Below are 72,089 nucleotides of genomic sequence, written 5' to 3' on the forward strand. Positions count from 1 at the left end.
ACCTGATGTGACCAGACGAGACAAGACGAGGGGTGATGTGATGTGATGTGAGGTGACGTAAATTTAACATAATGTAACCAAACGAAACATATCGAAACATAATGTAATGGTGGTGTTATCTATTGAACTGCAACCCCACAGACACAAAGCAAGTGCTAAATATGTATATATATATATTTTTTTTTTAATTTAAAAATTTTTTTTTTTTTTTTTGTGGCTCCTAAGTCTAGAACTGATAACTGTTATTTACCTCAGTAGTTTGTGTCCTGTCATGAGTTGTGGGTAATTCCTTCAAAATAGCGGTATTAAATTCCAGCGTGCATATTTTCTCAAAATTAAGCTGGGATGCACCAGAAACATTGGACTGAAACATCAACCAATTCTGTCTCACATACAAAGAAAAACGAAGTACGAACGTTTACTTTATTAAAAGTAATGAGACAAGTCTTCAACTGGTCCATAGATGTGATATAAGTGAGACTGTACTATTTGATGAGTTTATAGGGTTGTTGTTATTATGTCTGCAACAGACGGCCATTAAAACTTACTGAAATGGTTCTTAAATTATGTCAAAAAAGTACAGTTTGGGGTTTTGATGTATTGAAGCCTGGAAGTCTTTAATTCTTTTATACTTGGAGCTCCTTTTTCCAGACCGTCACATCGGTCAAAGCAGCCCAGGGACGTAGATCTATATTGTCCATTTAAGCTCACACTTCAGAAGAAGAGGTTAATTAGAGGGCTTCTTAAACCCTGAAAACTATGTTAGCCATACTCAAAGATGTATTCTTACAAAGGCTCCACCCAACACTCTGACCTATGACCCCGCCGGGATTCTGTCGAGACATATAATGAGGCAGCACCACTTCATACTGGCCAAGACAAAACCACAGGCCTGAGAGCTTCTCACAACAAACAGAGGTGTATGAGGATACTGTTTGAGTTCTTCTACTCCCATCCAAAGACTTGCAAGAAAGGGATGGCTCCATTGACAGAACACAAAGTAAATCTGAAAGGATTCTATCTGATGTGAGCACACGTGACAAATATGTATTATGTCCAAGACTTAATCAACATGAATGACGGGACAATAGAGCTGAACTTTTGATGGAAATTAGCAATTCAAAGATGAAGGGTCCAGCTGCGTTCAAAGGGCCGAGATCAGTAGGAAAAGGCTGTACTATTTGCATCTGAAAAAGGTAAATAATAAAGCAAAAGGAGGATCAATAATTTTGTTTAATGTCTGTCTGTCTGTCTGTCTGTCTGTCTGTCTGTCTGTCTGTCTGTCTGTCTGTCTGTCTGTCTGTCTGTCTGTCTGTCTGTCTGTCTGTCTGTCTGTCTGTCTGTCTGTCTGTCTGTCTGTCTGTCTGTCTGTCTGTCTATCTATCTATCTATCTATCTATCTATCTATCTATCTATCTATCTATCTATCTATCTATCTATCTATCTCCCTGATTATTGTACTTTTCATAAAAGTGCATAACTTTCCCACATCTCATTCCATGTGCATCTATGGGACCCTCTAACTGGGACAAATTAAAATATGGAGACCCCAAACCACGTGTCTAGCAGATGATGTTATCCAAATGAACCTGTCACAGTTACATTAATTTATCAGTCCCGATTAACATAACTAATGCTTACAACGAAGATTGTTTGGTAGAAAACCAATAAAGATTGTAATGGTTTACCAAAACATGATAATGGTTTGGTAAGAGGACCTTTTACTTTCAAGAAGATTAAGATTTAATTCTAGGAGGAGGATGACTTCATGCAGATGAATATCATAATGTGAGGGCGCTAACGTTTTTGACAACGAATCATTTCAACATTGGCGTTGGAGTATTCTTTAATAGCAGAGGAAGGACAGAGTAAACAATTAGCATTTTTGGCTTTTTATTAAGGAGGACAGTCAGAAACTTAGTTTCCAATGAGTCACTACTTTGCACAACACATTGGGATGTTTACTTGTGCCAATAGTGGGGAAATGTGCTTAAATAAGCATTCAATCTTAAAAATAAAATAAAATAAATCAAAATAAAATAAATAAATCATTTAAATGTCGACTTGACCCATGTAGGGCTGTCCATAAAATGAAATGGCTTTTTCTGATTATTCGATGTGTTCAATTAGAACTGATTTATCAAAAGTTGGGAAATGAAACCCTGTGTTTGGATAGATAATAGAATTAGAAAATTAAGGTGTCTATTTGGATTTGTCTTCTTGTTTATGTTGGATCTCTGCTAAAAATGACATTCTCTGTCTTGAAAAATATAAAACAAATCTTTTCTATGTCTTATTGACCCCTGTCCGCCGCCACTTGAGTGCTGTTGAATGTCCTGAGTGGTTTATTGGTGGTACAGTCTGCAGCGGAGGGGTAGGGTTGGAGGACTACATGTCAAAGGTCAATTGCAAAATCTGGAAAATGTCCTATTAGTTTGAAGAGATGTCATGTTTCCAGGGCCAACACATACAACACACGCAACAACATTGTAACCAGGTTACACCACTGTTACATAAGAACACTCTCAATCAGCCTAATCTGACTTTTTCACACATATGACACTGAAAAAAAGAAAAACATTTTGAGGAGAATAACACTATGTCATAGTCTTCTTCCAGTGGGTGCTGAGATAGAGTGGAAGATAACACTCAAGCTTAGAAACAGTAGTGTTTACAAGTGCAACTTTAGGAGGGGTTCAGAGTTCTGATAGCTGTGGGAGGGAAACTGTGAAGCATTTATATTTGGATGACAATGTACTTTAGCCCATTCCTGAGGGAAGGCGCTTGGAGAGACAGTTGGGAGGCTGTGTGGGGACGTCGATGATCTTTGCTTGTGCAAAGCCCAACGGGTGTGCAGGGAATATAGCAGCTTGTGGCTTTGGATGTGTCCATGGAATGTGACGAGGGATTCAAATAACTTTTTTTATATTTAAAGAAAAAAGTACGAGCGTTTGGTATTGCTACCAATATTCATTTAAGGCATCTGAGGATTTGTTGTTCGGCTTTGCATGTTTGTTTTCCATTTCAGGTCACTGCTGGCGTACGTTTAAAAGTCAGCAATTGTGATAGGTCACCTTTTTACACGGGTGATTGGATGGAATGGGAGACGTTCAGAGGGAGCTATTTTACACTAATAATACCGGTGTGGTGTTACAGGGATCGTGTGATACTAAATGAGAAAGTGGGACAATCGGCTTGTACCCACGTTACCAAAACTGAACCACTACAAACTGCCAACTCTTGGCAACTGCAATGATTTCCAGATAGGAAAAAGAGCAAAAAGAAGCATATTCTCCCTCAATAGAAAACGTTAGAAGTTGTTAGAACATGAGCCGTCGATGCTCGCTGAAGTAAAGCAGGTTCCATCCCGACAATCCTCTGTCTTTCGCATAACAGTGTTTTAGAAATAATGTGCATACTTCTGAAGGTACAGTGAACACAGGATCAGTGCAAGGCAACACCAGGCCTATTCATTTCAAATTGACTGCGCTAAAAAGCAGCTTATCATATAATCAGTGCATTCAGCTGCCTTCTGACTATGCTTTGGCTCCTGTGACTGAATAGATTCATTCATTCATGGTGAAAATGAATGAGATCAAGGAAGTGGCAGATAATATTAACAGACAGCACAGGTATGTAGATAAAAGCTGAAAAATCTTTCTGGCCTCATATGAAAGGCATAAGTTTGACGCTAATCTAAAATACAAATGTAGAATAACTGCATGAAAAAGTTACCATTGCAGCTGGGACCAGAATTAGTTTGGTATCGCTATGTGACAGAAACGTGCTCCAAATAGGTAGTTTGCTTGCTTGAACAGGTGAGAGGCGCTGCTTTGAGTCTAAAATCTGCTTAGCTCCATTCACATTGTTTAAAAATTTATTCTCACTAAACTTCTTTGAAACTGCTCATGATGAGTTTGCGCGAAATATAAAATTAAGGATTTGACAGTACTGATGGTTTCGTTATTTCAGCAAATACAATGTATAATAGAGAGTGGGACAAAACCCTTGAAAGACAGATATTAGTTAAAATAGACACTATTATGTGAAATTGATTTCAGAGATCTAATGCAAAAGTATATTAAAAAAAATACTTGGGAATATCCCGGATTTGAGTCAAGGATACCCCTTAACAGTTTATGTCAAAGCTGGGACATAACATGAATTTCTTGCAAAAGCTTGATGTGTTCAGAATAATTCTTAAAGTTCAACTTCTTAGAGACCCCCTGAGGGAAAAAGATGACTTTGAAATTTATTGTATTACTAACTCATGAATGTATTTGCAAATCTCTATCAAGTGTGGACAGTGAACGTTTACATTGCAACTGAAGTGAACATCTTTTTACCAACTGGCACAAATGCCACCAGTGTGAACTCACCCCTGCTGTTGCAGTGGAGGAATGCATTTGACAAATACTGTAAAAACCAACTCCAATATCACAAGGAGGAGCTCTTCAACCAGACAAGGTTCCTGGCTGAGATGTTTCTTTAGGCATCCAAAGAGTTGGGTGTATCCCCTCATGTCGATCAGTCTTTATTCGCTTGAGATCAGGGCCTTGAGCACATGCCTTTGTGCTGACATATTTGACATTGACATTGTAAGTGACCGAAACTTCGCAACTGACATAATGCTACACCTCAAAAATGTTTTTTGCTGCGCATTTTCAATGTAGCCCCTGAGTGTATGCCAGTCCTTCATAATAATGGTATAGCACAGGTTTCGGAGCACACAGGGTTGAGGGGTAGATATGGAACTCATACAAAGCCATGACAATGTCATATATATGAAACACATGAGCAAAAACTGCTCAACCTATGGCGCTGCAGGACAAGAATTACAGTCACTGTCAATTGGAGAGATATATATGGACACATACATCCATTCACACCTACATTCAAACTGATGAATACTTTAAAGTGCTCGCTAAACCCTCTGGATGGTTTTCTATGTGTGGGAGTAAACCAGAAAACCCTGAGAATACCCACGCCGGCACAGGAAGAACATCCCTACAACCAAGGCTGAGTCAGCCTCGGAAATGAAACCTGGAATATTGTTGCTGTGAGACGCGCTGGTTACCCCAACATCACGATGCTGCTCAACATCACAAAGATTAAACATTATAGAACACCTCAAAAATTTAAAATTGAAAAATGTAGCAAGTTTTCCCTTGGGCTTGATTTATGTTTTGAAAAACCTTTAGCGAATAACAACAAGTTGGACGGCTGGCATGGACCGCCACAAAACTGACAAATATGTTACACCACTTGGGTGCAGAATGTTTCAGTTTTGGCTGCATCCCAGTTGAGGACTATAACACACAGACACAACATATAATCAGAATTCTAAGTACAGTAGCAAGGAAGTTTCGAAACTAGGAATGATAAACTTGCTGCTATTTTAAAAAAGTTGCAGCGTCATTGTGGAATAACATCACGCACGGCGCGTATCCTCCGGGCTCCGTTCAGACTGAGGCAGGCTTATTGTGTAGCCTCAGGTGCCAGGGACACAAAAAGAAATGCTTCACTTGAATTTTTGTGGAGAAATGTGTCCCCAGTGATTGTCACGTAAACGGCATCATATTTTATACATATGTATAAATATAATATAATAAATCCAGTCAAATTGCCTTGCCTGCAGCATGAGCAAGATTTGTTCAGGTCATTTTCTAAAGATGCTAATATCCCCTCAAATTGTAGGATGAAGTGAATAGATAATATATTTTGGCTTACTAAATGAATACAAGGGAAAAAAAAAATCCTGCAAATGATTAATATGGGCGGTGTGATGGCACCATGATTGGCTCTTCTTCCCACAGCAAGAGGATTCCTACCCACTCAAACTGTTTCGCCAATTGAATTATTTTAAATTCATTTGCAGTCATTGAATTACATATTTTCAATGACACAATTTTAAAGTCCAATGTCAGTCTGCGCAAATAGAGGCAAAGCAGCATTCTTTTTTGGTTTGAAAAGTTGATTCGCAAAATGATCATGTAAATTTCAAGCACAAAATTATTTTAAATTAAGATGAGTTTTGGATACCAGTTCTTCTTAATCACTTTGAAATTCTAATTTGTATTAGTTGAAACAGATCTAATATAGATAAGAATGTATTTTATTTTAAGGTGCCTTAGCAGACATTCAAGGACATTGTACAGACATCTACATATGAATACAAATTAAAAAGAATCAAAAAAAGTAAAACAATAAAGTAATAAAGTGGTAAAAGTAAAACAAGAAAATAATAAATCATACAAAAGACAATGAAAGATCTTCATATTGTTGCCATTTAAATGGTCTGTATTCCTTGCTAAAATTGTTTTGTTGAATGAAAAAAAAAAAGCTTTGCCTTTTTCTTTGAATGAAAGTCATACTGTTCGTTGATTCCATATTAAAAGGGCTTCTTCCTATTCCAGGTAGCAAGCCCAAAGGTGTCGTTAGTCATGGTCTCAGATCTGTCCCTCGCAATATGCAGGTTGCTGGTTGGTGTTCCCTAAAACTGGTTACCCTGTCCAGTGATGGACATCTCTCTACCTCTGCTCTGATTTCTGCTTATCATTAATGGGGTAACAAGGTTTTCAACTTTTCCCTCCTCATAGCATGACCAAAGAATGAATACTTGCACCCTCCTGATGTCTCGGTTATTCGCTGAAAGTGAGATTCTTTCCACCTCTGTGATATTTGCTGTCTTCATGGTATCCACAGCCATATTGCTGATAGTCCAACTTTCACTGATACTCTTCCTTGCCTTGCTCAGGGGTTAGTCAAGATTTTTACAGGTCCATGACAGTTTACTTTGCTTGGGCTATTCTTAGCTTTTTTCCGTGATGGATTTTACATCTTTGCCAATTTTGAGGTGAGATTTTTGATTCTTGAGTTTGCCGTTGAATGTACCTCTTCACCAAGCACTACCCTGCTACCGGTAATCACACTTAGTCCCCCCCCCCGAAAAAAACAAAACAAAACAAAACAAAAAAAAAAAACGATGAAATTTATGTATGTATGTACAGTATATAGTTCTGAGATGGCTATTTGGTTGAGTGGTCACTTCTGACTTCCGACGACTGGTACTTCGGATCTTTGGTGACTGAATTGCACTTTTTGTAAGTCACTTTGGATAAACGCGTCTGCCAAATGATTGCGATGTAATGTAATGTAATGTTGGTGTATCTTGCTTCTTGACCATTGATACAGTTTTCTTCATGTTCAGTCCCAGTCCCACCTTCTCTTTGTCGATTTTGTCTAATATTTTCTGTAGTTAGTTTTCCATTGAGGCGATGAGCACTGCATCATCAGCATACCAGGTTGTTGATGTTTTCCCGAATAAAAATGTCATGTATGGGATTCAGATTAACTGATGCGGTATTTATGTATCTGGGGATTTGTTTGACTATTTTGATTTTTTTTTTCAAGTGAAGACTGCCATCAAAGCTGTTCCTAACCCTTTGCATCAGATGCCATTCAGCCTCTAACATGTATCAAGCTTTAAACATATCACCAGGGAATCTTTAAGCACACATGCAGCTCACTGTCCCAGCTCAGAAAGTTTTCAGAGGCAACCAGACTCATTTATTTTCTCGAAATTTTCTCTCCAGCTATGGTTCTCCAGTCTCAGCTCACTCTGTTTCCATCTGACTCAGAAGTCGTGTCTCTGGTTCGGAAAAGTGATGCTACTACTAAATTGTGCACAAAATGTCATATTCTTTTCACTTACGCACATTCTCCTAGATTTCTGCTTTCTTACATTTATTTTAGTAAACTATGCCATGTGAAAGCCTTGTCCAGTTGAACAAAAGCCTACACTGTTTTTGAAGATGATGTTTGGTTTGCTCTTTGTCAAGAAACCCAATTCTGCTAAAATAGTTCTCTTGTTGAAATGAAGGTGTCTGCTGCAGGTTACCACATAGCACTTAGAGAGGCCTGAATGTCTTTAGCTTGCAAAAACATCCAAGCCCATGAAGTTACTGATTTCCTCAGACAGCTGAGTGGGGCTTTGTCGCTGCGGAACACTAGATGGACAGGACCAGACCTTCTTGAAAAGACCCTAGTCAGTCTGTCCCATACAATGTGACGATGGCGGGGCTTTAAGATGCTTTTAGGACAAAGCACACAGGAAGCTGTTGAGGCTGAGAGCCAAACACATACTGAGCCTAATGTCAACAGCAAACAAACCTCCAGGCTCTATTCATTCTCAGATTCCTCCATGCCTTGGCTGGCTGGACCCACGGCACACTGGCTCTTCTTTCCCTGTTTACTCCATCCATTGCAAAAGCCTGGGATCAACTGATGGGATTAGAGGAGCGGAGATTTGATGTGTGATGGAAGGGTGTTGGTCCTCTCAAGTATGTTTGGACAATTTATTTGGACGCTTTATTTCTCTTTTTGCCTCCACAATCTGCTATAAAGAAAATCACACTCAATATACAAAGAGCGGGAGATCCCTTTGAAGAAGGGTTGAAAGCTTGGATCCTCTTGAGTAATCAGGCATTACGCTGATGTTTAACAGATGTCAGATCTTGGTGTTATTTCATGGCTTCAGGAGGAAGAACCTTTCTCGGGATGCAAATGCAGTCGCATGAGCTCGCCAGCGCAGCTGAAGTTTGCAGTTTTGACGGTCATCAATGCCAGCCTTAAATAAGAATACAAGAGCTATTTCCCAGCACACGGGTAGAAGAAGTTTAGTTTGCCATTCGATATAAAAGTTAACTAACAGATACCAAGTAAAGGATAATGAGGAAATAACCGCACTTCTAATTACATACCTTGATATCTATGTTCCAAATACATGTATGACCCAAACACTCACTTCAAGAATCAAATCATTCTTTGAAATTGGGATTCCATTTCGAGTGAAAGATGGGCGATTTTAGAATGAGGTGAATTTGTGATAAACAAATTATGACCACAATGAACAACCACCAATCTGACTGTGTCTATGTTTGTGCTGGAGAACCACACTTCAAGATTTCTAGCTCACCAATTCAGATCAGATCTATGTGAAAACATTAAAATAAAGGAAAATGAAATAAGATAATCAAGTCATAGAAAATACAAATAAATAAAGTTTTTTTTTTTTTTTTTTTTTTTACCAACTGTGTATGAAAGGGGCACATACTGAAATAACAAAATATCCTAAACAGTTCAGTCATCAGGAAATTAGTTTCATTCCATTTACAGTTTTGAAGCCATTCATTATATTTATCTATTTTCTTTAAACATTATCTCATTTTTTTCCATTTACATGGTTAACAGCATCACTCTGAAGGATACAAGGACAGGCAAAAATGGCATATATCATAAATACCTGGATTATACTGATTATTTTTAGTCATATCTGGATTATTCTGAGTCACGCAGTTTGCATTACTGCTGGCCTGTGGTAGAGGGCTAGTGTTCATCCATTTTCCTTGTTTGATTAAAACAGAAATACATGGTTGAGTGTTGGTAGTATTTCCTTTGCCCCTCTCCAGTCACAGTTTTTTTTTCCTTTTGAAGGGAAAGAACTTTTCACATAACCATCATCAACCTATGCATGTTGTCCCTATGACACTCTTCGATGGTGCTCATTGTGTAAGAAATACTTGCAGATTTTAATTGCCAAGAGTTGAGAGACTCTGAATTGCTCAGTTGTTGTGTCAACTGGGGTGATGTTAGACAATTGTTATCTGCATGAAGAATTCATTCAATTCTATATTGTGATTTTTATGCAGCTGAAAGTGGAAAGTTTCCTTTACTCAAGTCTGAATACTTTTTAAGCCAAGACAATGAAATAAAGGTATAAGGTAGATAAAAAATTGAATTTGGTGTAAATCACTGTCCTTTTTGCACACTTTCAAAGATACGTTTAATTGTATTCACCAATATCTTTCAGAATTTAATAACTGTATTTGTAAAGAATGGACGTTAAGATGTCCATTGACATGGATGCCTAAATTGAGTTGTAATGCTGACGGTACTTTTTTCATTCATTCATTCATTCATTCATTCATTCATTCATTCTCCCTACAGATCATCCTGCACTCAGGGACGTGGGGAGGCAGGAGCCTATCCCAGCTGTTTTTGAAAGGGAGGCATAGTTTGGGGTCCTCAGCGAATTTACTACATGTTTTTGGACTGTGAGAGGAAACCGGATAACCAGAAAGAAATACATGCAGACATGGGGAGAACATGCAAACTCTGCTCAGAAGGCCCTCTGTCGGCATCAAACCAGGGACCTTCCTTCCGTGAAGCAGAAACGCTGACCACTGCGCCACCATGCCTTCTCATTTCTATTCCAGTATGACAAAAAATAAGTGCGTCTTCTCCACTAATTCGTTATTATGAGTTTATCTGGTCAATAAAGATATACAAAAAAAATGCCAGAGTTGTGATAAAAGTCGGACGCGTTGATCATATTCATATGAAAAAAAAAAGCACTGCGATCTTTTCAGCATTGTACTCAAATCACAACTTGTATTGTGCAATCTTTACACCCCTGGCGTCAGTTCAACACAGAGAATTACATGTGTGAAAAGTTACCCAACAAGACCCAGACAGATGTCTTTTTTTTAAGTAAAGTGACCACCGCCCTCGTATCAAGTTCATTCAAGGTGTCAGTGACCACCAGGGAGACTGGGTGGAGATTGTGAGGGACCCTGGCTTTCATTAGCGGTGTTTTAACTCTGTTTTGCAGAAGGGCCTTAACACAGATTTATATTAGATTTATCAGTTATATTATATAATGCGACTACCTGACCGGTCAGATGAGCCTTATCTGAGCGGTTTTAAAAATAAACAAAACATATCGATTCATATTTTCAGATGGATGTATTCGATCATGAATGTACGCCTTACTTTTATTTGGTGGGTTACTGTAGCCATTCAGTTTGTTGTATATTCTTGTTTTCTTTACGTGTTTGTTTTCTATCTTTTGTTAGGGCCCCATATAATATTACTAATTGTTAATCTCTTTTTGTCCAAGCTTGCTTTCCTCCTATCAATTTGTTGTCTTCACCTGTCAGTTATTAAGTCTATCTCAGCACTGCCTGATCCCAGTTTTGTCCCATTGGTTTCTGTTTGAACCTAAAATCACCATGATATTTTATTTCATTTATTTTATTATTATTTTTCAAAATCTGTAATGATAAAGATAAAGATAAAGATAAAGTTTTGCAGTTTCTCTAATTTTGTTTGCCATGCATTTGAACACCATGACATGGTGCTTAATTGCTGTGATTTAGGAATGTCACTTGTGAATGTCATGCGACAAATCAAAGAAGATCAGTTTATGATTCACAAGACAAGATCTGGGTGCCAAATTCACAACCATGCTACTGCTCTCAGATGACCTTACAGCCCCCGGCCTCCCCGCACACAGATGTCATACAGTGTCAGAGCATGAGTGATATTTTTAGTATTAGGCTGTGCATGCTAGTCTAATTTGGATATACCAGTTGTACTAACAACTTAATCTTCTTCTTCTCTGTTTGGAGGTCATCACAGCAAATGCCTCCCTCTAACTCAATTCTTTGCATCCTCATCTTCCACAAATAAAAAAAATGACTCGAAAATAACGACAGTTTGCAAACCCCTTGTCTGGTTGCTCTACTTACTATTCAGAATAAATCTACTGGGCCACTCTTTAGTTTCAAAGGTCATTTATAATGACTTTTAGAGAGAGCATATTTAGAAGAGAATGGGAAAAAAACACACACCAAATTTGGTTCTTGTGATTAAATATACATGATTAGGTCATCTTAAATACTTCTTCCTATAAATCAATGAAAGGCAAAAAAGACACAAGACCATTCATAAAGATATACGAAAGACTGCAAACTAAGTAAAGCTATTTTGAGTTTTGGCCTAATTGGGTTGGGATTGCCCAGCAAACCAAACACAAATATATCACACTATCCAACGGTAATTATCATTTACAAATATTATTTAACATAAAATACAGAGGCACGGATGTTTAATTGAATTGTGTTCCCTGAATTTGTGTTGTTTAGTTTTGAGACAATTATACTTGTGTTCAAGTTAGGTAAATTGACCTTCAACTATGAATGCTAATTACACTTTTTTATCATGTGACCATCATAAAAACATGCAACTACTGCCAAAAAACACATTTGTTTTTACTAGAAGTTAGAATAAGTGTTGACAGGTGTGCTGCTCCAAGCAGGTTTTGGAGTATTGAGAAGTGTTAGATGGAGATGAACCGTGCCCCTGAAAACAAAACACACACTTGCAACAATTGATGTAATGATTCCTACCATGCATGATACATTTCACATGATCAGCAGTTCTGCAACTTTGCTGCTGGAGGTGTTGAGTTGCGCTCGCCCTCAGGATGAGGCAAGAGATGTGTGGTGTGACAAGTATTTAAAACCCTTATCTAGAAGTTCAACTTTACAGCTCATATTTGTAAAAAAAAGATTTATAGAGAATGATAAAATCTGTAGAAAACAGATACTGTAATCATCATATTATGAAACATCCTACTCATTTTCCAAAACCTAAAACTTTAAAAAAAATTGTGACCCAGTTTAATTTAGAAAACTGGGATTTTATTGCATTTTTGACAAGCAGAATTAACTCTTAAATCATAAAAAGTCATGAATGAGACTTGCTAATTAGTCAAATGAAGTCACAGATCTGAGTGAAGATTTTTGTCTTAAATATGTAACAATCATAAAGTCCAACACAAAGCCTCAGAGCAACTGACAGAGCTCGAATAAAAATAAACCCTTTTTTTTTTAACTTGAGAACAGCTATTGCTGTCCTTTCAATGAGGTATTTTCTGCAACGAAGCAGCCTGCAGGAAGACATTATGTTTCCTGTTTAAACATCACATCTGCTTGGAATCCTATATGAAGGGTCACGTCCTTTTAACAAAAATATATTTCGCTTAATTTTATCTGTTTCTGTCTCAGTGGGTAGAATGGCCGTCCCTCCACGCAGAAGGTTGGCAGTTTGATTCTCGAAGTGGGGAAGTGTCCTTGGGCAAGACAGTGAACCCAAAGTTGCTGGAGAATACCGCTTTGGTATGGGAGTGAGTGCGTGAATGGGTGATTGCTTATCAATTATAAAGCACTTTAAAACCGCAAGGTGTGAAAGCACTATTTAAGTTGAGGCCAGTTAGAATTAAAAATGGTCCCAAAAGGTGCACAGTTCAGCAGTGGCAAAGGACCGTTGTTCGATTCCGGCTCCTTTCTTTGTGGAGTTGGCATGTTCTTCCCGTGTCTGCGTCGGTTTCCTCCCACATTTCAAAAACACGCAGTGGATTAATTAAAATTAGGGAAAATTGGCGTGAATGAGCGAGTGAGTGAATGTTGTCTGTCTTTTTATGTGGCCCTGTGATTGACCGGCGACCAGTCATAGGTTTACCCCGCCTCTCGCCCAATGACAGCAAAAGTCCCCTGCGACCCTGAGTGCAGGATGGATAAAATACAACCAATTTAAGCCCAATTAAGTGTAGGGCCAGGCCTATCCTTGTTGAATTACTGAAACTTTTTATTTTTAATTTGTCTCTCATGCTGTTCTAATCGTGGTATTTGACACGTTTGACACATTTAAAGCACGTTATAATTATCAGAACTGACGATATGAGAAAGGGCAAATGGAATGCTTAGTATGAACTCTTGAAGGAAACTCCATTGTGCCATAAATTACAGCTTGTGGTAGCTAGTGCTCCTCTGCAGCAGCAAGTCCACTGCACACAATTCAGTACTTACGCACAACAAGTTTGTTCAACTGTGCACTCAGTGTGTGTGTGTGTTCAGCCATGAAAACAGGTAGTCATAATTATAAAACTCCCATCAACGGGTGAGGACACAATGCAAATGAAACCCACCTTTTTTCTTCCGACAGTGCAAGATGATGCAAAAATTGCACAAGAAAAATTCCAATCATAGTGAAGTTTTGACTATTTAAGACTGACATGCCAGGGTGGAAAATCACCGCAGCTCTTGAACGGATCTTCAAATTGACTTCACTTTTTGATTCCTTCACAACGCGAGTGCCCTCCCATGTGACCGGTGGTGAAAATACAAACAAATAAAATGCTTTTAAAGGTGTAGATGTGGGAACTGTGATTACTTTTGTGACTCAGCCTTCGGTCACGGGTTTCTCTGTACTTGAAGTTTTCCACTTCCACCGCTTCCACAAGGGCAGCACCACTTTACTACTTCAATCATGTCAATGAATTCAAAGAACATTTGCTTTTTTTTTTTTTCTGACTGTTATACTTCATACATGTAGCTGTGACGGGTACTTAAACACAGCAAATGGAGCTTCTGCATACAGTACCGAGGTGTGGTTCTACCCAGAAACATCTTGTTGAGCAGCTGCTTCACAACAGGCCTGGAGTCCAAACAACACTTTCTGACCGCGGCCTCCTCTATCATACATACAATAACGTGAGCCCTGATCTCCAGCGTAGATAGTTAAAACAGCCACCAAGTGAGCGTTCGTCACATAAACACGTCGCTTTTGGCTCTGTAACACCGCACGCTGGTTCTCCCCGCTTTTTTATAATCCATGTCAGCAAAAAAAAACGCTTTCTGCAAAGTTTTTTTTTTTTTTTTTGGGTTTTGTTTATCTTGTTCAGCATGATGTAACACAAACGTCCTGCCAGCTGCTGTCAGTCACGATATCAGTACACCTCCAGGTTAAAGAGTGTAAAAGGTGGAACATGTAAACACACTGGTGTTTTCCATCAGGAACCACAAAGGTTTCACAATGACCCGGTCTGAAGTCTTTAAGGAACATTAAATCTCACGATCGCAGTGCCTGATATAACGGTACAGCAAGAAGACATTTTAAGTTTTTATTCAAGAAGGTAATTAATGTTATCTTATTTCATTTTTAATGGGTCCACTTTCCACCCTTTTGAAAAGGACAATATATTTATTTTTTATGTTTGCACAAATCCTCCCATTCACTATGAAATGAATAGCGATGCCGAATATGCTACACATCCAGTCCATCCAAGAGTTCATCGGGTCACATCGAGAAGGGAAGTCTGGGAGAAAGCCTGAGGCATGTCAAGTATGATGTTTTTCCCTCTGACTGTTTATATACAATTTTAATTTCTATGCTGGGTTCTGATCCATTTCTGCCAATTCTCCTGAGAAAGATGATTAAAATGTCAAAACTGTAAAAACAAACCAAGGAGTCAATGATAGGAAGTTTACTCTGGCATTTTTTTTTTGTTGTTTTTTGTTTTTATTATAAAGTCACACAGAGGATGAAGTCCTTTAGAAGGTCAGTGATTGGATGATTTAGTTGGTAATGCGTTAAAAGTATAAAAGTGAAAGCAACAGTCCTCATATGTTCATTTTGTGTTTTGTAAAGTTCAATAAGAGTGATAAGGAGGGCCACATTAGCTGAAATTTTACATGTTTCTAGTTGTTATGACACATTTTCTGGGAATGTATTCTACCAAGACATGTGTAACTTAAATAAAGAATAGCAAGAATCGTCAGCACGCAGAAAATCACCTCATTAGCGCCGCCAGCAATGTGTTACCCGATCTGATCATAGATCAAACCTGTCGTCGAAAAATACCCTGCCCATATTCTACATGTGCCATTAATGGCTGTGTTTTACCAGCCCGGCCTCACAAAGAGCCACAGATGCAAACACATGCGTGAGTGCATGATACGTGTTGATTGTTAAAGCACCTCACCCAAATCCCCCAGTTCCCCCCCCGTCCGCCCGCCCCATTTGTACAAAGCAATTTAGTTCAATTGCTCCGGCAAATCACCAGCTGTACAAATGAAGAGCAGGATGTATGGAAATGAAACCCTCACAAACCAGGGGGGAAGGGGCTGCATCGGTTTCGAGACACAGTTTGCAGTCTGGACATCTGACTGGAGATTGGTCAGGCTTTTTTTTTATGAACATGCAAATTAAAGGTTGAGTGTGTTGATGCAGAAAATGCGACCAAGAAAACTCCCCAAAATGATCAAAACTTCTGAAACTAATCTTGAATGTGACAACCGCACTTAGTTTTGTATAAATAAGCCAGCCTATACAGAACCATATCAGAAAATAGCATATGCTACCACGTTCGCAAGCGGACTCCTTTTAAAGATGCCAAGCTAAATAGCTATAGTTAATGTATAACAATGTATCAGAAATGATTTTTTGTGTCCATATTCTAAAGATGATTTGCACACTTTTCAATTTAAAGGTAGAAACCACATTTTCCTGCATGTTCCAGGACACTTTTTGAAACTTTGTGTTGTTTGTGGGGGAAAAAAAAACAAAAAACGCTCCCCCGACATTCCACAGCATTGTTAAGCTGTTGAAATAAAGAAGGGGGAAGTCACGTCTCCATTCCGTGTGACTCTCAGCTAATTGTTTGGGTCTCTTGCTATAACTTTACTGTTCATGTAACCTCCCTTATAACACCTCGTTATGGTGCGCACCATTTCTCAAACAGGAAGCTGGTGAAGTACTCACTTATTGCAAGAGTGAAGAGTCAGGACTCTTCATACAAATTTATTCGATTCCACTCAGAAATATTACTTAATGACACCATGGCTGATCATTCTTTTGCTTTTTAATGGAACAATGCCAGTATGCAGGCCGCCATAACCAAAAGTTCATATTCACACCATAGGTATGGAAACAAATGTAACTTACATGGTACCAGCAAGTGAGCCTGGATTGATGATATATCAATCCAGTGACAATGTTATATGAGTCATATCAATTAGTTCACAACTTTTTGTTTTTCCTTGCTGCCACTATCCCAGGCAGGACGGAAGAGGACCATCATAATATATAATAACCATCTATAATATGCTGGCCTTCCGGTCCGCTGTTTGTTGTGATGTAGCAGCTCAAAGGGGCGGATGTAAAAGCCTGCATGTCAGCAGCTAAACTTGCGTTCTCCTGATTGTTGTGACAACCGAGAAAAAGCTGACTTCGACACTAAAGTGTTATCTTCCGGATGGACGATCGCGATCAAATTGAAGACTTTTTTCCTGTGTGTCACTGCTATCGCACTCTGAGTTAGTTGTCAGAAATGCTCAACGCTCAATGACCTGAGATTGGGCTCAAATACAAAAAACTACATATGATGAGTTTGCATGTATTTTTCCCTTTTGCTAATTTGGTCTTTCCAAATCAATATAATAGGACTTACATTCTAAGCTTAGTGCTTACATCTATGTTGCAAATACCCCCCCGCCATCCCATCTCTAGTTAGTGGAGTTAATGACAGCTTGTCTCAGAGGTTTGATTCAAGATTCTACCCATTCAAATTTGTGCGATTTGTAGTTTCCCCATCACACTGTCTCCACGATGCAAGACCTCACATGACTTGTTTTCAGCACTCAACTCACTTTTATTTGCAACCACCATCCCATTCTGATAAATAACTTTCTCTGGCTAAAAGATTGCTGCTCCCAAGTAAAGAGGAGGCAAAAAGCCAAGTCCAGTGGCCAACTTCACATTACACCAGGTGATATTGTGCACCTTTTGTCACAATCATTAAAACTGCTCCAAGGATGTGATGATAAAATGACAATATTAAAAGTAACGCAGCTGTTTTAGGATCGATTCTCCCCTAGTCTTAATGCTACAAATTTTGTCAGGCACTTTAATTCAGGCACTTGACTTTTAGACAGTTTCCAAGAGTAGGGCCACATTGATGTTAAAAGCTCTCTAGTTTAAGTAATACCTTTGGCGATACCAAATATTACTTGGAAATACCTCTCAACTTTCTTACTCAACAGTCCACAGGAATGGTGGTAAGATTTCGCAGGAATGAGGGGCTAAAACATACAGAAGCCATTTGAGTCACCGCCCTTTTATAAACAGTATTACAAGGCTATTACAAAGGCCAAACCTGCTATCACGACAATGAATCACATTCACTTTTAACAGGAGACTCAAACTAAATATTTCAAGCTTAAACCTGAAGATGACCCATAAAATTGTGAAGTTCATAGTCATTACATGATCGGTATTAGAGCCCGGAATGTATGTTAAGTGTTTCTATATACTCCATTTGATTAGCGAGACCTTTTTTCGACCACTATTTGCCCCTAGATGTATTTGCATAAGTCATATGATTAATTCTGACGGTCTTGTGGGTCACAGTACGTCTCAGCTGACAGAACTATGTGTGAATGTAGAGTGAAGACATTCTGGTTTAAAATTAGGCCTAAGAGATGAGGCCCAAATTGGGCTAAGTGGTGTAGAGTGGAGTAGAATTGGGTTCAGAGATGCGTACAAAAATGTACATTTAAGAGCAGGAGAATGTTTTACATTTTGCTGCGCTAATGACTGGTGTGTGTGTGTGTGGGTGTGTGTGTGTGTGTGTGTGCGTGTGAGATGGGTGTGGCATGAGATTATGGAGGCTCTAGGGCAGCCCCTGCATTCCCAAGGGCAGACTGATGGAGCCGGACACCAGGAAGTGAACATCCCTGTCTGTCTGGAGCCCGGTGGGATAGCAGACCACCCATCTGGATCCCACTAAGCTGATTGGCTCTGAGTAGGTTTTCCAACAAAGACACTGTATATTCACAGACATCATGGAAAAAGAATACATGGGAAATGTATTCCATTTGGTCTCCGATCTCACTTATTATTTGATTTGTTTTTACTTTGGATGGAAAAGGGGTTTTATGTCCATCCTGAAATGGATGGTGTCGCAACCAGAAGAGAATTACAAAGATTACGATTAGTCCAATTACTTCAGAATTTTAAAGAAATGTTTTCAGATTGCTTATTTAGAACAGCTGTTTTGGAGTACTTTGGTCAAATTGTGCAGGTCTCCACATCAACTCGAATATTTTGTCGTAACCAAAAACGCCTGTACCCTTTACTGAAGACATAGTGATGGCGGATAGAAAACAAAGGAAAAAAAGGAAAAGGAAAGGAAAAAACTGGAGTAGTTGGTTTTTCAGACTCAATGCCAGCTTATTTTCGAAGTGTGAATGAATGAAGACGTGCTGAAGGATGCAGTGCATTATTTTAATATCATTTTATGTGAATATTGATATTTCAGTTTTTCTGGAAGCAGATACCCACAACTTTTGGGCAGTAGGCAACGAAAAAAGGAAAAGAAAGTAGAACATGAAATATGAGGATGGCTTTGACCAATAAAATTGCCACTTTGTGAATAATACATAAAAGACTAAATAAATCTACTTAGCCATAACTCAAATGGTTGAATTAGTATTTCAGATCAAAGGTGCAAAACCTAATTATATAAAATATCACAGAATTGCATAACTACACACACATTCATACAAAGTAGGGTGTATGTAAGAGAACAGACGATCTTCTGTTTCATATCAATACCCTGCTGTCTATAACAGTCGTAGAACTGTTTTTCCGCATTTTACTCCCTTTATAAATGATTCTTAATCTTGTGAGAAGTGAATAATCTTCAAGATCTGATGACCAATGGTTTGTCGTTGTTGAGTCCTAATGTTACTTAAGTCTCTAAACATGGTTGGACAGCAGAGCGAAAAATTCTGGCCCACTCAACACTTATAACACCACCCTTATACTCTCCTTTTTTGTCTATTAAATGACCAGCAAGAAGTAGCGTGGCATTTTATTATAATCTTTGAGTAATAAGCAAACTTCTCCTCATGATCCATCACCTGACAGCAATGTGCATGATTTGACCCAAACCTCTGGCAATAAAAGATGTCTAGAGTTATGGCAAGCAAGTTGTTAGTAACATTTGATTTATAAAAGTAAACTGAAATGAAATGAAACAAGTTCAATGGGATCATCAGTAGACATTACTCAAGAAAATTACTTCAATAAATATATGTTTCAATGAAATATTAGGTCTTGACTTTCAATTAAAAAATATTAAATGGCAATGCTTGACATTTGGTCGATTGAAAGAAATGGTCAAACACAAATCTAATTGCAAAAAGAAAAAAAAAATTAATAATAATAAAAATATTAAGAAAAATGGTCCGTTATCTATAATAAGAGTCTACACTTTGTAAATGGAATATAACACATTGGTGAAAAGTACAATGGGTCCATTTTGATGCTGCATTCATTTAATCAATGAAGGCTATTGTCTCTCACATTTACATATAACTGACCTTGAAATATACAATATCCATTTATGAGAAATATATCAGCTTTTAAAATAAATATTATCTTTCTTACTCTTTGGTGCTTCTTGAAATTTTCTTCATAATTTCTGTATAAATCCTACTCACCCTCTTGTAAATTAATTTCCCATTAGTTTTAGTTATGACTAGTGATTTTGAATATGATTTAATTGTGCTGCAAAACCAGCAAGTAATTGCAATGAGATATGCAAACTGGAGTAAACATAAAGTTCAAACATGATGAATCTGAATGATTGTATTTTAGTGCATGGGGAAGGATTTTGAACATTTTTTGCCCAGGAGGCTTTGTGTATTAAATATTCAAAGGTTGCTTGGGTGACATACTCATTGGCGAAATCACCACCCTTGTAGGCATCTTTTCCGACTGATAGAAGTTGAAAAATTGCAGAGGGAGGACGATGGCTTTACAATTCACTGTTACTGCTTCTGCAAATCAGTGAGGGATGAGGAAATGTTACAGTCTTGTGTCCAACTAGTAATTAAATAATGTCTGTCAAAGCTGGAAAAAATAGTATCACACTTGAATGGATGACAAAAAGTTGCCATTTCTCTAATTTGGTTTGTTTGTGGTATGATTCACTGTTCTCCTTGCCTAAGGCCAAATCAATGGGAGAACAACGTCACAATCCCTGTTTGGGTCAAAAAAAAAGATCCATCAACAATGGCATAAGAAGTTACATTAGTGAGGTCAGAAAAATTGCATGACAGAGAAGCTGGGCAGGAGGTTGACTGGAGAGCGGTGTCAGTGGTTGACTTATGTAACTGAAACAGTCTCTTTCTTTACAGTGGAAACCATGATATGGAATCACCTGCGGCAGCAAATTGTGTACAGAGAGTTGCGTTGTCATTGGATGTGTGACAGCTTGATCGGCCTACCCTTTGGAGATTTTTCTGAATCAAGCTTAGATTTGTGCACTGAATTTAATTTACACCGTCTAAAAGTACCACACATAACACGACTGTTGTAAAATAATAGTTGTCTTCAGTTGGACACAGCTTTTGTGCTGGTCTGATCCATGAGGTACACCTTTTCCTCTCTTCCTATTTATCCGCTCACGGAGTATAGAATTACTTGAACAAAAATGTGATCCAAGACGTCAGAAAACCTATAAATAAGACAAATAAGTCTCTGTTGCATTTTCAGACTTTAATCGTTTACAAACTGTAACTCCCTGGTTGGAACAATAGACTGCGCCAAGCTTCCCTAATTCAAGAATAGAGATTCAAAGTGTTTATTGTCATACAGTCTGGATTTGCCTTTCCCATAAAATTCTTATTTTGCCCTCCTAGGTGACTTTAGATAGGTAGCAAATTTCTATGTCAAGGCATGTTCTAGTGCTTGCAAAAATATAATAACCAATTTATGTCTCAATTATCACCGAATCCCACGCTGCAGGCATCCATTGTGCATTACAGGCTGAATTGATACCTTTTGTGTTCATCTCAGTTGAATTCAAATTTAGACTGTTTGGCCTCAGTGGTGTTGTCACAGGGCTGAGTTCAGTTCTGCAAATCTGATATTAAACTAATTGAATGACTTAAGGGGCTCTCGGATGAGAGGGGAAATATCTTCAGGTGAAGAAAATCAAGTCCAGTTACTACAAGAAGCACATTTTTTGACAAAAATTCTGCACAGGAAGATAATGTAGAGTATCTTCCGCATCAAGGATCTATAATGATATCCCAAACACACAGGTCATATGATAACTTTAGTTATCTTATTAGCATGGTGAATATAATTTCCATCCTTTATACTGACGTGAAGCTACTACAGGTTGTTTCTATCCGCAGTTTTGTTCACACTGCGGTGGTTTGTGATATGTAAATGAGCAATTTTAATTGAGTGATAGTGTGTCCATCCTAACTAAAAAAAAAATAAAAAAATTGAAATTTAAATTAAAAAAAAAAATCATCTGTTCTTGATATCTTTTATTGAGACATCTCATTGACTCACAGATTATGATGTTTTCATTCCAGTGTTAACAAAATACATTTTTGACTTTTGGTGTTTGGGAGAGGAACTGCTTCATTCTCAATTTTTAAGGTTCACGCATAAAAGATGGAAGACAAAAACAGGAGATATATGCAAAGAAAGTGTTGAAACATGCGCACTACGAGAACACAAGACTCAACCAAATCAACAGCTGCAAAACGAATGACTTTGCTTGTATTTTTCTGTTTGTGTGGAAGCAACAGCTCAAAGTGGAAAACACTCAAAGTTTACAAATGTATCAACTGACCGGACCCAGAGCAGTTGGTTCATTACTTTTCCAAAACTGTTTCTGTCTTGGTTTTGAGAAACTCTGAGCACATAAACACACACACATGCACACACACGCACGCACACACATGTGCTTTCCGGACTACACTTCATTGTGAATCTCCAGAACAAATAGAGGTCATCAGTGCCGGAAGAAGTACCAGCAGAGCAGTCAAAGGTGCTGAATAGTCCAACTTGAAATTGTGTGTTCTGCTTGTTTGCAGTAGACTGAACAGTATGTGCATAACAAATCAAAGGCTAAAGTTGAAGAGCCTTTCTGTCTTTTTTTTTTATTTGAACTGTATTTTCATAACTTTAAGTTAAAATGTTGAGACTATGAGAAGACAATGTGAGAATTTCATTAAGGTCATTGTTAAACAAATGTTACCGGCGTACCATGAGCATGGGAATGGCTGCAGAGAGACATAACATGTTAGTATTCCTAAGTCTTTCAGCCTGATTATATATCTCCAAGGCAGTTAAACTATCTCTGTGACGCCATGCATCTATCACAAGAAAACTCAATAGTCTGCATTCGTTCAGCACACAGACACAATGGTGAAGGTCTGAAGGAAATGAAAATTTGTTTCAGTGTAGCATGAGGGATGTCTTTTATCTGCAATAATAAGTCCATCCCTGAAGGATCCAATTATGACTTTCCCATCATCACGTTTATCCATTTAAATTACTTACATAACATCTGCAGCTGGTATTTATAACCCGTTTGCTCCACCCCTCATTTGTCCGCAGGAACAAGGCAAAGAAGGCAATTCTTTGATGAAATATTTCTTTAACTGATTAATTTCTCTTTTGACACGAAGACACAAGTACAAATGGGGGGGGGCAGGGAACAGGGTTTGTGAAGCAAAACGTGCAAAACCGATAGCAAACCACCACTGGAGTGGTTTGCAACCTGTGAATTGACATAGAAATAGTTGATGAATTTTGGATAGTTACAAAACTAGCAGTTATGTTGCAATATTATTATTTTGGGTTCTCTCACAAAAAAAAGTGCAACATTCTTTTTTTAACTAGTTGTGAGTAACAAACATGTCTGCCTTTTGCTGGCAAAAAAGACACCAGCAGAGGTTAATCTCATGTTCATTCTAAAAAAACTGCATATTTGGTTGCCTTGCTTTAACCATGTGGGTTCCAGTGAAGCAGACAGGCATCAGGACTATACAATCATTAGTTCCCACTTTTAATAGATCAGGTTGCTTATTTGTATAATGGGCGGTAACACTTTGTGATGCATCCAAACGTTTAGTAAAGAGTTGGTGATTTTGCTTTGTAGATTAATCACAAAAATGACGTGACATTAACAATTTTTATTAATGTATTATATGAAAATATAACCGTATAAAACACTGTGCAGCTGCACTCCATCTCCCATTCTTTTTCCCTTACAAACAACAGTTGAATCAGCAGTATTCTTACTTAAGTGTAACTGCACATGGTGGACATCCTGCTGCTAATAATCATATTAAATATTTATTCATGTAATAAGCAGGGAAGCTAATGCAAGATGACTTGCCGTATCCACCACCACCACCATCACCATCATCGTCATCATCATCATCATTACCATCATTCCTCATCCCTTAATCTGTGCTTGTTGTGCAGTATATGATGTCAATCGTGACATCCCTGTCCCCAGTGACGCACTCTTGCTCTTCCTGGGAAATCCCAAAGCATTCCCAGGCCAAACTAAACATAAGATCCCTCATTTTGTGGACATGTCCAGAACAGCTCCTTCAGAGGTCCAAGAGGCACCCTTGTCAGGTGCACAAACTACCTCAATTAACGCCTTTCAATATGATGGAGCAGTGGCTCAACTTCAAGTTCCCCCAATATGTCAGTATTCCTAGCACCATCTCAAAAGCTAAGCTTGGCCATCCTGTATAAGAAACTGTTTTTGCAGCTTGTCCTCAAGACCTTCTTCTTCAAATTCTTAACCAAAGTTCATGACCATAAGAGCTTTTTGGCTCCTTCATCACCACTACAGACTGAAAACCATGAACAGAATCAATGACAAATGGCAGCCCTGGCAGAGCCCAACACCCCCAGAATCATTTTCAACCAGTATTGACCCAAGGACCCCATACTCACTTAGAGGACCACACAAGATACCTAAAGAAACAAAACTATGTATCTTCTCAAAGTTCACAAAGCATGTATAGATTGGAACTGTATACTTCCATTAAGCTTTAATTGAGATCTGGACTGGTCTTCCACGACCTGGTTCAAATCCATATTGTTTATCTAGAATCAAAGGCTTGGCAATTAGATTGAATCTACCTTCCAGTGCCCAATAATGTTTTCTCACAAGATGAGTAATGTCATTGTCCAATTGTTAGAATGTACTTTCTGATTTGTGCCCAACATCTCCATGCCATGTTATAGAGACATGTCAGCCAAGATGGCCCAGCCAGCCTCTCTGGCTTCCAACTCTGCCACATTTATGGAGGGGGTATCATTGGAGTTCAGGACAACACTAGCATACTCTTCCCACTGCTTTGCAATGTCCCTAAACAAGGCTCTTTCTGTACTAAAATGGCATAGGCTAAGCTCTGCCTTCCCTTTGACAATCGTCCTATAGTTTCCCAGACAGGGAGGTGTCTTGGATGGGGCACCGCTTGGTGACTCAATTGATCTGTTGGGAGATTATAACCCCCCTGTTCGCAGCGGCAACGATACCCAGAGGTTTATGATTGGGAGGAATGGCTCGCTTGATATAAACTCCAGTGGTGGTTTGCTATTGAACTTCTGTGCAAGGATGGCCATAACAATCACCATGTCTGGGCACAAGAGTCATTATAAACATGGCACCATGACACTGTTGGAAAAAGATCAATTATTGACTTTTCAGTTATATCATAAGATCGGCGGCTACATTTCTTGAACACCCCAGGTTAAGAGAGGGGCAGGGAGTCCATGGTGAAAGACTTCTGCATGGACTCATGGAGGCTCTGAACGGCTTTATTATTGATGACAATAATGGCCTATAAGAAGGAAGTATACACTAAATAAAGTAACATAATAACCAGATTTTACTTCCCTGTAAAACATTTCATCCAGTTTACTAAATCATATACCATAATTTCTAGACTATTAGCCACTTCTTTTTTCACATGTCTTGAACACTGCATCTTAAACAATGACGCAGCCTATTTTTGGGTTTTTACAGGCTAATGAGCTTCATGCCGCTAAAATATTCAGCCACGTCACCTCGGACCAATGAATTACATGTAGACACTACAGATCACAAGTAAATGGTTTACGCAAGTGACATTTAGAGTGACAATGAAAGAGGGACTAATGAAGTGTGTGACAGAGGAATTCGGAGGATTTTTAATTATGACACTGAAGAAGACGACTTTAGTGGTTTTAGTATGAAGGATAAAGACAAAGATAGCAATCAATGACTTTTCCTGGTAGACTACAGCATTTTTTATTTTCTTAACTAGACGTGTTAAAGGCATGGCGCGGTTATTAGCGCTTCAGACTCACAGCACGAAGGATCGTGGTTCGATTCCAACAAGGGGACCTTTCTGTATGGAGTTTGCATGTTTGCCCCGTGTCTGCGTGGATTTCCTTCTCTGTTTTCCTCCCACAGTCCAAAAACATGCAGGTTAATTGGAAAAAAATTGGGAAAATTGGCCCGAATGAATGAGTGACTGAATGGTTGTTTGTCTATATATGTGGCCCTGCGATTGACAGGTCGCAGTCCAGGGTGTACCCTGCCTCTTGCCCGATGACAGCCGGGATAGGCTCCAGCATCCCCCAAATAACCTTGAGTGCAGAATGAGCGGAAGAAGATGGATAGATGGATGGATGAATGGATGGATGCCCTGAGTGAAAGATTGTCTGTCTGTCTGTGGTCCTGCGTTTGACCAGCCACTAGTCCAGGGTGCACTTTCCTCTCACCCCATGGCAGCAGGGATGGGCTCCAGCATCCCCTACAACCCTGAGTAGGATAAGCGGTAGACAATGGGTAGATGTTATGGGCAAAAAAAACTTGTTACGATTGGACGCTTGCAGCCTATAGACCTATAAGTGCACCTGTGTATCATTTTGTCCTCTTTTCAAATTTAGTGGGTGCGGCTTATGTTCAGGTGTGTTCAATCATCTGAAAATTACAGTATATGCATCGCTAACGTAAATTTCTGCAGGTTATGGTGAGTAGTTGTTAATTAGATAGAACATCATCACTTTGATTTCCTGGTATCTTTTGAGGCTGTGTTTGAGATGTCCTGAACAAGAAAAATAAAAAAAGGATGAAAAAGTGCTGTTGTGTTATCCAATTTTATACATTTATCATATATTTGCTCTTGGCAGTACTGGAATCTAACATGCGATTCCTCTCAAGAAAGAAATTGATACAGTTCTACCCTAGTTCTACTCTATTCTAGTTATTAAGGTGGTTATTGGTAACCCAAACATAAGTGCCACTGCAACATGAACAATGTTGTAAAATGACCTATAAGTCCTGTTATACATGAACTTTTTTGGGTAACTCATTTAAAATTAGCAGCGTTTAAATTATTTGATTTTGCAAAATTGATTAAATGAATGTATTGTTGAGTAAACTTGAATGATGCATCTTTATCAACACTAAAAATAATAAAATCATAACCTATTCTGATCTCCTTGGATTACATTTCACTATTATTGCAACACGTGCTTGCTAATCAGGAAGTTCAAATCTCTTACAGGTCGAGAGATTCCGAAAACACACACACAGTCCAGAATGTGTGTGTTCCCTTTGAGGGCTTACTCTGATCGGAAGCTCATTAACTTTCAAGGCCTCGAAGAAAAACCTACTGGGATTTTGCTGTATCAGCAAAGAGTGCAGGGAGGTTCAGACACCGGCACACTCTCTTGTTTGTGTTCAATTAAATCTTAAATCTCCACAAACTCAAAGAGTGTGTCCTCCTTGTCTCTTCAGATTAAGTTACATTACTGGTCAGGGGGACTCCCTCAGATCCTCCCCCTTCCCTGTGCTGCCTAACTCGATGCCCTGTCTGGCAGGAAGGAGAGAATGTGATGGGTTGCCAAGCCATCCCTTGTGCACTTATTATTACTGACACTCCTTCATAATTTAGATACAGACAAAATATTTTGGCAGATGCAATGTGGGAAATGCCTCAGTTTGAATCTCTGAGTTTTGTTAATTGGGGTTGATGACCTCCCGAGGGCACTGGCCAAGTGTCCTGACCTTCACCTGGTAGAGTGTGAGGAGAGGAGACATTTGGATGAAGGCATCTGGTCTAGACCTGAAAAAAATCTGTGATATCAGCCTGAAGCATAACTTGTACATTGACTTATCACAAGTGCATGAAAACAGCTTGTACAGTGTATCAGACAATTTGAGGAAACTGTAGACAAAGCGAAGAGCACGGGGGGATCTTGACCTTAGTCTCACAGTGTGGGAAGGATATAGCGTTCCCTTATACGGTTCAAAACCTGCCAATCTGCCTAGCAACCCGTACAATACATAAACTGCAGCCACCTTTAACGCCTATACTGTACGGTCACTCATTAACCAAGAGTTACGTTTCATGGGCTGGAGGCTTGTTTTAAACCCTTTTATGTCCAAACAGAAAAGGGTGCATTTCGATTATGGGTGTGTTGCGTATTGTATGCTGGAGGTGAAGAATCAATATGGTATGTGAGGGTTCTCAGTCCTCCAGGTAATATGTCATGTCATTTATGCTTGTCTTTGCAGCTGGATTTGTAAAACATCAATAAACAAATTAAATAGTCTGGTTTTCATCCTAGGTTGTCCACTGTATTTCTAGTCTCCTATCAGTAATATCACCTGGTCTGCCGTTCCCATCTCACCCGACACGTCCATAACCTTGGCACCTCCCAGATAGATTACTGCAACTCCATTCTTCTTTGCCTCTCCAACAAATCCCTACACAAAGGGATCCTGAAGCGCCGATCATGACTGGGACCCTTCTGATTGCATTAACCCAGTCCCTCAGCAACTCCACTGGTTGCCCATAGAATCTATCTATCTGTCTGTCTGTCTGTCTGTCTGTCCGTCTGTCCGTCTGTCCGTCTGTCCGTCTGTCCGTCTGTCCGTCTGTCCATCCGTCAATGCCAGATAAAAAGTTAAAATGAAAATAACAGAGAAATTAGTAAATTAAGGTTGATACAAATCTTTTTTGCTTTTCTTTCTATTTTTAACTATTTTTTTGATTTTCACTTGTTCTTGTATTAAAGACTCCTGAACATGGGTCATTTTCATTAGACTATTACTTACTTACTTGTCACAATATTATCATTTTAAAGATTGCTATTGACTGAAAGCATGATTATCCCAACTTCTAAAAGCACCTGTGCCGCATACAGTCAATGTTCTTCCTGTTTTGGTGTCATGATCACTGTCAGCTTAGGGAAAAAAGAGTTGATTAACTTTTTTGAGTGCAACCCCTTCCCCCCTTTTGTCATGGCAGGGTAGCCTTCCTGGTGACAAGTGGAGGCTTGCAAGTAAATGTGATTGTTGTGTCTGTTGTTCAGTTCCCTTCTCATAGGAATTTGGGTCTTTGTTGCATGAGATTTTAGCAGAGTGCATGGAAAGTGTGCTGTATTCACTGACTCCTTTAGATTAGCTTTGACTTTTGTGGAGTTTCCATGGTTAAGTAACGGTGCCTTTTTTTGGGGGGATGGATTTCTGGTTTGTTATTTCTGGATGGTGTGCACGTCAGAGCTGTGGTTTTGGGGACATGTTAATTGCTGTTGGATGAGTAACTGACTTCCTGGGGGTCTAATTGAGCAATTGGGACCCTTAGTTTTCACAAATGTGTAAGAGGAGCAAGGAGTCCAAAAACTCATGTGTGAAATTCAAAATTTTAATTTGGAAGATTATTATTTAATAGGTGCACATTTTTATCTCGGAACTGCACAAGGTAGATCCTAAATATCCATTTCACATGTGACGTTTGAACAAGAAAGAGGACACTGAGTGAAATGAAAGAAGGAAAAACGAATTCTGTTCATTGTTTCACAACGATGTAGTGTCAAAACTTCATTATAATGGGCTCTGAGCAGAAGCTCTGGTGGAGGTGGAGTAAAGACTTCAACTTCTCATAGTGGTGGGACCGAGGGATGACATAATAAGGGGAAATTCAGTCAAAATACTACGTCCAGTAGCCTGGACTGATAAAGACTGATGGTTTATGTATGACTCAGTATTACTAAGCATTGGGTCATTTATGTGTGATTTGACAGTCACCAAACTTTTCGCAGCAGAACCGCATGTCAACTGCATCAGAAAGACACTACTTTCTGTCCCAAATGCAGGCTGGAGGACTTTTGGTATCAAGTCTTGTCAGTACCCCAACTAAGCCAACTGGGCCAAAAGTGTCCCAGATTAGATGCAAAATAGGCCTGAAAATATGGGGTGTTGAATAAGCCATATGGTGTTTGATACACTCAAAGATGGTGGCATAATTTAGTAATATCCTCTCTTATTACATAGCAGCGCTCTAATAAATGAATAGGGAGTGACTGATGCAAAGTACATGTGGAATTATTTCTCTGCCTCTCTCTTTACTCATCAAACATTAACCATGGAAAGTTTGATGTACAGTAATCTTCTGAGCTGTCTGTTTTTAGAGGTCAGGCTACATTTTTCCATATTCTGTTTAAACATTTTTAAAGTCTGCAAACATCAGCTGATTAACATCCTCAAAGTGACAATACTGATGTTTCATGGCTTTTACGTTCAGGTTAAACCACCAACTTGAGACGTCTCACTCTAAATCACTAATACCAGTCTGGTGTTCTGGTGGTACAGAGGTTTCAGATAACCAATGAAATTGAGGTAAGGCCACTTTTGGAAAAAGTCAAGTAAATGTATTGATAGAGGATGGCTGCCGGGTAAATTATTAATAAGCAACAAACCCCGGTTGGGTTCATTCTGCTGTCCTCTTTGTTTTTTCTCTGTCTACAAACCATCAGACTCCCATGTAAGTACACAGAACACGGCATAGAATACATGCTGTGTTTTCAGTCTGGTCTCTCAGTGAACAATTGAAAATATTTTTATTCTGACAAAAGGTCAATGTCCACACATTGTTAGTACAGATATGGGTCGGCTGTCCAGAAATTTCATTTCAAATATTAACATTCCTTGTAAATCATATCAATCCGGGGTGAAAGAATGTGTAACTGACATTTAAAATAAAAGTTTTGGGTACGTCTTGGGTATGTCAACAACATAAACAGAGAAGACAGAGAAGAGACAGAGAAGTCAAATTTTCTGTCAAACCGAATGACAAAGATCCTTTAAAGCTCAAGAACGGGCGATCCACTTGCTAAGGAGCAAGACTGCAGAAAGACAAGTATGCTGGAGAGGGCAGGAACCATGGAAACTATGTGGAGTGGCTACACTGGATCAGTCTCTGGAAGGCCTCAAGATGCGTGAACGTAAATTCTTTCACATTTTGCTCAAAAACGAGCAATCATCAATTAATAATTTAAAAAAATGATCAGTTGATTATCAGCTGGATTAAATGCATTCATGATTTATAGAAATCAAAAATATGAATAATCAATTCTTGCAACTTGGTTAAAGAAAATCAGCTGTTTTTCAGACCATCAATGTTCATCCATAGCATAGATGGGAAGAGTGTATGCAACTCAACACACCGCCATTCAAAAACACGTTTCCATTGAAGGATGAGAGACAAATACCAAGAACAGTCTGTTTAAAAAAAAAAAAAAAAAAAAAAAAGTCCGATCATGAATCAAACCAGGAAGTTCTACATTTTTTTTTTCCTTGAAACTGATACCATTCTATGTTGTAATGCGGCCTGGTTTTATAAACTTGGTGACAGTTAACTTTTAAATGGCCTATTCAACAGCCCTGAGAAGAACCTTGAGGTGTTATTTTACTTTTTGGCTTAACAGTGACAGTGTTTCTGAATGATATGAAAACATGTGCGGAAGTGAAGACAATGGAATAAATGGATAGATCATTATTTCCTTCCAAACAATCCAATTCAAGTCAGAGCTTTAAGCGAATGAAGTGCCAGAATTAGTTAACACTATTGTAATTAGTTGGGTTTTACATTTATAATAGTGGGTGGGGGTGGGGGGGGATTTTCCTCAGTTATCTATCTGGCAATGCACAGACTAGGTTTCAGTTAAACTCTGATCTGTCACTCAAGCTAAAGTGTGCACAAGAGAAAACAAAAGTGGACCAAGGAGAAAAGGAAATTTCACAGCGTTGTGACAGCTTCGAAAAATATTTCTAAGTGTGAGCATTCCCAGGTGGCCACTTTGAGTTTTCAGCTCTATCTGGGATGTGTCCCAGTGGGACTTGAATAAATTAAGTCCTGTGCTTCTGGTAACAATTATTACAGACTGAGTTGGAATGTGTCGAAAAAACTTTGAAAGGAAATAGGATGAATTTGATGATAAATTTATTTTTAAGGTTATCTCAGACACGGATAAACAGATAACACGCCGTGATAAAACAACAGCACTGGGTGTTTCAGTACAGACATTTTGATTTTTTCTGCTTGACTCCCTTTAAAATTCCCACAGTAGTGTGGTTTAAAAGGCAAAATTAAAGGGGACTTGCAATTCATTCTCAAACATACTCCTCACAAAAGCCCGTATTTTGACAATTCACCAGCATCCATAGGTTCGGTTGTCCTTAATTTGATTCAACCAAACTCCGTCACAGATTTTAAAAAAGAAACTTGAAAAAAGAAAACTTAAAAATTACATAAATACTCTTAGGGCCAGAATGGTTTACTTCTGTGAGTGAACTACTACACAGTCTTGGCACAGGCCTGTGATTATTAAGTGTTTTTTGTCACGTAACAAAACCATGTTTTCGGTCTATATGTCCTCATCCAGGCATCCACCTGCATGACATACGAGACTTTAGGACTTTTAGAAGGGACTATTTCTCAGACCAGAACTGGGACAATTTAGTTACATTACTTTCTTTGCATGATCTTCAGTGTTCCTGTTGATCCTGTTAAAATACATTATCTAGATAATTACTTCGGGTATATTTTTTATAATAAACCAAATTATTTCAAAGGTATTAGATCACAGATGTGTGAAAAAGCAGACAGACGGGTTGCAAAAATCTGCCGGAAAAGGTTTGAAAAAAACTGAAGAATATGACGTATAAATTGACGTGTATTCCAAGCAAAACAAAGTCTTTGGGTTGGGTTTTGTTCACTGGAAATGATAGAGGATAACTAAAATAAAGGAAGTTTATAAAATGCTTGCATGTAGTAACAGATGAAGCTCTGATTCAAGATCTCAGTGTGAATAATGAACACCAAAGATAAATGATCTGTGGTGACGACTCACGGCCACTTGAGGGCAAACATGTGAGCTTACACTGTCAAAAGTAGGGATATTTTAAAAGAAGTGGCTTCCACTTTAGACATGTAATGAAATGAACTAATACCATTAAAGATATATCTTCTAGATACCTTATCTGAGTGCTGACTGCTTGCCAGAAACCACACTACTTGGAGTGTTGAGAATGAACTGAATCTGTTTACTTTGGACCCATAAAGAGAAAAAAATGAATAAAAACCTTGACATAAAATTGCTACAAAGCCTTTCAGTCTGAAGAAAGCTGGGCAGATAATATAATGATTCATCAGAATTAAAAGAATCTTTTCCACATTTACCATGCCTGTGTGATGAAGTTGACTTTCAAATTCTATTACTTAAAAGACAGAATAATTTTACGAATAATCAAAGAATTATTGTCAGCAACAACAACAACAACAATAATAATAATAATAATAATAATAATAATGATATAGGGAGTGAGACATCCTGTAAATGAGGGGTGGTTTGAAATGAAAAATTCACAATATAAGCGGACCTCATGAAATCAGTTGACAGCGAGTATTGTATCATCAATATTGGAGTTATCCTTTTTTTTCTGTAGGATACATTTGAATACTTTGCATTAACATGGCAGTAGCCACAGTAACATAAGACATGATTTTCAATATCATTCATTTTATAAAAATCCAGAATGATTGATAAAAGATACGATTTTTTTTTTTTAGAATGTGCCCATATTTGCATTAAATTAAATTAAATTAAATTAGATACCCACTTTTTAAATGACTACAAATTCATTTTTTCCGCATTGATGGGTAACACAAAAAGGAATGAATCCAAGTTCAAAATTACAAAACAGGTGAAAAAAAAAAGTTGCTCAAGATTGATTGAGAAACAAAACTTGTCATTACTTGTTTTCTGATATTCACAAATATAAATTTTCCTACTGTACCGTGGAACATAAGGCAGTATCGGTTGTGAAGTTGACAGGCGGAGTAAACGCATTTTTTTTCCCAAATCTTATAACACAGTGGATGATACGCATAATGTTATAAGAGAAAGCAAAACAAGACTCAGGGAGGATGACGCGATCATAATGTAGACACGAGAAATCTGCACGTACAGTATGCCTCACGAAATGTTTCACGACAGAGGAATGAGTGGAAAGTGTTGCGGAGGTAGTTTCCGTTTATCAATGACTATAGAGACTGAACGTAGCTCTGTGTAGGAGCGGGTTGGTCAACCTCAACCTCCCCCCCCCCCCCCAAACCCTCACTCTCCACCTGGACCGCCATTGGTTTTTCCCTCGCCCCGCCTCCTCGCCTCTTTATATTCAGTGCCAGTCGAGACAGCAGGCACTGAAAGCAGAGCAGACGCGGGGAGTCGCTGGTGCAGACGCGGAACCGCAGACGGTGTCCAGAGAAGCGGAACAACAGCACGGCACGGCAGAGGGCGCTGAGTGGGAGAGCGAGAGAAAAAAAAAAAAAATCAAACAAACAAAAAAAAAATAATAATAATAAGAGAGAAAAACACGCGGATTTTTTTTTTAATTTTTTTTTTGCGCAAGACAGCAAAAGGATCACAGCTCCCCATGTCTGTATCCCAGAACACACACACCTCCACGTTGGGGGATGAATGAGCGTAAAGAGACACAAGTGCGTAAAGTTGGTAAGCCGATCCGTCCGCTCGCAAACCCCCCCTACCCCACCTCCACTCCACTCCACCCGTGAACAGACCTGCTGACATTTTCCGAGGGGGTTCGTTCCCGTGGTCCCGGTTCCAGTGTGGACTTCAGAAGCCATCACAGTGTCTTTGTCTGTGGATGAGCGACGCTCGTCGGATGGTAACATTTCCAGTGGAGCGCTGATCGGAGATACCGGGGGGCTTTCTGTGACCGTGCCACATGCGCCTGGAAGATATGGGTTCGCCTTCGCTATAGCCAAGATTTGCCGCGGTTTTTTAAAATATTCATTTTTCATTTTTTGACTGAGTGCGTCAAAGCGTTTTTTTCCCCCACCCCTCCCCCTGCTTTTTTTTTGGCATTATTGTATTTATTTTTTCCTTTTTTTTTTTTCTAATCACACGACCACTGGGATTTTAAGAGTCGTCTGGAATTACAACCATGAACATTGTTGTCAGTTTGGTACAAATTCTTTTTGCAGCAGTTCTTCACTTATCCACTGTAAAGGTAAGAGTCTTTTTCTATTAAGAAAATTATATATATATATGTGAATATGTGTATATATGTATGTATGTAAATATAGGTAATGTTTCTGACAAGTTTTATCCATAAGCCTTTGTTGTCATCATTCTAAGTAGTTATTCATGATACATTGACGATTCTATTTCCCACATTCAAGTTTTTTTCCGCATGAGAAACGTAATTACATTGTAGTATAACCGTCTGTTAAGCTTGTATGTCAAACGCTTTTTCTCACGCAGGCGTGAGCGTGAGGAGTGAGCGATCCACATTTTTTCCTCCTTCTGTATGTCTAAAAACCCGGGGTCCCCCCAGCCCCCCCCTTCACGCACCCCCGTGCACGAAATAATCCATATACTGACGCTCACTTTAAGGCTTAACATAACAAAGCAAAGACACACCATGATTAAATTAATTTAACGCTGTGATAGAAAATAGCCTCATTTCGAGTTCATTAAATCACTAAATGTAAACTTCCATCTCTTTATTTGTCTCCCACCGGTATAATAAAAAGAAAACAACAATTCTAAATCATGAAAAAAAAATTATATATATATATATACACACATTTGGTTAATTACATTGTAACATCGGGATTACCAACAAAACCTCATTGAAAAGTACGTCACACGCGCTTCGAGATCGTGCGTGAGTCATTGTCAATGGGGGCAACTGCGCAATGTTTTACTTTTGAGTGTGTTAAAACTGCAAGAACTGCGAAAGGCGTCCGGTGTGACGCAGGACAGAGAGCACCGGCTGAACTCTGGACGCCGCGCCGCCGCTGCGTTCAGCCCCGCTCTGTTTGATTTCTCACGGTGATCCGGATTATATTCAAGCGGAGGCCCGGTTTCTCCTGTCCACCCCCGCGGGGTGCCCACCTCTTTCCCACCATATTTCTCTCTCTCTCTCTCTCTCTCTCTCTCCCTCTCTCTCTCTCTCTCTCACACACACACACACACACTCACACTCCCTCACGCAATATCTCCGGTGGTTACAGCAGCCGATCTCCAAAGGATGCCGTTTCGCCACGTCAAGTTTTCGTGATCAAACAAGCGCGTCTACTGTGAAACCCTTTCAAAATAAATGTACCCGCGTTAATATAATATGATATAATATAATATAATATAATATAATATAATATAATATAATATAATATAATATAATATAATATGTAATTGAGGCATATGATATGTATTGGGTGTTCAATATGCATTTTGACACCCCGATCTTGGCTTTGCATTACAAATTAACAAGTATTATTATCAGTGTGGATGACTTTACAGGGTGCACATATTCACGCCATACGCACACCCACACGCATATAGGCTATATTGCATTTTTTTTTTTTTTTGAAGAGAAATATAATGAAATGTCACTGCGCGCCTCCGAGCTTTTATTTTGAAATCAAAGATCCTCGCTCCTCTCGCCTGCGTGGTTGTCACCTGACATATTCAGAGAATCAGATATTTGTCCTTACAATTAATAATGGTGATTGATCGGTTTTAAATAATAATCGAGAATGTTATTCACCTGTCACGTGGATCTAGTCTGTTGTCTTCGCAGTGCATTTTAAATGAAAAAAAAATCATTAAAACAATAAGTCCTGTGGAGTCAGAACATTGGCTGTATACAAAGGTGGGGGGGAGAGAATGGCAATTAAAATATTTTCTGATGCATCTCTTACAGACTGCCAGCATTAACAAGGGACTGGATAAGAGTAAAAATGAGGGTAAGTGTCTCATCAATTTATTTATTTATTTGTAAACTTTTCACTTTGTCATGGGTCAGATGAATACAGAGCCATCTAGTGGACATGTAGTGAATGCCTTCATCTCCTTTGGCCATGTTTCATAAATTACTTCTCACAAATGGTTGAAGCTTTAATGGAATGACATTTATTTATTTATCTATTTATTTAATTATTTTACTTATTTATTCATTTATCACATGAAATTAAATTAAATAAAATTATTTTGATTTCATTTAATTTATTCTAATTTTATTTTATTATTACTATTTTTTTTTTTTTTTGCACTCATGACAACATGAGCTGAAGATTATTTTCCTTAGCTGAGAGGACAGGAATCAAAGTTCCAGAGATGGTGAAAGGTCTGAGTTGGGACTTTGGAGTCATCATAAAAAGTGGGCCAGATTTCAAAACAAGACTTGAGTGGAACAAAAGAAAGAAAGAAAGAAAGAAAGACAGAAAGAAAGAAAGAAAGAATGGGGCCGATGAACCTCCTTCCTTCTCTTGTAAGGACTTGTGTCCTCTGATGGTTGCCAGCCAGGGCTGAATGCTGTGTGTATTGTTTGTTTGACTGTTCAGGCCAAGGCTGGACCCGCTGGATGTGATAGATATAGGCAGCGATTTTCCGCTCCAGACACCATCTCTAGGCCAGTACAGGGCCGTGTGATTGTTAGTATTTGTGGTTGGACAGGGAGTGTGCCACCTGCATGCTACTGACCTTCACACGCTACCGCTATCACAGATCACCCCACCTGTCAGGAGCTGTCATATGCACTGAGATAAAACTGCTCAGATTACGCCCGCTGGTTCGCCCTAAACTCTAATGGAGATGACATATTACATCCACGTCAGCCACGAAGATAAAAGTTAGAATTATATGTCTTTCAGACTCACAGAATATCATTAAAGCAACAACGTGCACATAGGGTTAGTTACACTTTCCGAGCGCCTATTCCTTGTGCCGGAGGGAAATACATGGTCGCGGTTCTTTGCGGATCTACATGTGCTGAGCAAACTTCACCTAAAATAATCAAAGTGTGAAGGAGTGTTGGTTTGGAGGAACCCTTGCAAACAACTTCCACAACTATGAGATGATTCGTGTTGGACTAGTCGAAGCTTTGGCTTACAGTCATTGTGATGCTTGAAAACAAACTTGGGGAAAAAAGAAGGCAGCGTTTGAGGATGTGATGACACCGGGTTTTAATCTGATCAAATGTGGCCTGATCAGTTTTTGAGCTGACTATATTACTAGATTTGGAAGATCTAACCATATAAAACCACAGTTTTACATGATGAATTTCAGACATTTCTCAATCAATGAAATGTATCGAATTTTCCCCTTTAGGTAAGAATACAGCTGAGTACAGCTGAGTACAGGGCAACCTGAATTTTCATTATAAATATTTGAGAATCAGTTTATAAATGGACCCTCAGCCCACCTCGACTACACGGTGGTGGGCTTCATGGAGTCACATGTTAGATGTGAACCCTGGCGCCACTTGCCCGAGGTTAGGCTGCTCCTGACAAACCAGAGGTCAGCAGTTAGCCAGGGGTCGCTGGGAACCCAGTCTGATGGACTGCTGGGTGGATTATTCTGGGCTACTCATGGGATGGAAACATAGCTTTCAATATGTGGTGCACTTTTGATTGAGGATTTTGATCAGACTGTAACTTTTTACACTTTGTGTCATTATCTAATCCATTTGGTTAATGCTGAAACGGTCAGTTGCGTAATTACAGTGCCTTCCTAATGGAATAAGGGTATTTGAATTTTGGATTAGAAGGGTGATCTCTAAACCTTTGCTGCTCAGGCCATGGTTTCATTGCACTTGGTGTTGTGTTATTTGGCAACTCCTAGGAATTCAACAAACATAGTCCCTCTGTCTTCTTCACCAACAAAAATTTGAATACAAACATGATGGTGGTAATTACGATTGTGAAAAAGAATATGTCCTTTTTCAGTCATCCAGTTCACAGAGGTCTTTGCGAAGAGCATGTGCCAGGCGAGGGAGCAGCTGGTGGACATCTCCCACGAGTACCCCGAGGACACAGAACACACGTATATCCCCTCCTGCGTGGCCATCAAGCGCTGTGGAGGCTGCTGCAATGACGAAACGATGGAGTGTGTACCCACTGAAACCCGCAACATCACATTGGAGGTGAGCTACATGTATATGAGACATATACAAGTTTTAAAAGGATTTTCACTGTGATTTTTGTGTAATGGTTTTGAATTTTGAGAGCAAAAGAGATTTGACAATGGGGTTAGTTTGCTAAGTTTTCTTTAGTTTGGGCCTGAATGACATTACCTTTATCCCTACAAAACCTATTTTATGTAAGGATAAAACCTCTTGGTGATTCATAGATGTCCGTAGTGGAAAAGTTCAAGTTTCCCTTTGTGTTCTGAATGGTATTTGCCAATCACGTCTGAGTGGACTTTGATTCCACACATGAAACCAGGCAAGTTCAGACTTAAGGAGCACAAAGGATGTATTGGCAGAATGTATCGGTTGAAATCCATGGTCTAATGACAATACTGTTCTTTTTTTTTTTTTTTTTTCTTTTCTGACGGCATTCATAGTTCGAAACAGAACCCAGCCATAGATGTCTCTCAACTCAATTTCCATTACAGCTTTTCCAAGACGCAAACTGACCAGCAAAGTATAAACAAAATTTTGGCCCTGTCCCCAAAGGCTATTCATAGCCGATGGCTTTTGAGATTGCTGATCACCTGATGCAAGTCTCATGATGTTGACGCAGTTAACTCCGCCCACTGGTAGAGAGCGTAGAAAGTAATTGCAGGCCAATGTAGAGGCCGTGCTTAGATTATTTGGCCTTCATACCGATTTTAAATTTGAGACTGGAAAGTCATTTTTTGTCTCATATAGATCAGGAAAACGTGGTTTTCGGACTGAGGTTTGTACTCGGTGTATGTCTGGACTCTTTTAGAGGCGCACGGATTTTATACAGAGCAGAGAAAGTGAAGCAGAGACATGGCATTTCAGACATGCCGTTTACTTCGGACTATGTTCACAGCAATGTCTGTGTGGTCAAAGCCTACCCCGGCCTCTGAAAGTGCCTGCTGGTCAGCATGCATGATGGCTTAGGAAGTATGCTACGCAGACAATCCATGTCTTCAAGTCATAGGGGTTAAGGGCGGTCAGGGTTGTGGTGTTTAGACTGTATTCTCGAATGATGGAGGTGTAGAAGCGAGCGACCTCGTCTCTACAAAGTCCCATTGATATTTGTTTTAAAACTGATCCTTCCCTTGTTTTGTCCTGTGTTTTTTCTCAAGGTTCTCCAACTCAGAACGTCGGTAATACAACATAAATTTCATTTAAGTTTCACAGAGCATCAAAAGTGCGAGTGCAGGTAAGAGACTGCGGTTGGCGTTCCCCCGACCGAAAATAATGTGATGAAAAGCAAAAAGCAAAAGCTAAAATAACATGCTCATTTCTCTTTTAACAGACAAAAGCCAGATGTTCAAGCAAAGACAGAATAGTAAGTACGTGTTCTGTGTTGTTACATGTCATTCATGTCAATTGCTTTTCTCTGAACTGTCCAAGTTGAGGTGGATGATTCTTGGTTTGCTTGGGTTGCAAGGACCATGATCATATATGTGACATTTAAATGTGTTTTGGTGAATTTAGATGCACAAAGATTCAGGCATGCAGGCGTTCACAGAATCCTCAAATTACGTTCTACTAAAATGGGATGCACATAGACGCCCCTTCTTTTTCTCTAATTCTATACATTGAGCGGAGAGAGGTAACATTTAGTCGCCTCCAGGTGCAACAGAGCTTTTTTCCCCCCGGGTCAGACGTTTGAAAACATAGGCAAAATTATCAATGCTATTTATTCTCAAAACATCTTATGCATTATTAACGTCCAGCTGTGTCCCATGCTGTTGGTTTGAAGAGTATCTATATTGACATATTTATATCACCTCATAAAATTTCCCAGCGATGCAAAGAACCAAAAAAAGTTGCAGCATCCTGTTTGTAAGCATGCTTGCTCTGTCGCATCTTAGCCCCTAAGGGTGCAATGCTGCGCTAAAGTCATGGGGTCCTATTGACTGGGTCGGGGGTCGGGGTGGGTTAATTCCCCTCGGTAAAGAGTATGATTTCGGAACTTGCTTTGAGAATACATCGGAAAACTTTAGTGCCGCTCATTTGATCATCCTTCGGGTTGCGGTTAACATGAGTTTTGTCCGTCTAGAGACAGGAAATCTGGTTTGCTGTATTTCTGTAAGGTTGTGGTTTATTTGGAAAGAACGTGTAATCCATGCTGCTCTTGTACAGGTTAGTTTCACTACTTCCGTGCAGGCACTGGGCACTCATTGGATATGTCCGTCTGTAGTTGCTTGGCTGGATTTCAGCAGCCAGACTTGGAATGATATGGGATGTACTCGCTTTATGGTCATTATGTTACACCATCTAATGGGTTAAGCTAAAATGGACATACAACTCGGCCTTCGATGCTTCCCGACAAAGATTTGTTACTTTTAAAATGCCCCCGATCTCCAGGCTATCCCGATCATGCATGTTTAGTATAGATTTTGTCGGTGTAAAATAGATTCCTCACACTCCAAGGGCTGTTCTTTTTATAGCGGTTTTAGTGCTTTGTGGTCCTGCTATAACAGCGTGAGTGGTTTCGGCGTAGCCGGCTGGCTTTGGACCACCCGCTGCCGTCTGCACCCCCCTTAGCTACTTCCCCCCCAGTCTAATCATGGCAACAGGTGTCATGCACTTAACCTATTTTTATTTTTAGTGGTGTAAATAGAGGATGAACTCAGAGATGGTCCCGTTGTTCGCTGAGAGAACTCACTCGCTGCCTCAAATGACACAAGGGTAACGTGTATTTGACATATGAATGCGTTCGGCTCGAGTGCCAGCTCCCCAGCAGCAGATCGGGTTGTTTAAGTGGATAAGAAGTGTGCGTGTGTTGGTGAACTGTGGCTCGGCAGGTTGAGACCCAGCAGAGCGGTGGAGGAGAGATGGGATCATGTTAACTAAGTCAAATCCGTTTGTCATGGGGTTGAGCTTCGCCCAGCCTTGCTGGAAGACTGCCTGTCACTGTGCACGTAGTCAGCTAATGCACTTTGCAGCAGGGTGGAGTGCCGGTGTTATAAAGAGATTGTGGTCATTCATTCAGTCATAGGAACATACATCTTGATATGCCTTATATCAGCAAATTCAGTTAGGGCTCAGATCAAGAATGGTACAAAGTTTGTTTCATCGGTGAAAATCATGGTATCACTTGAATCAAACCAAAATAAATCGGACGAAAATTAGCGATACATTACTTCAAGACAAAAAACAGAAGAAAGAAACCAGGCTGCTGATTAATCTGAGCCCCGGTCTTGTGATGTGGCTCAGTATCCACCGAGCTAAAATTATAAAGCATACCTACTTTAGTTGAATATTTCAGTTTAGCTTTATGAGCTATTGATTGAACCCTGCATGACTCTCCCTGCATCTGTTCAGACGTCTCTTCTATCTCTCTTTTTTTTTTTCCTCCCAGCATTTCCGCCTTGTTGTTAGGGGAAAAGAACAAAAGAGGCTAAAATTAATCTCCTGCCCGAGCATATTTTGGAATAGTTCGTGATGATCCCCCGCCCCTTCCCTCAACATCAAACAACGGTTATGAAACGAACATTTTTGTAACTTCCACCTTGTCTGATTTGTGCAGGAGACAACAGACACTGTTTAGACGATGCTTATCCTTAATGCCGTCTGCCGCTGTGCAGTGTCCTACACTGATAACAGCCTAATTTCTCTGTTTCGAGCACGTTATCATTTGCCATGTCTCCTCTAGTTTTAAATGATATTGGCCCATGGCGGTGTGCTGACCTTTAATGAAATATAGACGTGCTGACAAGGGACATGTTTAACCTTGGGAGGCTCACCGATAAGTTTTTGCTTTGGACTGTTTCGCTCCTGTTTTCATTGAGAGGTTTTTGAGGTTGATAGACGATTGATCCCGCTGGTTGGACCAGTGCTAAGCAAAGTGAAATCAGTCCAATGAGACAAAGCATCGCTTCTTGTTGCCCCTCGGTTACCACCCCCTATATCTAGTTATATCCATGTTTTGTCTCGGTTGTGACCTTTCCATCTTTAAAACAGCAATGGTACTGATACTTGAACAGCTAAGGCGTGCATCCCAACTTCACCTCTCAATGTTACTTCCTTTTGGTTTCGTTTGCCATTTTAATATCAACTGGAGTTGACATATAAATACTATTTGAAGACATTTTTACTTCAATACCACCATAAAATATGCAGGAACTGTATTTTAGAATAGGCAAAGGGACGCAAGAAACTTTAGTGCTCTCTGCTTTGTAGAAAATGTTGCTTTTTTTGCAATGTTTTGCAACCAAACTCCATTTAAAATGTAATTTCATAGCTATTTTGGTTAAAGATTAAAGAAGAAATATTCAAAATATCCCAAAATGTTTGCAAACAAAGTTCCCGAAAATGTCTTTCTGAGTACAAAAAACAGTTTCCTTCGTTTCCTTTGCGAATACAAACCTTTTGTTTTGTACATACCTCCCTTGCTATTGCACTGACTCACTTGGAAAATTAAAGTCATTTATTTATTTGCCCTGATTTGAGCTTTCACAGAGAGCAAGTCAGCAGGAATATATTTTCTGTCCACAAGCTCAGCAAATCATAAAATACAATTTTTTTGCATCTTTTTGAAGGCACTAAAATAGATAATTCTTCTAAAGATCATTATTTGGATGTAGTTTAAATAAAGTCACTTCCAATATGAATTTTAATTTGGCAATCTAGATAGGTCTCGTGTCCGAGGATCTAGTGAGTACAGGGTCAGAGACGCATTGGAGATGGACTTACTGCAAAGCCCCTCTGAATGAATAAACCCACCTTGAGCCACCTCGAAACTGTTAAACACACAATGTATGGCCTCGTCTAACTCCTGGAGCAGTTCAGACACACCTTGGACATACAGTGGCTAAAGGGCACCGGGATTAGTATTAAGAGAGTAAACACATTTATTATCTTCATTCATACAGCGGCCTTTTTAAAGGTCAGGATGGAGGGTGGGATGTGAGAAGAGGGGTGGGTCAGGGATGTTGCATGAGTGTCTGTGTCTGCCCTTTCTGCAGAATTCGCTCTATAGCTTAGATTTCTCTCTCTCTGTCTCTCCCTTTTTGCTTCCCTTGCAGCCACTGTGCGCCTTGCTCAGAGAGAAGAAAGCGCTTGTTTGTGCAGGACCCTCTCACCTGTAAATGTTCCTGCAAATTCACACAATTAGACTGCAAGTCCAGGCAACTTGAGTTAAACGAAAGAACTTGCAGGTTTGTTTACCGTACATATTGCTATAAACAACGTGCCTTGAACACCCCCTGGTCCCACCACCAATTTTTTTTATGCTCTCGTCTATCCAGATGTTTCACTGCTTCCAGCATAGACGGGTTCCCTGCTGAGAAATGCATGCTATCCTGCTTTAAATGTTGTGTTGTGTTTGTAGATGTTGAGCGCGGTGGCTCCGTTCCTCTCTTTGCTTGCATTGTGTGTCGTCTTAACGCCAACACTCACACAGCCTGGTCCGATGACACCATGAGATTGTGCCTAAAATGTAGCTTTATTATGTAATGTGACTGCTAGTACGGCACCATGTTTTTCTTCAGTTCTGAATGAACAACCATCTGAAGGGTGTGGGCCCGAAACTTGCTGACGTAGATGTCCCATATTAGGGCGGTCAGACATCCAGGCAATGACAACACTATTCAAAATCTAAACCCATTTGGTGTTTTTATCAACCCTTTTGATACATAAGAGTAGCTATTGGGAATTTACAATGGGAGATCATTTGATAATAAGCATTACATTAATGGATACATAAGTAGTAAGTAATGATCTAAATAACATGCCTCTATTGTAATTGATACTTTTTTCTTGTATTTCTAATTTGATGAAAGATACAGGAAAAAAGAAGTGGCTGAATCCAATTTGAACTTGATTTTGAACTTGATTTTTTGGGGCGACGATATGTGCCTTTCAACCGCAATAATCAAAATGAAAAAAAAAAGTAAATATTGTGAATATGCCGTGTATTATACTTGTTTATACAAGGCATGTTCTTAATAATAAAAAACACATTTTTTTTCTTGAATATTACAGTAACCCAAATAACCATTATTTTTCAAAACAAAATAAGCCTTCTCAAAATTATTTTATTTTTTACCTGACTTCAGCTGGGACTCAAATGAAAAAGATACAACATATGTGCCTTCAAACACATCAAATTATATTCACATTTGTATGATTTCACACCGATTGGGTTCTGCAATAACCAGGAATTATGTTATCACATTATCATAGCGTTATTATTTTGAAGTTTCGCAAATGATTATATAATATAGTGCCTATGCTGCCTGCCTGTTTCTTACACCTGCATCAATTTTATGATTAATGAAATGCTAACAGTAATAAGTTCAAAACATCACCCTGTCCACAACAAAGAATTAACAATCTCATTGGGCCTTTACCCGAGGGCCTCTGACCTCCGGAGGTAGCATTCACCAGCCATTTAGAACAATTCAAACACCACATATTCGGCATTGCATCAGTTGCATCAAATTCTTTCTATGAAAATTGCTTATTTTATGGTAATTGTGGCCATTTTTCAGACCAATCTCCAGTTGTTTGTTTACTGATTCTCATGTAATGTTTGACATCTCTCCACTGATTTGTTCAGTCATAATTTGAGAGTGTAGAAAAGGTAGTTTTTTTCTCCCCTGGTGATTTTACACACAGGGGCCTCATGCCTCCTTAATCCCTGCCTGCCTACCTGTGTGCAGCACAGCCAAATAGAGAAATGCTGCCTCTAGTTAACAAGGCTCCATGACCTCCCCTGACCCAGCCATTTCCATGACCTCTGACCCCCCTCCTCTCCCCCTCGAGGGCCCCCCACACTGCTCTGGATTTAGAGAGCCACACACACTCACACGTCAGGGTGGAGTGGCCAGCTACAAGATTCCCATTGGCTGTTTGGGGACCAGGAGAGAGGGCTGGTAGGAGCTTAGGTCCCTCCTCCTCCTCCTCCTCCTCCTTCTCCTCACAGCTTCAACCCCTAAGCCCTGTGAACATTGGCTAAGAATTGACAGGGAAAATAGGTGGGATGTTTGTGCCTCACCGAAATATATATTGAAATGTACATTTCTATGTATTGCTGAGCAATAGCACATAGACATCACCCTGCTTTCACTCCCTTCCTGGACCTCCCGTGTTTGACCTGTCTATAAACAACCCCTCTACCCCATCCGGTTTTGCACGGATCATTTGTTCGGCAACTTTATGCACATCACAATCCACCCCTTTGCTGCTTGTCACTCAACCAGATGTCCACCTTGTCCTCCACAGATGTGAGAAACCGAGGAGATGAGGGAGGAGAGGCGGAAGACACTGTTATGAAGGAATTTTTTTTGGCACAGCACTTTGAACTCTGAGGATGCATTCCCTGCAAGAACACTAAACGACAATGCAAGACGGGAGGCTCTGGATGCTGATCACTGTCTGATTTTGGCCTAAGCCTATCCACATATATATATATTTACACATGTAGGTGTACATGTGTTTATACAGTATACACACACACACACACACACACACACACACACACACACACACATATATATGTATATATATACATATATATATGGATATATGCATATATATATAATCTAAGTACAACGACAATGTGTATTGCTGCTACTATTTAAAGCAAAACGAATACGCCATTGGCGTGTGAAAAGTTTCAGTGGCAGTCTGCTCAAGGGTGGCGTTGGGGGGAAAAATATCTTTAATGTAACACTTCACTGGATGCTGGTCTGCTGTGGATCTTAAATATTTCTTATCAAGAAAACCTGGTGACCACAGTCTTTTCCATCAGTGCAGCAGAAGACAAACCTGCCTCCAGCGTGTTGTAGGGGAGGCTGAAAAACACACGAGCGAGTGGACATTGTACTTGAACTGAACGGCAGGTCCAAAGACTGTTTTCCTTCTGTGACATGATGTGAAGTTTTGTCTCCACTGTACGACGGGATGACAGTTGGGCGGCGAGGATGCGCCGAGACGTTCTCGCCGAGATTGCTGACACGACTGCTGACACAGGTTACGTGCTGTGGTGACGGATAATGTGAAGATGATTTTTTTTTGTTTTCCCTTGTGGGGGGGAGGGTTACGTGATGACATGAAAAAAACTGAATTCAAGATTTGTTGATGATGGTGACGTTAAACCAGTAATCAGGCTTGTTAAAGTTGCCCCCAAAGTTGCCCCCTGACAGGGGGCAACTTTGACAAACCTTCAAGGGCGTCAAAGTGAAAACCATTCGGGGTTAAAGGCGTTGAACCACTACCGGGTCCTGCCGCCTTCACGCAACTTTTCCCAGGTCGGAAAACATACAGATTTTTTTCTTTTTGTGCACAGAGTTTATAATTTGTATTTTAAGGTATTGTGTAATTTCACAAGATGTCATCAGACCATGCTGTCTAAAGGGATATTACTGTAGGTATATACGGAGACAAGAAGTAACTTTATGATCATGCCACTGTAGAATTCCTCAACCTTTCTGTTTTGTTTTAAAGGCTTTGTGTGTGACCCAAAGAAATAGCTAAGCATCCACAACAGAGCAGTTCATCCTCAACGATCTGTATATACTTACTAGATATCCCTTTGTCTAGTAGACTACATTTAATTTATAGAATATGTTCAGTATTCTGTATGATAATATTTATATGCAGTGTTAAGGTATTTTTTTTTGTCCTCCTCAACTGTTTTTTTTTTTTTTGGAGATTGATCATGTATGACTGTAGATGCCTTTTTTGTGGGAAAAAAAGGCCTGAGAGACAATGCTTTGACATTCCTGATTTAAACTAAAGCTGCGTTACTCACCAGCCAGACGAGGAATCACGGTGGGCCTTTGACCGATAGAAACCCCAGCCATCAACATGTGCGTGAATGATGCGCCAGCACAGGTGTTTTTCATTTTGGACTTGGCCGATGGACATGTGGTTTTGCACTTGTTGGCCCAAGACACGTCATAAGGAGGACTGAAGGGGTCTCATTGCCGCTGCTCAGTTCGGACCTAATTTAGTGAAGACTGTCCAATCAGATTAGGGTCTTTAGTCTGAGGGTGGTAAACTGGCACCGTGTTTTCTCCATAGTCCTCCCTACCCTATTCTTTCATATCCAGGAGGACACCACTGCTAACCACAAACATGTCCTGTCTTATTAAACTGTTACCATATGAGAAATTGTTGTTGAGTTGCCACCTAAAACAAACAAACAAAAAAAAAAAAAAAAGACATCAGGTTTTTCGAAAGTTTGTACTTCTATGTTGCAAAAATCTCGTTAGCCACAATAGGAGGATCGATCCCATGGAAACCCATGGGATTGATGTTAAATACGAAATAATGGTTTATTACACATAGATTTCATTTTTTCTGTTGTAGAGGTGTGATTTTCTGTGTACTTTTCAGAGCAGCCGTTTTAACAGGAAATTCGAGGCTGTTGAAGAGATTGTGCCCTCCTCATGGGCTAATGCATTATGCAATTTTAAAACATAAAACAATGGTTTTTTTTTTTAATCAGCAAAAAGGAAATTTTCCCAAATTTGGAAAATTTGATTTGCGTTAGGAGAAAAATCTGTATGAAAAATTAAGAACGTGTATGAAATTGTTATGCAATTTCAATTGGCGTTATCAGCCAGCCATGTTGTACTTCAACTCATTGGCGCAATGGCGCCTTTATTTGTGACGAAACAAACCCTCAGTCATATCAAGAGAAAACACTCTTTGACCAAAAACAGAGAAAACCATCCAGCACTCCTTCCCTGGTGCCGCCCACCACCCTCCACCCAGTATGCGTCGATTCAACCACCCTCAAACTAAAGTCCCAACTGTTTTCCCCAACTGGCTGCTGCGCTATAGAGCCCACACCTCTTAAGTCCTCTGTTGATGAGAACATTCTCTTTGTATTTAAAGACAAACTTTTGTTTTTTGAGTTTGTACATCCACAAAAATATTTTAGTATATTTTCACATTAATATATTTATTGGTGCTTTCAAATGTTTTACTATATTACTACTCATTTTTGTTGTTTTTAGTGTAACTATTAAAACATATTTATTTTGAAAATATATGGTTTCACTTTATTTGTTCAGCAGACATGACGCGAAATGTTGTTGTCTGGTGAAGGAACCAGATTATTTCTAGTTGAAGTTCTGAGAAGTTCCTTCAATATTTTTATATGTGAGGTTTTTGAGGTCACTGCAGGACAGCGCAAGCATAAACAGGCAGTGGTCTTTTATTGTTGCTAACTTATATTACACCATTTCTCCCCACATGTGTGGGGAGAAAACCTTGAATTAACATTTCCTTATTTATGAACTTACATTATACAGTCACAAAAATGTCCGAAAAATCCTCATAAACATTTTAAACATAATTTTCCAATTAAAGGAGAGGTACCCTTTTGGATAAAGAACTGACTAAATCCTTTCAGATATGTGGAGAAATAAGAAAAGACTAAGCTGACTCTGCCAGTGTCTCAACAGAGCAGGAACTCGCATCTCATGTTTAAATACACCATTTCTTACTTTCAATTATATAACAGGTTTAAGAAAATATACATGATATAAAAACGTATAATAAGCAACAGAAGCTTCATAACGATGTCACGTTTACACATACCTATCCTGTGGAAATGTAGAGTACAAACATTTACCGGCAATTCTATCAAAACATGTTTATTGTCTTTTCGGAGCCAGAAACCTTCGCCTCAGCAGCTGAAACACACAAAACTGTCAATTACTCCTCTAAAGGCCTCTTACTGCAAGGGTTGTTTGTTTCATACGCTCAGCCTGATTTATCGAACATTTTATTTCTAAAGTTAACAACTGAATATTAAAAATAAATGAATATTTATTTTTCTTTAAGTCTACTTACTAAGTAATTCCATTTATGGAACAATGAAAAAGGAGATTTCCAATTTATCATCTTTAAAATGCTTTGCTTGTAAATCGCAAAAGGGAAGAAAATGTTTAAAAACTGTTCCAAAATTAGACAAGCAAGTAACTTCCTATCAATGGGCATCAAAAAGCATAAAATACACCAATTAATTATTCGCTCAATTAAATTTGTCCTCTGAACCCAAAGTTGTGGCAAAATCAGAAAACCATAATACGGCTTAAATTAAGGAGTCTAAAAAACAGAAGGACGCACTGTCATTCTACTTCAAATAACAACTTGTATGTTGTTGATGATTAGTTTCCTTGGAGTTTTCCAGAATATCTGACACAGCTGTTCTGTTGTTGTCATCTGGAAAACACATCAACTGGTTCCCATAAAGGCAAATGTCAGGGGCAGCCGGCGACACTCACTGCGATATTCTAAACTACTCGGCTCCGCAGCGGTTTGCTTTTACTTTTCTTGTACGTGCAGCTCAGCTGCTAGAATGACGATCCCTCCAAACAGAGGGTTGGCGGTTCTATTCCTGGCGCCTCCTTTCTGCGGGCCAAAGTGTGCTTGGTCAAGACACTGAACCCCCAGTTGCTCCTAATGGCCATTGGTGTGCGAGAGTATGTGAATGGATGAAGGTAATCTATTTTTGTGTGAAACCATTTACAAATCAGGGAAACAATTACATTTGTGATGATCTGGGGGATATTTCCATTACATTACATTACATTGCATTTGGCAGACGCTTTTATCCAAAGCGACTTACAATAGAGGACATAGGGACTGCAAATACACGATGCACAGGAAATATACAGAACAGTAAGCTTGGGTTAGTGAGAGTTTTTTTTTTTTTTTTTTGACAAAGACATACACACACACACACACACACACACACACACACATTGCATAGCCTAACTATCCTCCTCTTTTAACTCTCCAGGTAGTATTGACTCATTTACCAGGGAGAAGTCATCATTGGTTGAAGGTTTGGATGGAAACATCTAACTATTCAAGTGACATTCAGATTCACTCTTAACTCATACCATGTGTTTGAGATAAGTGTTTATGTTTTTGTTCCTGAAGATGAAGACAACAGGTATTCAAGTCCCTCTTGAGTCCAATTTGACATTTTGAGCCTAAACCGCAGCATTTTTCCAAGCCTCACTATAACCCAGCCTGACGTTTACCGTTATAAATGCTAGATGTATTAACGTGATAAAACCTCCAAATCAGCATCACATTAAAAGGCTCATGTCAGTTAATAATGTAAAAATAATTTCCTCCATTCCAAAGCCACATTAAAAACCGTTTGTGGTGATACAATGTTGTACAGAGAAATTTCTCTTCTACTTCTTTTCCATCTCAGCTATTCCCTTCAGGGGTTGACACAGCCAATTATCTGCCCCGATCTAACCCTCTCCCCTGCATCCTCATTTCTAACACTAACTGAATTCATGTCCTCTTTCACTACATCCATCAGTCTCCTCTTTGGTCCTCTAGGCCACCTGATCCTGCTTTGTACATGGTCCAAAACATCTCATTCTAACTTCATTTCCAAAACATCCAACATGTGCTGTTCCTCTGATGGACTCATTCCTGATCCTATCCATCTATCTCTGAACTAAGCATTGCCAGTCTCCTCTATCACACCTGAAACCTTTTCCCCCTGTTCCATCTTGCTTTCACATGTATCTTCACCTTATATTACATTACATCACTGTCATTTGGCAGACACTTCTATCCAAAGTGACTTACAAAATGTGCAATTCAGTCACCGAAGATCCGAAGTAGCAGTAGTCGGAAGTCAAAAGTGACCATTCAAACAAATAGCCATCTAAGAACCATATACATACATACATTACTTTCATCATGATTTTTTTTTTTTTTTCCCCAGGGGGTTGGGGGCTAAGTGCGATTAATCTTATTTTCCACTCTGTCCATTGCTCTTGAATATTGACCCTAAGTACATAAAATCCATTTGGATTGCTCTCATTCACACATTTTCTGTATTCTGTACAGAGAATTCTACTTGGGTACCACAGAAGAACATCCCAATCACTATCTGGGTAAAGATATGTAGTTGAGACACGTGGATGTAAAGTCAATGAATAGATTTTTTTTCTAATTACTCCTCAACAAATAGGGAATTAATGCAGATATTGAACAAAAGAAGGGCGACACGTCGGTCAAGTGATTAGCACATCCACCTCGAAAAAAGACGGTCAATTTCTGGTTCAATTATGACGGGGGGTGGAGTTTGTATGTTCTCCCCATGTCTGTATGGGTTTCGGTCTTCAGTACAAAAACATTGCATACTTGTATGAATAAGAGATTGATGTTTGTACGTTTCAATATGGTGTGAAAATGAGTGAATGAATGTTGTAATTCTCTATTTGTGGCTCTGTGATTGACCGACAACCAGTTAATGTTGAACTCTGCCCCTCACTCAGTGAAACCCGGGATAGACTAGTGCTCTGTGTAATGAATGAATGAATTGATTGACAAGACGCAAAAAATTATATTTGATCAGACAATGTCATTTTTAATTGAGTATTATGGTCTTATTTCGTTTTTTTTCCAGGCCAAAGTAATTTCCTTTGTTTTTTTAAAACATTATAATTTTGGGTGCCTCTGGAGAATGGTTTGCATTTTTCTTTCCATTTTTTCTTTTTTTTTTTTTCCAACCTCAGGCAGGTTCTTGGACTTTGAAAAAAAAAAAAAAAAGTCTATGGACTTTGTATCTGTTCAGTGACCAGCAAAGAAAGTACCTGAGTCAGAAGTCCCTTGCCGCACCTGAGATAGTATCTTCTACCCATACATTTCTTCATAGCAGTTCAGAGTTTTAAAGTACTGGTAAGAGCGGCGAGGACTTGTGCTGTTAAATACCCCAAAGAATGCTAATGATCTGATCTGTGATTAAAGTGGAATTTTATAAAATCAGCACCAACATGTTAAATAGTGGAGTGTGTGAGGGTGGACTTTAAACCGCTCACTAAATAATACCGCAGGCAAGTGGAACCTGGGAGCAAGGTATCCTCTGTTTTATCATGTGACCGGGAGAAATTCTACTCAGCTACTGTTACCAGAGCGGCTTTTCAACACTCACATTAGCAGGTTTACTTTGCAGCTTTTCTTTCCAGAAATATTTTTGGTTAAAAAAAAAAGGTTACTTATAAAGAGCATTGTGGTTGAGATGTGGAGAGAATCTTTCATTTCCTTGTGGAAAGTTTTACAAAAATCCTGATTTTTTTTTTTTGCGGCCCAGTTGATTTGCGGTAGAATGTGGCAGCGTCCTTATTGATCCAGACGATGCGTATCTCTAACAGACTTAGACATGACGTAGTAACTTTCATCATCACCGTCATCGGTCATTTTTACTGCTGCTACTTTTTAGGTGTTGCCCCTCGGGAGCAGAAGGGTACCAGACAGAAGTGATACACCGGTGCTGAGTCACTGGGATCTTATTCAGACTGTTGTGAACAACGGCATCTTACAAAGTCCAAGCAGCCAGTGAGACGGTGACGGCTCCACCTCAATCAGAAATATGTGGCAGCTACGTGAAAATAATACCCGGAGGCACTTGAGTGTGACATCTGCACTGTTTGGCCCGTCCAGCTTGCAGACCACACGCCTCTGACGGCTGAACAGGCTCGAAATCTGTTTCTCATCAGCGCAATGTGAAAATGTGGCGTGGAGAAAAATGAGGAAACGACTATGCTCACGGGATCTGGTGTGACTTATCGTCAAAGTTTCCTCCCAATATTTTTACCCATGAAGACATTTGTGCCCGACCAGAACAAAACTTTTCTCAGGACACACGTTGTCCGTTCAACTCATTTCAGATTGTTATGGGTAAGTTGGTCATTGGAAGCTGGGACGTCATCCAGATGTTGTACAAGAAGTAGCAGAGCACCTCGTGTTTCAGATAACCTGCAAAAGATGCCAACCCTGAGAGGCTAGTTACTTAATATGCTTTTTAAAATAACCTTTTTTGTCTATATTGGTGAGTGCTAGGTTAGCTGGTGGATATTCGAAACCTTAGGGTTTTTGCTGCCGTTTACAGCCCTGTTAGTCACTTCCGTGAGGATCGAGTAATGGTACGACAGTGTAGTTACACAGTCAACATGCGTGAGAGAAGAGGATGGAGGGAATAGGGTTAAATGGAGGCAGATGATTCGCTGCAGCTCCAACTGAAGGGAAGAGTTGAAGGGAAAAAAAAAAAGGGGTGTAGTTACACAGTTGGGCCACTCTGTGAAACCTGCTTTGAAGCAGGATGGCCGTTCCAAGAGCGTGCATTCTCAAGGTATAGTTATGGGTGAAAAAAAAAAAAAATCTATATGATGATGGCGTATTCCAGGTGAGGAAATCCAAACCGGAGTTGTAAAGTTCCTCTGCCATCTAGTGACTCTTCTTTTAATTGCACTTTTCACTGCACGTGTCCAAGCCACCTTTTTTGTTTTCATCATCGGGATGTGGGAGGGATGGTGGGCAAAATGTTACCACATGTTACTCGAGAAACGCACCAATATCTCAGAGACTCAAGCGTCACCCATGCCGATGTTTCCCGCGGTGTTACATGAAAGTTGAAAAAAAAATGTAAAAAAAAGAGGAAAAAATCCAAACTGCAAAATATTACAATCTATTTTTTTTTTTTCGCATTTAGACCCCAAAAAATGTGAAAGCCCTGTGGTGTAATACATGGTCTGATTGTGACAGATGTAACGTATCAATGTGAACCCAATGATGTTAATTAAATGGCGGCCTCCTTTTCGTTTTTAACGTGAAAATGCACACGGGTCAAATAACATCAGCATCTACTAGGAAACATCTACCATTGAGTTCCTTCAATTGATATTTTTGATATCACAGACAGAGATGTTACTTTTGACGGTACTTTATTTGTAACTGTATTCAAACAGTTAATATTTGACATGTAATTTCATATAATTTGGGGTAAATTTGCCGATTCTCTGAAAAATTCAGAGTGGATTCAGAGGTTTCCCAACTTTTGACTTTCTACTTAAATATACTGCGAAAGCTCAACCAGGTTTCACCACATAAATGGAATGGAATGGAGAATCTGCAATCTATTTCACCTCTACTCCCCTATCTGTAACAACACGAAAACTTGCATGATAAAGTGCTCTCCCGCCCTCTTCCTCATGCACACACACGCACACACACTGTTGCAATATTGTACACCCAAGCTGGTAGACATTAACTGTCAGAAATGAGACTCTGTCTGGTCCCGTGAATGTTTTACCATCATTTCATTCAGTAGTTGTTTGATGCTTTACAAATACAAGCAGTTGTTCTGCGCATGAACATTCGTGTGCTTGCGGGTGCAAGTCAAGTTTAAGTTCCTATTGTGCTACCGAGCGCAATTTGTGGTTTTCTGTGTGTGTGTGTGTGTGTGTGTGTGTGTGTGTGTGTGTGTGTGTGTGTGTACATGGAGTCCCCATGCGGGTTTGTGACAGTGGTTGATTTATTAACAACTTGCAGTCCAGACTGTGTTTGTTCATATTCAACACGACCTGATTAAACTTTCCAAAACTGTGTCACTTATCTTGGGCAAATGCGTCACATGTAAAATGATGAAGTGGTGCCCCCCTGCTGAACATTTTGCAAACATTGCTAAAGTATTTATGCAAAACACATGAAGCTTTAGTTTACAAACATGTACTATAAAAGCCTATCTATACGCATTTAAAGGAAACTCAGTCAGGTGTCTAGATAGTCTGTGATCCCAAGGCATTCGTTCATTATCAGTACCATACAACCATTCACACCCCTTATTCACACGTCTGGACAATTTAAAGTTTTGTTAGCCGCAAGCATATTTTTGGACTGCGGGGAGGAAACTGGAGAACTTGGAACGAACCACCGCAGGAATGGGGAGAACATGCAAACAGAACAGTCCCAGCTGGAATTAAACCAGCTAGATATTGCACTTCTTTCTCTTCCTTTTTTTTTGTCTGTTTGGAAACATTGAAACCCACCTGTGTCATCCAAGGATCACATCCTGTTCCCTTGCTCAAATAGTTTCGAGTGTAACATTTGATACAATTTAGGGTTTGGTGATTCAAACTTGATTCAAACGCCACACTTGCACAACATTAATTACAGGTGGGTGATGGAGCCTTTGAAATTTAAGGAACTCTGAGCCTGGGGCATCAGTGATCAAAATGAGATATTCCTTTTTTTTTTCAGAGGGCTGAAGAGGCTACTTGCTTGTTTGACTTTACAGGTAATTTATTACTTTATTATTTATTTATAAATGTATTTATTTGCCATCAGTTGATTTGACTCATCAAAATGTTCACAAATGTTCCTATGAACAACTAAATCAACTTCCCTTCAGATGCAAAGTTGGGATTTATTCATTGTTGGATTAAGAATAGAAAATAAAACACACAGAAATCTATGTAAGACCATATAATGATTATTATCATGGAGCCAAGTCTTGGCATTCTAAATATGGTTTTATAGTATACAGCATCTTGGTCCTTCTGTAGCTGTCAGATTTCAGAAACAAAATTCTGACACATATCCTAAAACCTCAGAGATATTAAAACACACACAGGGTGATTTATGTATGCATACTGTAAAACATTTAAAACCTCTGTCACCACAATCTCCATCTGTTCCTTCTTGCCTTTTCTCTGTTCCTCATTCCATCATGTGGTCCATTCATAAACTCCATTTCATGTGATTGCATTTGCGTAAAGGAAATTTGTGGTTGCTGTCGAGTGACTTCTTTACTGGTAATGGACTGGATATTAGAAGTTGAATTTCTATGCGGCACGACCGGGAAAGGATAAACATTCTTCCCCATTGAAAAGAATTATTTACATAGTTGATGGCAGGTGAAGTCAACATTTTTTCAATGGAAATACCGTCACTGTATAAAAACAACTGTTTCATCAATACTCTCCTTGCAAAAGCCTCAGATTGGAATACACACATTGCAAACAGTTCTTATCACTGTTATCATGCACGTGACTGGAGCACTAGATTTTTTTTTTTTTTTTTCCAAATCTGTTAACCCTTTTGTTTATATCTAGGGAAATAGCTGTCTAGTTATTTTAGCAGAAATATTGATGTTGTTGTCCGCAAACTAGGCTTTTCCCGCCAAATGAGGTGTCTTGGCAAACACAGTTCCAATGAAAAGGTTTCAACAATGAAACCACAAACCAATTATCCAATAAGAGGAAACACGTCAACTCACTTGAGGTCTGTGACGTACGAACGTAACGCGACTGCACGTGTTCTTCCTTGATGCCACATGAGATTAAAAAAAAAAAAAATAGAAAAGTTTAATTAAGCTTTATCTCAACCCTTTTTAACTTTGTTGCAATATGTTTAATCCGTGCAGGATAATCAGACTTGATATTTAAAGGATACATCCAGACAGATGTCCAAAAATGCCAGTGCCTGTTTTAGATTTGTTTGTCTGTTGTGGTATACTATACAAACAGATTGCACATGCTCACTACAACAACACAGTTGGCAAGTTGTACTCTTCCCACACAAAAATGTCAACCACTGTAATCTCGGCAATGGGAAGTGGATCAAGAATGAACAGAGATGAAGGTTAATTTTCACATGACACGAATTGACAAACAGCCGCTTTGCATGCTCCTTCTCCATTGGCCGAACTGGATGAGCATGTTGCCACTCCGTGGGGCTCTATTATGTCTGAGCACTTGTAGACATATTCTAATGTTGCTGCCTGTGTCCTTTGTGTTTAGCTCAGATCCTCAGCGTGGTTACAATACCTATGAGCTATTGCCCAACAGACCTCTGAACAATCTGCCACATTGCGCAGTTGCCTGCCTTAGCGGAATTAGTGAACAGTTCCCATGAGGAATCTAGGGCAGTCACCTGGGTCGGGAAAGTTGTTAGTGGTTATGCTTGTCCACTGTCCACAGGGAAAGGTGAAAACCACTTAGCACTGTGCTTAGGTTGGGGGTTATCGAAGCTTGGCTCAATTGTAACTGAAGCAAATGATGCAACATAAGCGCAGCAAGTTGAGCGAACAATAACTCGAGGAAATGAAATTGAATATTTCCCATGAACAGGACTGGCAAAACACAAGGCCACTTTATCTGCGCGTGAATGTCACGTATGACTGCATGCATGCACCGCCAGAGTGAGTGACGGTTTGAAGCTGCATTGTGTTTGTTTGAGATAAAGTGACAGGATGCTTAAGCAACTGAGATAATACCAAGCTACGAAAAATCCCCAGCGAGCTGAGGCCACCTCCGACTATGTCTTAGATCCACGTGCTGGGTGGCATCGCTGTGCACAGCTACATTTTCAGTTTATACTTCCACACACCCCTTATGTTCTTATGCGTGTCTATGTGTGAGTGCATGTGTTGTTGGAATTGGCAGGCTGTGGAGATCGGGGGGAGGGAGGTAAATGTGCCTGTATTGTTGTAGATAAGCCTTATTAGTTTCAGTTGGTTGAATGTACTGACATTCTCTTTACAATGTATACATTTTTACATGCACACGCACCCACATGCTCAAAAAGACACAGTTACATACCCACAAATGCCTCCAAGTCCTACCTCTAAACCCTTCCTCCCCCTTTTTTTTTTCAACAAACTCTGAGAACACAAAAGTCGACCCCTTGTGGAGCTGAGGACCCTGAGAACTACGAGGAGCTAAGCCACTTCAAGCTTTGACCTGGTATACCCCTCGGTTTCTTAGGGAAACTCCTCGTAGGAGGTCTAATAAAAGCAGTGTCGTGACCCCATCCCACAGTACAGTAGAGGGTGATATATAAAGGACACTGGAAGTTAGACGGACGCCCAACGGGGTGGCTGATGGACCTGTCTGGCTCATATGTCAACTATCCCATGATACGTGTCAGTCTTGGAAGGAATTTGGTCTTTTCCCTATGATTGCATTACTCCATGTAAATTGGGACCTCTTTGGATAATTACAAACAGAGGTGCAGTTCCAGGAGCACTTGTGTGTGATTTTATATGAACAACATGTTCTACCTTAACAGCATGCTTTACTTTACTTTGATTATGCAGGACCATTAACTCTTTCCCAGCCATCTGCTTTCTCGTAAAGTTTTTGACAAACCGATCTTTCGGCACACAAAGAACACCGAGCTGTACAAATTTATTTTCACATTAACTTATTTTGCTTTAAAATCATACTGTGGTACACAGTGAGCTTGCCAGCAGTGTCCCATTTCAACCTACATTAAGACATAAATGGGGTTTTATTTGGGTTTTATATTTTATAAAGCCAATTTTCCCACCGATCTGCACGCCCCTCACAAACTTTTATTCTTTGTGTACCCTTAAATATGCCAATGTTCTCTCCAAAAAGTAACAACAATGTCAAGGCAATCTATGTGGAGGTAAAAGTTCTAGGGAGGCATTCATATCAGATTCATCACAAGGGGGGTGGCAACATTTTTAATTGAACAGATCAGATGAAACAAAAATAAATGCTTTAAATTAGTGCCATTTACGAATTGAAAATATGTCAACTGGCTCTGTGTGGGGAGCAGGAGCATTCCGTCACAAGGGTCCGCTTTTGGGGAACCATTTTCCAATCTCGATCGAGGGGGCAGACACCCTCTCTTTGTTCGAAATTACGTTTAGTTAACGTTCTTTTTCAGAAAGCTTATAGTTAGGGCTAGACAAGACCCTTAGGCTGCCTCAGGCTTACTCTCCCACAGGATATCCCATAATGCTCTTCTTTAATTCCTCCCACTCTTCTTATCCTGTCTGTCCACACGTCCCTTCATTGATACATGATGGTGACCTCATGTCTTCTCCCGAGTCCCTGGGTTTTCTCATTTTGCAGGTTCCCAGGGGGCGGGGCTTGATCTACTGCAGTGATCCTGCTAGGAGTCGGCCATTGTTATTTCTTTTCTGAATTTAACTGTTGGTGCAACAATTTTAAGTATGCGGTCATTTTTGGCCGGTCCTTCCAACCGTCTTACCCTCTATCACACTCTTGCTTTCTGTCTCTTTGTCCTCTCTCTCTTTCTGCCTCAGCTGGTTGAGACAGAAGGCTGCCTGCATTGAGCTTGGATCTGTCCAATGTTTGTGCAGTCTTTTCTTGCCTCTGTTGCCGAGTGATTGCTCATGAGGAAATGTTGGGTATCTATAAATCAAAAGTGTGGTCCAGACTTGCTCAACCTGCTGACCATGACTAGACTATATACGATGCAAAATTTGTATTAAATGATATATCTTACTCAAACTTTGTTTCAAATGAAGTCGCATCACCTACAATGTAACTCAAAATAACCTCAATCAATCCAAGTTAAGTGAAGATGGCTGTCTTATTTTATTTGTTTATTTGAGTATTTTTCTTCAGTTATGGCCTCGTACGGAGACCAGATGAAGGTGTTCTGGATGAACCACACCTTTACAATCAGTATCTGTTCACTTCCTGGAAGACTTACTGGGTATTGCACTTGATTAAGAAAGGAATATTCAAGTTAGGGAAATATGAACTCCCTCCAAACACTCTTACAATCCTTTTCATTAGATTTGTGAACCATTTACATTTTTTGGCAGCAGCTGCATAGAGAGGGAGGATTAAAGATGGGTGTGATTTATTCTTTGAGTGTGATTAGTGTTCAATGCAAACTGCTTCGGAAATGCAACAAGTATGTCTTCCATCAACAAAACATGCTTTTTTTTCCCTTTGAGATACAAAGTTTGGTAAAATCACTCAGGACCTTTTTGCGCAAACATTCTTTTCTGCTTATTTTTCTTAAGTATCTTTTAAACATATTTTCTATGATGTATTTTTTTTTTTTTTTTTATATTTTGTGAAACCTGATTTTCTTAGCTCTTTCATGACTGTTTGCTTGCTATTGTCACATTCAGTTATTTATAGAGCACAACATCACCAAAATTTGACCACTGCATTCAACCCATCATGGGTGAACCATGACCAGAAGGCAGCAAAGGAACAGTAGTTACAGGTTCAGTGTCTTGCTCCACGTCCTAGTTGGCTGGTAGTTATTGATTTACCCAGAAATTTTGCCATTATCGTCCATGGTCTGATTATGACGTTAAATCCTAGGGTATAATATGAAGTCAAAAGTTACCCTGTTCTTTTTTTCGGAACGAAATACAATATAGCACTGTGGACATTACACTTGGATGCATATTGCACATTTGTAAAACCACATGCATTTCCCACGCTTTATATTGGCAACCCCCTTATGCAGAGTATTTTAAAGAACTTATACATTAGGAAGCTTGTAAACTTGCGGGCGCAATCTGTTTTTGTGATTGTCGTTTTGGAAACATAAATAATTGGACTTCATCTCTGCATATGCAAGTTCTGGCAAAAAGCTGTGGTGCAAAAAAGGGATAGTGATTCAAGCTTTAACCTGCCAGAGCATTCCTGCCTCAAGGAAGAGATATAGTAAATTTCTATTCTGGGGGATTTCCACTGACAACAGTGAAAAGTATGCTGCTGGAAAAATGCCAAAGATTTGTAGATATTAAATCGGAGTGTAAACAAAGAACATGCCATAGTAAGCCAAGGACAATGAATTGACTGATTCATTATTTTTCTACACTGAAGTTGTGGTAAAACAGGGTCTGCTATGATAATTTATCCTTTATCAATCCCTCTTGGGGAAATTCATTCTCCGCAATTAAGCCATCATGGATGAACCATGAGCAGAAGGCTGCCGTCCACCAGCACCAGGGGAGCAGTTAGGGGTTCAGTGTCTTCCTCAACAACACTTCAACACACAAGGAGAAGGAGCCAGGAATCAAACAAGGAATGTTTGGTTCCAAAGACGATTGCTCCACCTCCTGCGCTACGCCGCCCCATGATGTATATGTGTGTGTGTGTGAGTGTGTGAGTGTGCATGCTAAATGAAAGTGAGAACTTTCATTGATAGACGTGTTCTCTTGCACCTTATCTGAACAATCACCACTAAGCTCCTCCTAATCCTGTTGCATAAACCTGAACCCAAACCCTGTTAATTTTTCTCAACGCAATTCTAAACTCTTAAGCAGCCCCGGAAAAGTATCTCAGGAAGTGAGGGTCAACCTCGAACACTTTGCCCTCATCTGGATGTTTTTATAGGAGTTGGTGTCAGAGAGAACGGCTGCAGAAATGTAGGTGTGTCCGTTTTCCTGTACCTTTCAGCATGTGTGTAGGTGTGTCAGTTTTACTGTTTGTTTTTGTCTTTAAGTTTAAGGTTGATTATCAACATTTGTCTCAGTGAATTTACTTTGATTACTTTGATTATTTACTTGGATTATTCATCTTTCTCTGGCATCAATTTAGAAAATATTTTCTAAAACACAATGGAAGTATCAAGCAGTAAAAAATAATAACCGAACCTGTCTTCTGATGAAACATGGACTAATAATGAGTCAGCAACTGGTGTGAGAACCTTTCACTCTGACATTCAGCTGCCCTCACATCTATACAAACCCACATGAACAGTAGCTGTAAACAGTACTCCCTGCAAGCTAACATTAGTCTTGCCACATCATTGCCTGGCATGTCCATTCATGGCACAGCGAAGGCGCCGCGGCTTTTGGTTTGAAAGGGAAAGTTGAATGGCATGACACTCCACCCTCCAACCGCCACCTCAGCAGCTCACAGTTGTCAGTCTGCAGGCACTGCAGCCTCATCGCACACTGAGAACCGCCAAATCTCTTTGCACTCAAGGTCACGCAAACTGTGTGTTAGTGCGGGCTCACGGACCTCAAGAGAGTTTACATTTCCTATAATCTTACTTGAGTGACAGCATAACCAATACATAAACCAGTCAATGACTGATTTACAACACCTAGCACATACACCGTGATGTTTTGACACGGTGTTTGGGTTTGGTTTTGCTGTTCAGGGTTGCCACGGTGGCTTGAGCCGACTGCACCGACCACGCATTTTTTTAAATCTTTTTTTTTTAAATTAAACTGAAAATGTTACCTTATCTTTACTCTTCAGATACATTTGAAATCGAGACTGAGAAAAAAATATGGATGATAAATAAATAATAAAAAAGACCGGAATACCCTTACATTAAAGTGCCCCTTCACAGTGATTTTAACGATATTGACAGATTTATGACTTACTGTGCAAAATATCAAATAAATACATAAATGAATAAATATATAAATAAACACAAATAAAATAAATACGTTCCTTTTTTATTTTGATGATTAACCTGTAAATCATTTCTCAGATGAAAATAAAATAATTCTAAGTATACGTGAACTGTCATGATAGGAACATAATTCGTGATTGTATTTCCAGTCCAACCCAAACCAAAGATAAGTAGCAGTAGTGCTGCCTTGTCTCGCTATTTGTTGAACTATATATTTTCTTTTTCAATATACAGTTTGCCTGCTTTCACTGTTTACTGTTCCACTGCGGTCTACCCAGGCCTCGGCCTAGTTGTGACACCATCAAGTCTATGAGGGGTTTAACTTGTGACTCCTATGGGAGACTTTCAAAAAATTCAGACATTTCAGATCTAGAGTTACATTATTAGCTCATTAAAAGGGAAACTTTGCACAGGCACTTGTGTCCTAATTTCTCAATGTGTTTCTGAAGATAAGCCTCTTTGTTGGCTGGACAAAGTAAGAGATAAGCCTTTGGGGTTAATATTATCCCCTGGTTTTATTCCACATCGGGATCCCAGCATGCTGCTTGTGTCATCTGAGGCACACACACGGCATTGCCGCTGTTTTTTCCTCCACCTGGAGCACGGTAGCATTCCTCTTGGTGGGTCACCCTGTGCCGGCATGTGAAACTTCAGTGAAACCACCTGCAGAATGTCGGCAGCCACCTCGTCAGACTCGTGATGTGGGTGTGTGCGCTGACTCATCAGGCATGTAAGCCATTGTCTACACACAGAAATCTTTCCACTAGACTCCCATCAGACAGAAACACACTCCAACTTTGGCGCCAGATGTTTTGAAAACTGCTCATTTCCTCACTGTGCTTCACTTCACTCAAATAACCTCCTTCTCTTCTTTCCCACTCAGGACCTCGTCCTCTCAGACTGGAGGGCATCGCGCTCGGACACAAAATAAGGCCACTGTCTTAAAATTGTACACTCAGTTGGTTACACTGTGTACTGTGTCTGAACTGATTTCAGTTCATATATTCTTCCATGTCTTTTTTAAAATTTTATTTTTTTAACAAATTTTCTGTATCTCTTCCTGCCAGTCGTGGGGGCTGCAGGATATGTTTCCTGTGTAATTATCTGGCAGGCACATTCTACACCATTTCAAAAGCTTTTCTAAATGTGGACATGGAGTAGAGCGTTCCCATGTCCAAATTTGTTTTTTCTGCTATTTGAAAAATCTTTTGTTTTACCCTCCGCTGTGGTCCCCCCTCCCCCCCAAAAATGTAAAAAATGTTTAGATAACAATAGATAGGATGGATAATAAAATGCCATTGATATCAGTTTGGATGCATCTAAATAGGGTGATGAGGCAAAATAATAATAATAATAATAATAATGAAAGTGATTATTTTATTTAAGTCACCTTAGTTGAAACTCAAGGACAATGTACAGAAATATAAATATACACAAAATACATGTTTAAAAGAACATATACAAATAAAGTCAATAAAAGTGACATAGTGGTAAAAATAAAAAAATATATAAATAAAAGAAAAATAAATCTCCTCAATGCCAAGTGTACAGCTCAGAAGCAAGACCAGAAGTTAACAATAAATGTGACATGATGTTAATTTAATTGTAATATTTGTAAATCCAGGGCGCAGGCAGTACTGTGAACAATTTGCCAGGTACTGGCTTCAGCCTGAACAGGTCATATTGACAACTGCTGGTTAATCTTCACTGAATAAAAACAAACTGGTTTTAGCTTGTACACAGTACCAAAATCAGCCCAAATGAAGAATGTGTGTGTGTTTTGTTACATAATGAGCAAGCTTGGTAACCCAAGTGACATTTTACAAAACAAAACAAAACAAAACAAAACAAAACAAAACAAAACAAAACAAACACAACCCAAAAAACAGAAATGGTTATATAGTATATATAGTATATATGGTTAAGAGACACCACCAAATTGTTGTCAAAAAAATCTATATCATTTCTATATGGATGCAATGCTTGTAAAGACATTTTCAAGCACATGATACAAAAGTTATCAAAAAATCTGTACCTTTCCTCCTTACTTTCTCACTTCCTTCATGACCAAATGTTATTCAACAGTCACCTTGATCTTGTGGTTAGATGAGAGTACAAGTTCACTTCACATTGGAAATCTGATAAAGATATTGCTGTGGCACGTGAAGAAAAAAGATGCTCTTGTAACCTGCTGCCTTCAGAGGAATACGGACAGGGTCAAAATTCACTTCCTGCTCAATACCTGCCAACACGAATGTCATGACACCGGAATCTTAATAGCATCACTTATGACTGATTGATTTTGTCAGGGATAGTTGTTCATTTTGAACAACTGGGCTTCCTTTTTTAGGACATTTGTATCTGTTTTTAACAGATACAAATGAACAGTAAAGAAAATGAATATGAATATGTTGTAAGATGAGCATTACTGCCCTTTTCTATAAAATCTATTGATTGAATTTGTAGGGTCGGCACTGTTGCACAGAGGTTAGCACTTCCACCTCACAGCAAGTGGGTCTTTGGTTCGATACTGTCTGGGGGCCATGTGGGGTTTGCATGTTCTTCCTGTGTCTATGTTGGTTTCTTCCAGGTTCTCCCACATGCCTTAGATATGCCAGAGGTTCATTGGAGACCTTAAATTGCCCTGACATGTGAATGAGAGAGTGAATGGCTATTAGGCTCTACATGTTGTTTTGTGATGAACCAGCGACCGATCTAAGGTGAATCCTACCTTTTACCCAATGATAGCTGGGATGGGCCAGCATCCCCACGTGCAGGATAAGCGAAGATAACTGATGGATGGAGAGGGATTGAAAGCTCCATCAATTCCTTGTACACACCAAGTAAGCAGTCCCCTACATGTAGGGCGGAGACGAGGCGCTTCTGATGCTATATTAGTGCCTCACCACCTTTTGCTCAAGCCCTATCTTTTATAAATAAGGAAAAGGTGTATTGTATCTGATGTTAATAGCATTATGACCTTGTTCATTGTATTCTGCAGTCTGTGCATCAGCTGATATATGAGTTAGCGGGGTGTGCATCACTATTCCCAGTACCCTTGCAGAGGTTAAATGAAGGGCTCTCCCCAACATTAAATGTAGGACAATAATGCACCTTAGCATGAAAAAAAAATTCTAATTGTATTGTGCAGAAATATTTTACCAGGCGCCAAAACAGTCAGGGAAAGTTATCACTTGCATTAATGTCGTAAATTATCCTTACAACATCATAACAACAAATTAACAATCTTGAACCCACCCACCTCTCGTTCTCTCTTTTTCTCAATAACCTTCTCTCCCTCTCTCGCCCCTGACTTTTTTGGTTGAGCTTTGGAAAACAAACAACAAAAAAAATTCCACTCTTAATAACATTTGCGTACAATATCAAGCACCGAGCTTGTTAGCGGTTACATAACAGGGCAAAAGTCATGGAAAACTCATGATCGAGACTAAGTAGGTTTACGTAAGATGGGAGCAGGTGATGAAGAGGCCCAGGGTGAGCAACAAGGTGGACTGTTACCTCTGAGACTGACAGCTTGTATGATTTCAAAACAAATAGACATGACGGAAAAGAAAGCTCTTTTGAATGCATCCTAGAACTCCACCCTGTGTGATCCTACTTTTTTCTTTGAAAAAAAATGTGTTTTTCTAATCATTCTTAATGATATGATACTGAATGCAATCTATTTAAAAAACAGGCAAACGAAAAAAATATTTTTCAATATTTCAATTTAGGGACCATATTTGTATTTATATGTGTTTAAAGCCCCTGTTCAAAGAGTACCCCTATCAGTTTTTATACCTTACTTCAGTAATCTGAGACACTTAACAGATATTATATTTTCTTTCACCACCTCTATCACAGGATGCCAGAAAAACTCAACAGGATCCAAATGTGACCACAAAATGTATCCAAAGCTACTTTTTTTACTTTTTGCTGCTCCCAAAATTAATGCACATTCTATTTCCACTTAAGTATTATGAAGTTTTGAAGTGACTGTGTGTTTTTATTTTTATTTTCTTTTGTTTTTTTATATTGCATGCAATATCATTCTGAGGCTCTCCATTATTTGCTTTTTTTGTATATTATGAAGTCAAATCCAAGATTTAAGCTCTCTGTCAGTTAAGCTTGACCTAAGTGAGATTACAAATAAAAATTGGGACGATTTTGTTGTGAGGAATCTTTCAAAAAAGTAAATCTCTCAGTAAAAGAATTAGTTATAAGTGTCCGTTCAGGCCTGTGTGAAGCCTGGGTTGCCCTTTCACATATCCCCGACAAATTAAAGAGCCAAGGTCAGTGTTAGAATGGCAATAACCCAAATATCAGATGACAGACTATAAATGATAATGTCAGATATTGGCTTGATACATAGATATGGAGTTTGGATAAGAACTACTCAGCCTTGCATCACGCAGGACACAGGAACCGGTCAAGACCGGCACAGCGCTACTGTTTTAAGTGCACCGCATGTAGACGAAAACTGTTATAATCCAAGGACAAAAGACTGTGCATGTCTAGTATGACACCGTGCAAATACAGTATATTTAGCTTATACATTCATTTTTAAAAGGAGTCTTTGCAAGCATTATATTACTTAGGTCTCATGTATATAAGAGAACCAGCAATGTGTGTATGAGTGTGTGTGTGTGTGTGTGTGTAATGTAATTCTGCATTGTCCCATTGTCTGATTATCGGTACATCGTTATCAGCACATACATAAACAGTCACACACCTCTGGTTTTGGCATGGAGCCCAAAAAAGAGGCCACCCCTTGTTAAACTGATAATGTACTGCTTAAACTTCATATTCTTTGAATTCTGACAATATTCAAATGAATTCTGAACATAATAGCACTCACAAAGACTGCTTTGAAACAGTTTCCTCCAAGTTTTTAACAAGAAAAACACCTGAAATCACTTCTTATTCTCCCTCAAAAGACACTGGGCAATCAGGTAAGTGTTGCAAAGAGCAGAAGTGCATTCACTAGTGTACGTGCTGTCGGAACGGCCACAGTGCTTACTTCCAGTGCTTGGCAGTTCACGATTAGAGCACACAGTGGCTGCTGCAAGCTGACTCCGAGCTCACTGTTCCCATGGCTATCTCAGGAGTGACACCCCTTCGGCCATCTCTAAACATGATACCCGTATCTGTGCTAAATACACTTGCGCTCATCTAGAAAAGACAGTTGGCGTGTGAGAGATGGAAATCCTGTCTCATTACCTGAATTTACTCCTGTGAAGAAAAAAACAAATGGTGGAAATACAGTGATATTGATGAGTGACATGTTCTCATTTAATTTATTAGACCCATTCCAGTTAATACTGTTTCTATTAAACTACAAAACCTGCTGCAGGGGTGTCACTCTGAGCTAAAACTCATTTTAGCTCAAGGGTAACATTCCCACTATTCTCAAGTGGGCTGGACCGGTAAAATCATGACATATTAACTACTGCTAATGTACCACTTGTTCAATTCATCCCGGAAACCTGGTGTTTTTTAGCTTTCCGAGCCGGATTAAACCTGTTCACCGGCCTGATCCAGCCCGCGGGCCTTGAGTTTGACACCCCTGACCTACAGGATTCTGAAGAGACTTTCTGTAAATGGAGGTTGAGTTTAGAAAAGGGAGTCCTACATCTATTACAGACACATACGAAAGAAAATAAGCATTCGCAGAAGTCACACTGGTCTTTGGTTCTTTGCATAATTCTGTATCATTAAGAGCACTGGATAAATATGCCCAGACTGTGACCCACTGAACACAACTTACTGCTTTGTGCTACAATCGTTAGAACTTTCTTTTCAAAGCACATATCATTTGTCTGTGTGTATCTCCATGGTCTGTGAGTACATTTAAGAATGTCCAATGTATATAAATGTCTTCTCTGGGAGCGCCGTGTTTGTTACATAACAGTTTCTCCATGTCTGAGTCAGCTGCAGAAATAGAGTGCAAAGACATGTTCTTTTCCTCTTGCCCTTTTTTATTTAAATGAAATATCTGGTATATTTAGACATTTGTAATCCACTGATTTGCTATCACAACAGAAAATTGTCTCTCTCTTGGCTCAAATGATGAATATGGCGTCATATCCTGACAGGAAACCGACTACCTTTAAATTTAGGGAATACATTTTTTTGTTTTGAACTGCATTATAATACGCGGGGGGGGGGGGGTCTGGACTGGTGGTTTCAGAGGGCACTTGTTCCTCTTTGTCAGGACTTTCTGTTTCTTTGCGAGCAGAAAGTGTATGAGCGCTGATGTGGATCACAGCTCAGTCGGATTGCACGATCTGTTCCTGCCGAACAGGCTGACTGTTTAACGTGTTAATGGTTATGCGGACCGAGGTTTGTGTCCCCTTGCATGTGTCAGGTTAAATAATCTACTGTAGTTAATGCACAGACAGGAAATTTGTATTATAGAGGGGAAAAGCACCAGTGAACCAGATATGACTGAGGTTGAATGTCAGACGTGGCATTTCAGCTGTCTGCCACTTGGCTGCTGTCCTCCACAGCGTCCTGCTGAAGAGCAAGATGGGAAACGAGTACCTTCCCAGTACGTTTCCGGCAATGTCGCAATTCAAGATAAATACTGAAAATAAATGTTTTTACAACACAACCTCAGCGCAGCATGTGATGTGTTGCTTTGCTCTTTCCATGCGTCATTGTTGATGATATCTGATGAGAACTTTGGTCAATAGTGTGGGCATAACCTTGGCTTATCGCTCTGGCCATCACATCCCTAAATCTGTCATGCTGAGGGGCGACAGCCAGGTTCTTTCCAATGACGCTCAGTTCGCCCAGTTCCATTTAAAACCGTTTAAATCCCTTGAAATTACTTGGTTAAAGATGCTGGTAAATTGAACATGATGAGAAAGCTGTGATTCTCTGGCCAAGCTCTATCCTTCATTGGCTCCCCACAACAATGTGCGCTTTCACCCTTATTATTTACCCTGTACACAAATATGTAGATATGAGAGCGGGGCAACTTTAAAGTACACGGATTACTCTGTGGTTGTCAAATTGCGTCAGGGCTGTGAAAACAGCCCCGCTGCTCAGGCACTGACAATACTGTGTGTCACAATCAGAGGCAGGATGAGAACTGAAGCACTGCACACAGTGGACCGCGGAGAGATGCTGAATAATTTTATGCCCTATTAGATACAAAAGCAGGCATCGTTTTCAAATCATAATGCAGACATAAAAAAAATCTAATGGTGTACATAGTCTCTGGATTCAACAGTGTTATTGGTATTCATTAGATATTTGTATGTTCCTGGTTGGTGGTTATGGTGTACTTTTTTCTTTTTATTAGGTTTGATCTCAATTGTCTAGATTTGTGTTTTAACAGAATACACCAAAGTCTAACCAAAACTACCTACAGCTATGATTAGGGAAAAAGTCTCATATCAGCAGTAACTATACACAAACAAACACACGGTTGTGGAAAATTGGACTTTTGCTGAAAATAGGACTCTGTTGTTACACCTTTGACAAAACAACATAAGATGTCTTGCCTTCCTATGACTTTGAGTGAGCGGTAAACTTGTCATCGTTGTTGGCTCTCTTTGGCTATTAGCTTTATTTTTGTGCACACTGAGCCAAAATGGTACCCAAAAGCTTTGGAAACAGGGGCAACTGCATAATATTCGTATTCTTTCAAGTGCATTTGCACACTGGCAATCAGAAGCTGTTTCTATAAACTGTTTTTATGTGATTACTAAAACCCATGAGCACAGCTACATGGTGGCTAAAGAAAAAAAAGAACCCAATTTTTTATTTAAGTCAAGAGCCAGCCTCTGCTGTTACATAGATTTTCCACAGGATTAAAAAATAAATAAGGTAAATTTAGATGGGAACAATGTTAATTTTTTTTTCCCCTTTGGGTTAAAATTTCCAGACCTTGTCAAGACCGGGGAGCAAAAGATAGTAGGCGAGCACAGAGTCAGACTCTCGCCTACGCAGACTCTGCGCCTGTTGGATATCAATATGCCTTCATAGATTCCACATGATCCGTTTCCTATGAAGCTCATTTCGACAGAGTTAGTTGTCATTTGATTGCTGACATTTATCATCATAAAGTTACTGTTATTTGTACAATTTCCCTGGACCACATCTGCTGCTTTGTCAACTACTGCTAATCTATATAGAATGGCTAGATTTATAAATGGCATAAATGAATGACGGCAACTTAAAATTTGTAAAATATTGACTTGTACTTTTCCCATATTTCCCACATCTATCTATCTATCTATCTATCTATCTATCTATCTATCTATCTATCTATCTATCTATCTATCTATCTATCTATCTATCTATCTATCTATCTATCTATACATACATACATACATACATACATACATACATACATACATACATACATACATACATACATACCTAAAAATATCTGTTTTCACAGTGAAATGTCCACGTTCCCTCAGAGAGTCTTGCTTTTGAAAGTGACTACAAATGTTACATCAGGACCTAATATACTGTATGTCTCACTCAGACCTACAGATAAGTCGTTAAGCATCTGTGGATTTGTAATGTGAGTTAACAGTCAATGCACTTGGTGACACTTTCCAAGTAGGGGGGGGTTGGTTGGTTTATTTGACTTCATGGCTTAATATAGCTCAGAGTATATCTTCAACCGGCATGGTCAAGGAGCAGTAGTCCCAAGGCATGGAGAAAATACTTAGCTCACATCACATTAATCTGGTAAAAAATGAACTCTTGGCACTCAACCACTGTCTTTTAGTGCTTTTTCTGAGTACTGCTACCACTATCATGTACTCTTTACTGTAAAATAGAATTAAAATGCAATCTCTCTTCTGAGAAATGTATAGAACTGTACTTGATTCCTACCTTGTTATGTGAAATGGGCAAAGACAGACAGTTACAACACAACTAAACATTAAAACTTGTTAAAACCTCAGTCTTGGAGTCCAGGAGGAGACCATGTGAGTTGAACAGAACAAAAATTATTTTAAAATCATAACAAGCGGATTTCTGGCCAGAATTTATGTCCTTTGTAACGTGTGTGGACAAGATAGCTAGAAGGACTTGATCATGAGGAAACTTGTTGGGCCTCCATGACCCCCCCAAAAAAAATGCATGAAATAGACTGGAGTGTTTTAATTCAATGTGTACTACAATCTGCATTTCAGCGTCTTTGATAAATAACAAAATTATTTAAATTTAGATTTTTCAGTTTTGTATCTGTAAGAAAATCAGCGTTTGCTTTTTAAAAACTCCATAAACGAAGACCCTGGGAAAGACCTTCCAGCAGAACTTTGCAATGATTCTCCATGAGAGATTTGACTATGAACTG

General features: G+C 39.4%; 1 protein-coding gene across 1 annotated transcript; it reads left to right on the top strand.

Annotated features, from left to right (window-relative positions):
- The first annotated feature begins 34,057 nt into the window (after nt 1-34,057).
- Nucleotides 34,058-48,530, top strand: vegfaa (vascular endothelial growth factor Aa). The gene is made up of 7 exons (XM_086154882.1): nt 34,058-34,891; nt 36,590-36,632; nt 38,613-38,809; nt 39,946-40,022; nt 40,119-40,151; nt 43,840-43,971; nt 46,040-48,530. Exons 1-7 carry the CDS (start codon nt 34,826-34,828, stop codon nt 46,059-46,061), a joined length of 570 nt encoding a protein of 189 aa, XP_086011008.1. The 5' UTR covers nt 34,058-34,825; the 3' UTR covers nt 46,062-48,530.
- The last annotated feature ends 23,559 nt before the right edge of the window (nt 48,531-72,089 follow it).

The sequence above is a fragment of the Fistularia commersonii genome, chromosome 11 (genome assembly GCF_037954325.1).
Source record: "Fistularia commersonii isolate RoL2024-O1a breed Wild chromosome 11, RoL_Fcom_v1.0, whole genome shotgun sequence".
NCBI lineage: Eukaryota > Metazoa > Chordata > Actinopteri > Syngnathiformes > Fistulariidae > Fistularia > Fistularia commersonii.

Excerpts from the sequence above, each read along its gene's own strand:
- vegfaa (XM_086154882.1), top strand. The coding sequence starts at position 34,826 with ATGAACATTGTTGTCAGTTTGGTACAAATTCTTTTTGCAGCAGTTCTT. Across the intron at positions 40,152-43,839 it reads GTTCAAGCAAAGACAGAATA|CCACTGTGCGCCTTGCTCAG; the intron begins GTAAGTACGTGT and ends CTTCCCTTGCAG. Across the intron at positions 43,972-46,039 it reads TTAAACGAAAGAACTTGCAG|ATGTGAGAAACCGAGGAGAT; the intron begins GTTTGTTTACCG and ends TGTCCTCCACAG.